The sequence below is a fragment of the Microchirus variegatus genome (genome assembly GCF_963457635.1).
Source record: "Microchirus variegatus genome assembly, chromosome: 22".
In the NCBI taxonomy this organism is placed as follows: domain Eukaryota; kingdom Metazoa; phylum Chordata; class Actinopteri; order Pleuronectiformes; family Soleidae; genus Microchirus; species Microchirus variegatus.
The window spans coordinates 16,078,349-16,143,432 of record NC_139823.1 but is presented as its reverse complement, the minus strand read 5'-3'; the positions used below and the strand labels follow the sequence as shown (position 1 = coordinate 16,143,432).

General features: G+C 42.5%; 3 protein-coding genes across 5 annotated transcripts; 2 read left to right on the top strand and 1 right to left on the bottom strand.

Moving 5' to 3' along the window:
* Positions 1-4,585: 4,585 nt before the first annotated feature.
* cenpl (centromere protein L) lies at positions 4,586-7,788 on the top strand (the record flags this gene model as incomplete). The annotated part of the gene is made up of 5 exons (XM_083908708.1): positions 4,586-4,659; positions 5,804-5,978; positions 6,074-6,331; positions 6,702-7,289; positions 7,714-7,788. 5 exons carry the CDS (start codon positions 4,586-4,588, stop codon positions 7,786-7,788), a joined length of 1,170 nt encoding a protein of 389 aa, XP_083764834.1.
* Positions 7,789-8,674: 886 nt separating this feature from the next.
* Positions 8,675-12,222, bottom strand: LOC310943380 (FUN14 domain-containing protein 1). Of its 2 annotated transcripts, none has more exons than XM_083908933.1 (5): positions 12,097-12,222; positions 11,024-11,189; positions 10,794-10,869; positions 9,757-9,891; positions 8,675-9,555 (listed from the first exon to the last, which is right to left on the bottom strand). In XM_083908933.1, the coding sequence occupies exons 1-5, from the start codon at positions 12,119-12,121 to the stop codon at positions 9,478-9,480; spliced, it is 480 nt and encodes a 159-aa protein (XP_083765059.1). In that variant the 5' UTR covers positions 12,122-12,222; the 3' UTR covers positions 8,675-9,477. The 2 variants fall into 2 exon arrangements, with proteins under 2 accessions (XP_083765059.1, XP_083765060.1); XM_083908934.1 differs by having other exon boundaries at positions 9,763-9,891.
* Positions 12,223-12,789: 567 nt separating this feature from the next.
* LOC310942868 (lysine-specific demethylase 6A-like) lies at positions 12,790-48,920 on the top strand. Of its 2 annotated transcripts, XM_083908312.1 has the most exons (30): positions 12,790-13,212; positions 13,357-13,420; positions 21,037-21,145; positions 22,239-22,288; positions 22,760-22,818; positions 24,136-24,256; positions 24,420-24,474; positions 26,860-26,894; positions 27,464-27,557; positions 28,674-28,800; positions 29,326-29,424; positions 29,526-29,745; positions 32,008-32,145; positions 35,229-35,360; positions 35,467-35,535; positions 36,030-36,137; positions 37,426-37,845; positions 38,749-39,653; positions 40,099-40,228; positions 42,244-42,349; positions 42,445-42,650; positions 42,729-42,790; positions 42,880-42,954; positions 43,034-43,182; positions 43,276-43,390; positions 43,478-43,665; positions 44,173-44,314; positions 44,419-44,545; positions 46,518-46,688; positions 48,496-48,920. In XM_083908312.1, exons 1-30 carry the CDS (start codon positions 13,031-13,033, stop codon positions 48,523-48,525), a joined length of 4,488 nt encoding a protein of 1,495 aa, XP_083764438.1. In that variant the 5' UTR covers positions 12,790-13,030; the 3' UTR covers positions 48,526-48,920. The 2 variants fall into 2 exon arrangements, with proteins under 2 accessions (XP_083764438.1, XP_083764439.1); XM_083908313.1 differs by lacking the exon at positions 32,008-32,145.
* Positions 48,921-65,084: the final 16,164 nt, after the last annotated feature.

The window sequence follows — 65,084 nt, the reverse complement described above, 5'->3', positions numbered from 1 at the left end:
GGAAGACGGAGATAAAAGACAACATGCAAAACATGGACACAAATGACAAAAAGACTTAAGGTGCATATTAGGTTTAGATAAAAATAAGACAAATATAGGCAAAAAAACTGAAGAAAAAAAACTGTAATCAATAACTCAACAGACCAGTTAAAAATAAAAAACAAAACTATACACCAACTATATATACTAAAAATATATATTTTTCTAAAAGGCCTTGTTTTAATCTATCCATGGGGGGAGGTCCACATTCCATTGCGTCCAATCCATCTCCATTGTGTTGCGTCCAATCGATTGCGTTGCATCCAGTCCATTTCCATTATGTTGAATCCAATCCATTGCGTTGCATCCAGTCCATTTTGTTGAATCCAATCCATTTCCATTATGTTGAATCCAATCCATTGCGTTGCATCCAGTCCATTTTGTTGAATCCAATCCATTGCATTGCATCCAGTCCAAACGGCACCAAAGCCAAACCAACGGCACCCAGGCCAAACATGAATCAAAGCACATGACCATACAAAATGTCATGAAATGAAACACCTGAAATCAAAACACTAGTACTTGAAAAGTACCAAGTCGGTCTGTTTTAGGTCAGTCGAGCGTCGTTGAGGTCAAAACCATGGTGAAAGTCAGGTCGTTGTATATAAATCTTTATAAACTTGTGAAAAACCTTACAGCTGAAACCACAAGACATGACCAAAGTGATCATGTAATGTGCCCTCACAGACCTTCTATATAAACCTTGGAAAATATTTTGTGAAAACCACAAGACATGAACAAAGTGTTCACGTGATGTGCTCTCACAGAAACTCCTATATAAACCCTGATAAACCCAGTGAAAACCACAAGACATGAATAAAGTGATCATGTAATGTGCTCTCACAGACCTTCTATATAAACCTAGTGAAAATATTTTGTGAAAACCACAAGACATGACCAAAGTGATCAAGTAATGTGCTCTCACAGAAACTTCTATATAAACCCTGATAAACCCAGTGAAAACCACAGGACATGACCAAAGTGATCAAGTGATGTGCTCTCACAGAAACTCCTATATAAACCGTGATAAACCCAGTGAAAACCACAAGACATGAACAAAGTGCTCATGTAATGTGCTCTCACAGACCTTATATATACACACACCTTGATAAACCTAGTGAAAATATTTTGTGAAAACCACAAGACATGAACTAAGTGTTCATGTAATGTGCTCTCACAGACCTTATATATAAACCTTGATAACCTTGGAAAACATGTTGTGAAAACCACAAGACATGAACAAAGTGTTCACGTAATGTGCTCTCACAGACCTTATATGAAGCGTTGTGTGACTGTAGCGATTGTGTACACTTAAACTTACAAACCCTCCGGTCCGGTCCATCCTTGGAATTCTGTGCAGCAGACGAGGGGAACCTGTTAGACAAAAGAGGTAGGTCTTAATACACATCAAGTATATTAGAGCTGCAACTAACGATTATTTTTGTAATTGATTAATCTGTCAATTATTATCTCGATTAATCGTTCGGTCCATAAAATGTCAGAAAATGTTAAAAAACCTTGATCAGTGTTTGTCAGAGCTGGAAATTATGATGTTCTCGAATGTTTTGTTTATTCACAAACCAAAATGACTCAGTTTTAATGATTTATTTGTTACGTGGAGCAAAGAAACCAAGAAAATATTCACATTTAAGAAGCTGAAACAATCAGAAATCTTGTTTTAATCATGAAAAAAGCTTCAAACCGATTATCAAAAAGTAATTTAGTAATCTTGTTTAAGCGAGAAATTGCCCCAGAGTCGTGAAATGTACTGTCTTTTACGGGCCGTTTCACTCTATCCGCCATCGCGCAACCTGAAATCCGGTTGTGCGTCTGCTAAAACGATCCGTGTGGAACAGCGACCCTTTGGCGAAACAGGCCGCATATCGCGCGTGATCGGCATTAAACGCATCGAGGCACTCGAGTAATCGTTGCAGCTCTAACAGTCACGCACAACAGCACATTTTAACACAAAAGCTGACTTTGATCACGTGAAGCAGAACAACACTACAGTTGGCTGTGTTTCAAAGTTCCTGCAGACTTTGATAAATTTTCCATTCCAAAAAAAACACCAGATGGCGCCGTCGAGCCGTGTCTCTTTGTTATTTGCCTATAATCTCAGAGTCTACATGAACGATTGACACCTCTGTGGCTTCCTTACAACCAATAGAAGGACGCTGTCATCGCGAAATATTGATTGACAGCTAGTTAGCCAATGAGACACAGCAGAACGCCTGGATGTAACGCGGCTGGATTAGGCCAGAGACGCCCGGACTGTTTTGAGTGCAACACAGGAAGTCCGGCTGACTCGAGAGCGCCTCGTTTTCACAGATAAAACTATTTTTCACGGCTAAACATCAAAAGTAAGAGCTTTTTTTTACAGTTGCCGTTCGGCGAACCGAGTTCAGCTTTCACTTGAGCCGTGTGGAGTGCGTTTTGGACAAAGTGCGGCAGCATTTCATCCAGAAATGCGGCCAGTGGGTTGACTCAGCAGGTCCGTAAGTTTGATACGTGATTTAGTTGTTATTTGAGCGGTGTTCTCACATTTAAAACAGTTATACGGTCTTGTAGCCTAGATTCTGTGGCTTAATTTGATGCCCAGTATGAATTATTTAATAAGAATCTCTCAGGATATCCCTTGAGGGGTTCGGGTTTCAATTTAACGTCAATAACGTTATATTTCCGGTCCATTTAGAAGTGACACACTGTAGCAGGGCATAGTAGTTTCATGTCAAAATGCGTATCTGCTACGCAAAATGAGGTCGGCAGGTCTGGCGTTAACTTACTGATAAGTAGACAACTAATGATCGTTGTGAAACGCAGAAGAAACAAAAACCACTTACGTTGGAGACGAACTCTCCCGCTCCTCTCTTCTGCTACACTAGATAATACAAGCCACTGCGGAAGCAGCTTAAGTAAGGAAGTTTGGACGTTCCCGCGCGAACTTTGGGGCGTGGCTTATTATTGATAGCCAATGAACAACTTGCTGTGAATTGCCACAATTCCTAATATGGACATCCAGTGTGCGCTGTTTATAGGTCACATGTTCAGCTCTGTGTTGTTTTGACAAAGCTATGGGGTTAGGTTTTTACCGTCAGGTGGTTTAGTATCACATATATTATTTTATTTTATTTATTTAAACCGAAGTAGCGACCATTATGCAGAAGTCACAGAGTCATGGAAGGTGCACAGCAGGAAGAACCACTCACCGCTTCATCGTGATCCAAGGTAAAGTAGTTTGGCTGATACAGCTCATAATGAACACACACAAACAATATGGAGAGCCATATTATATTTTGAAATATAGCTTTCCATATTTCCTGTTGTCAGAATAAGTATTTTCAATGTTTGATGTATGTGTTTATGTTTGTGAGAGCACTTCAGTTCCATTTGAATGTGACACCTGTCCTTTGTTTATCCTGGGATAATTAATTCATGAAAAAAAGTATTATATATTATATGACTATTTATTTTTTCTTCAGTGACATGCATGGACTGAAAAAGCATGATCATAATATTTGTAACAATAACAACGTGTTAAAAGTAGTTTTATAACTCTACATTCTTTCACTCGACATGTTTGTCTTCAACGATAATTGAGGTGTTTATAATCACATTTATCAGTAACTTTATGAACAGATAGTGACGATAAGACAAGCAGTCACAGGTCCACAGTCCACACCGTCGATTATTAATCGATTACTTAATTAATCGTCAACTATTTTGATAATCGATAATCGGTTTGAAGCTTTTTTAATCATCAAAACAAGATTAATGATTGTTTTAGCTTCTTAAATGTGAATATTTTCTTTGTTTCTTTGCGCCACATAAGACATCATTAAAACTGAATCATTTTGGTTTGTGAACAAAACAAGACATTCAAGAACATCATCATTCCAGCTTTGACAAACATTGATCTACATTTTCTGACATTTTATGAACCAAACGATTCGATTAATCGAGAAAATAATCAACAGATTAGTCGATTGCGAAAATAATCGTTAGTTGCAGCTCTAAATATATCATTAGCGTCAAATAAATAACTAAAACCTGCTTTGTTGTAATATTTTAAAAAGAAATGTCAACGAAAAACCTCTCTGCTTTCATTTATTCACATTACTCATAAAGTGTTCATATCATACGGTTCATTGACAGTGTCAACACTCTGGGAAATAAGATTTCTCTGTGTTTTTTATGGCCTTTCTAAATATAAAACTCCATTAATTAAAAATATAGAACAAAAATAGTCTCTTTTACTATTGTGGTCAATGGGAAAATAGTTTTTTGGGCCCCATGAGTATTTTTCGTTGCAGTACCCAGAGTGGCCACCATAACAAAATTGTTTACAAGGCAGAGGGGGCGGAGCTCTATCCAGTTCTCATAATAGATCCATGGCATATTATTATATCCATATGAATAAACGGAGCCTAAGGGGTTTTCACCAGATTCTATCGTACATCCATGATGTTATTCTTTATTAATAAAATAAACAGGCGGCCCACTTCCTGTTTGGATCGCTCCGATTGGCCGATTCTAACCTCACAGACTCATGGGAAAGCGCGATGTTCAAATTCGTTTCCGGTTTCGTTCGGGTACGCCAGACATGGAGCGACGTCGAAGCAGGTAAAAGCTAAACTTATTCCAAAGTAAACGAAAACAAAGTGTTTTCTCCTCAATGTTTAGTTTCACATTAGCAAACAGCGAAGTTAGTTCGACGGCGTTTTTCGGCGTCGCTTCAGTCCTGACTTACGCCAGTGTTTTCCGTATGAAGACGCTGCCCAACCAAATAGCATTCGACAATCAAGCAGTTTACTGATATTTAGTTTAAGCAACAAATACTCAAGGACGTTAACTGACTGTACGGTACATTTCGTCAGTCTGTAGTGTTCACTTTTCTATTCGGGACACATTCAATTCCACAGGAACGCTGCACGGCCGAAACTATCATGTTTTTGTTGTTCTTTTGTTTAACGTTACGTCTCATTCGTCAACAAAATAAAGGAGACGCATCGGAAACGCCCAACATTGAAGGTTAATTTTGTCTTCAGTTCTACCAACATATTTGAGATTTATCTCACGCCGTCAGTAAAATTGTACCACATTTCTGAAAAAGAAGAATAGTGCACATTCATTCACTAAAATGCTGTTCGAATGCATTGCCACTGTTTTCATGTCATATGTGACCTACGTCAAATATGATACACATTCAGTGTAAAATATTAGCTCTAAAGTCCTATAAAAAATAGGTTTATTATTATTATTATCTAATAAAAATTCAATAAGTATCTGATAATATTGAATAAGTTTGATTGTTTTTTTTATGTGTATATTTATTTACAACATAAAAAGCAATACACACTATAGTGTGTCATATGAGAAAACAAAACAACTATCAACCCATTAAAGTTCAGAGATGGCAGAACAAAAACAATTAAAAAAAACCCACTAAACTTGACTAAAAACAAGCGCGATATAACTATATAAAAACAATTCAATCAAGAATCCTGCAAATGTATAATGTATGTTTTGATTATGTATGGAATAGAGGAAAATGGAGACTATATCTTTGTCCAGAAGGTAGAGGAATTAATTCATCCAGATGTGGAGGATAACTGCACACAGGATAAAGCGAGTCTTCTCTATCATAGAATTGTTTCAAAGGAGTGGGGAATGTGTTTTTGTGCCACGATCAGACTGTTATAATGTTAAACCCACAGCCCTGCACTGAGCACCTGTCTGATACTGATGAGTATTTTTTACTTTCCAGTGGGCCGAGGACTCCCCTCAACAGTGCTTTAGTTCAGAGGAGGAGCAAAAGCAAGGGCTACCGGCTGTCGTACCGCAGCTGCTTAGGTGCTCCGTCGCACCTCGGCCTGACCTCGGCGTTGACAGCACGGCGGCTCAACACCAGCAGAAGAGCTCCAAAGTCACATAAAATCGGTGTGAGTCAATCAAGCCATTATTTTCCCTTCTTTTTTTAAAAAAATTCCGAGGAACAACAGCAGTGTGATCTCCTTCCCGTGTTCCTTCACCACAGGAGAAGGTGAGTGCGGAGCAGCTGGCCTTGTTGTTGAAAACCGAGTGGAAGCTGTCGTACGTCACGCCTCTGTACAGGTTCAGACACACGCAGATGAGGAGCTACTCCAGGCAGCTGTCGGCGTTCATCACCGCAGAGAAGCACCAAGGCCTGGCGGTGGACGTGGAGGCAGCAGCACAGGGAAGCTTCAGAGCGTCCTTCTCCGTGATCCAGGGCATGACGGAGACGGACGATGACGCTGAGACCATCCTCGTACAGGTGAGAGTGGTGATTCTGTCGAACAGTGTTTACCTTCTATTCCCAGTCTGGATTAGGTTGAAATGTAACACAGAGAGATTTACCTGGAAGCACAGATAGTAGAAGCACGTAAACTTTGAAAAATGAATGTTTTAAATAAAATTCACAATTTAAAGGTGTAGTGGTTAGCACTCTTGCCTTTGCGGCAAGAAGGGGTTCTTGGGTTACAGCCCTGGTCGTTCTCTACCCCTCCCACCCCCCCCCATGACAGGATAAAGTGTCAGATGATGGATGGATGGATGGTTCCTGCATGGTTATACAGGTTTTCTGTGATGTATTAGTGAGGAAAACTTTGTCTGTGTTTGTAACACGTGCACGTCTCCCTTCACAGATCCATTCAAAGTCCTTGTTTCCAGGGCAGGACGAAGCCCAGAGGGCGCTGTGGAGCGGCTGGCTGACCTGCGTCAACGGAAACCCGGAGTACCTGCACTCCCTGCCCAAAGACTTCACCTGCCTGCCGCTGTTCTGCAGCAGCGGCTCGGACATCCTCACAAACGTGGTCAAGACCTGGTTCCAGCAGACGTTCGACTGCTGCTTCGGGCCGCTGGAAATCAGCCAGACCAGTCTGCAGTGGCTGGTGGCTCTGTGGACGAGCTGCCACGCAGAGTCCAACATCCAGCACCTGAAGATGATCTGGAGCGTTCCGGTCGTGCCGCCGCTGCAGATCACGTACACGGTGGACGCCCAGGACGCCTGGGAGCTGTGGGGCAGCGTGAGGAGGGATCCGCAGGAGGAGGGCGAGGGAGGGAAGGGTGAGGAGGAGGAAGAGGGGAGCAACATTGACATCAAGGAGGTGGTGAGGTTCATGCAGGGGCTGAAGGGACACTTCTACAGACACTTCAGGCTGGACCTGTCAGCGGGGAGTCTGAAACAGGTCTCCACAGCTCTGGGCTTGGCCAAGTGTAACGGCAGGATTAAGGTACTGACCTTTTTGTCTCTGTCACGCCTAATATTAGCGTTTTTATTTGTCCTGAATGTGTGGGAATAAGTTCCAATCATAACATACACATTCAGAGGTGGATTGAGTACACGTGTGGCCAACTTCCTGTCCTCTGGAAGCCTTAGAGACCACCTCAGCTGCTGACACCATTAGATCTGTGGGGGTTTAACAGTATTTTTTTTTACTCGAAGTGCTTCACGGGAACAATAAAGAACTAAAATTAAATGACAATTGACAGCAAAAGCAGCAGAAACGAGGAAAAGTTATCATAGAATAAAAAAGTAATAATTAAAAAACAAGACGATTCGGGGAGCACAGACCCCTCCACCAAGGCTTTAACACGTTTACATACAGCACCTGAAATGTTTAATATGCCAACCACGACTATATTTTGTCTTTTCAGATCTCGAACAGCAGATACATGATCACGACCCTGACGTTACTGACCGAGTGCGCCCTCCTCAAAATGCCCATGTGACTCCCAAAGACACTACGAAGCACTACAAGGAACCAAGACGACGGAAGCAGCATTTTCTATCGTCTTATTTTTAACCGTGCTGAATTTGTTTTGTTTTTAAATAAAATCTTTATTAATTTTTTTTTCACAACAAATTAATATTTTCACAATGTCGTAATGACCTGGCTTTATTTTCATTTCACACCATTCATGTACGTCCAGATTCTGCCCTTTCTTGTAAAAACGTCACTGTATATATATATATATATATTTGTGTCTAGTAGTGTTTTTTTTCCATTCATAAATGTAAATAAAAGCAATAAAAGGTGACTGTGGTGATTTAAATACTGATGTTAGTGTATAGATCCAGGTCAGCTCATACCCAGTGTGGGCCCTTAATGCTACTTTCCTTTCTCAGACGTGTGAATTGATCGATGTTGGTCGCTTTGGATAAAAATGTCAGCTAAATCAGTGTTTCCCAACCCTGGGAAACCCCCCCTCAGGGAACACTGCAGAAGCCTGATAACGAGCTGTTCATCTGAATCAGGTGAGTTGGAGCAGGGCATCATCTGACACATGCAGGGCAGTGTTCCCTGAGGACCAGGGATGGGAGTTGAATGACATGTAATGTAATTTATGGCCAATTAGGTCTATCTACGAGGATCTAACAGTTGTGATTTATCAAAAAAAAGTGGATATTTCCAGAATTGGTCCTGTAAAATCCAAGAAGAGTGCTTGAATATGAAGTCAACCAAGGTGTGAAGATGGAGGAAATGATGAAGACCACAGAGAAGAACAGTTGGTGTAGCAGAAGGCGACACAAGATGGAGGCAGACGCTGTGGTTCAAAACAAACGTAGGCAACTTTATTTTTATTCACGACACAATGTAATCCATACAGCGCAAAAAATAAAGTTATCAAAACAACAATGAAGTAAAACAACCTGAAATATTGACTGTATACTGCACAGGAGGGAGGGGAAAAAAAGAGGCAAAAACAAAATGAGCATATTCACAGCATGTGTGTATATTTAACCAGATGATACACAATCATCATCATCCTCAGCAGCAGCAGTGTCGGCGTCGTCGCTGTTGTGTTATCGCTGCACTGACACAAAAGAGCGTAGGAGTCGCAGTCTCTGCTCATTACGCTCTTTAATGACAGGGACCGGTGTCTGTAGTAATTACAGTAGAGCAGACGCAGTGAAAAGTCGCAATTAATACATCTGATATGCGTTGTATAATCTGTAAGAGCTCCTGCTTTAAAAACACATAGGCGTCCGCACACTTACAGACTTGAATGGCACATGAAAAATAAACAGGAAACGGTGCCTTCGCTGTTATTTTTTTTATATAATATTTCCTTCTATGTGTGTATTTACAGCTCTGGAAAAAAAGAAGGGAGCTTTTCAGTGGCAAAGATGATCATCTTAAATTTGTGGCATCTCGACATATTCAGCTGTCAGGAAGTCTTTACAGTACAATCAGAGAACCCCCTCGTTTAACACACCCCCCAGACAGTTAAGACGTTTAAAAACCACTGTCACGACAGATCATGCTCAAAATGCTCAACACTCCGCAAAATCCGCACGAGAAGAAGGGGTCTGGAGATGTCAAGTGTTGAGAGGGGAAGTGACCTATGGTAGTGTTGTGATTCACAGTAAATGCAGGGCTGCAGGGCTGCAGGGCCCAGCGCCACGTCACTGCACCTTTAAGACGCCAAACCCAGGAAGAAGCCACCGACGAAGCCGCTGGACACCACGATGTTCCTCTTTACGAAGTCTGTGGCCTGTGGACGGAAGATCGTGAAAATAAGACACGGGCAAACATCCACACTGAGGATACAAAGTGTATTGAGGCAAACAATACACTAGGTGGCATTGCTGCTTTGCACATGCAGAATCAGAGGGTCAGGGAAAGTCAATTCAAAACAAATGTGAAGCATTTAAAAAACAAATAAGGAAGAGCCAGTAGTTTTTGTTCCATGTACCTTTACCTCCTCAATAAATGTGTTGATTTCAGGCGCTGCTTTGTTCGCTCTCTTCTTCAGGTGCTTCTTTGCTTTATTCACGTCTTTCTCCACCTTCTTCCAGTCCACCTGCACGTAGCCACTGTGGTTGGCAATCTGAAGAGGAACCGGATAATATGTACGTGATTAAAGCGGATTATGAACAAATAAGAGTCCGAAAAATTCAACTTTCATTGCTCTTCACTGGATGGAACGGCTCTATCTTTTCAACCAGTTTTCAAAAATGTTCAGACATATTCATGTTTTCTCTTGACCTTGATGAAAATGACAAAAAACTTAGATTGAACAAGATATGAATAAAAGGCTTCAAGGTACTTTTTTAAAAATAAAATGAATAAAATGGAATGCTCTTTTGTGTGTGTGGGTGCGTGAGCGCTCGTGATGATGATGATGATTTCCACATCTATTGCATTGTGCGATAACACGTATGCACATGCATCATGTGAGTGAGCTGCAGGTACAGGACATGGACACATGACGTACGGAGGCACAGCGAAGCGATAAAAGCTCCATGTCCTGACTGATATAACTATATAGAATCAAGTGTACATGTGTTGGATATCACGCCACAATTAGCAGGTACAGACTTTGAGGTAATCCCATCCCAAAAAAATAAGATAAGTGACTCTTTTCTGTTTGCTCGTGCAAATAAGATATATAGATAATAAAATAGAGTATAATAAGTTTACTAGAATGTCGTTTTTTAAAGCTCTAGCTACATGTTTTGATCACTTGACAGTACTTATTTACACTTTGGTACTATACCAGAAGTAAATACTATGCAGAATAGTCGATAACCAACTCTATGTACTCTTTGTAATCAATGTGTCCTTGTGGCAGCAGCTGGCTCACAGTGCTTTTCTGTTTGTCTGCTGCAGCATCTTCATGGAAAGGGAAAAACACAAATCTTAACCGTCTCCATCACACAGAGACAGCGCTGATGTCGTGACTATTAACTTGATAAAGAGTGTATTCACCTTGTGTTGGGGTTCTCTTACCTGTAAAAGGAGGAAACCACCACCCACAGCAGTGGCAGCGATTTTCCCGACTCTCTGGAAGAGGTAACCAGCACACCTGCACGTTGACAACAAGGAGGGAAGTGATTACGTTGTAAACAATTGCGCTCTACTCTTCATTTTCTTATATTTTTGCTCGAATATTAATTGGTTTGTTGCTCTTGTTTTACACCAACGTCCAGAATATCGTAAGTAAAACGTATCACTCGTACCATCCAGTCACCCCGCCCATCGCGAGCTGCGTGGCCACGGAATATTTCTCAGCGATGGGGCCCGAGTTGCTCCCGAACACTCTGCTCCACCACTGGTGTCTCCGGGCGTATTCCGTCAGGTCCACGACTTCATAAACCTCATCTTCACTCTCGGGGTCTTCCTGACCTGCAGTGAAACACGGACAAATAGACATTACAACGCTATCTTTTTAGAATCATTTCACGACTGTGCACGTCTGTTTATGAGCAGTTAAACTTCAAAAAAATAATAGGATGAACTTATTTCTGTGGATGTAGATTATGGCTCGAGGAAGAGTTTGATAGATTTTGAATATAAATCTAGTTACAGACATTTGAGTGTGTTGACACAGTCAGAACCTATATATTGGACTTTTTTTTGGGCCAATATCCGATATATCAGGAATGCTTAACCAACCATCACAAATACAATGTATACTTTTTTCCCAGTACATACTGATATATCTTGGTGTTTTTGCCCATGGATTAGACACATTTTAAACCAATATCTGCCAATACTGATATCATTCCCAAATAATTTCGCTATCACTGCTGTTATGAGTACTTTCATACTTACTACTAAGACTGTTATTATTGATTGATTTTGAATTTGACAAGGGTTTAACTTTAACTGATGCTGTCAGACGTGTGTGTGAAGTAATAAAATACAATAGTGACAGTTACACTCCATGTTTTGCATATATCAGTGATCTACTCATAAAAACTGCTCCATAACAAATGAATCAGTTATTGACAGCGTCATTTATTTGTTCATTTAAATCCAAAATGTCACAAATAAATACTCAAATGTGTGGCAGTTAATCATTTATAGCCTCGAGTGGATGCTTGTTTATTCTATGCTAATGAACTGGGGAGGCTAATGCTAGGCGGCTAACGTCAAATGGCTCCCAAATCTATGTCGTAAACACTCGTATTTCCTTTCACGCATCCACGTTAAAACCGGGTGTGACTTATAGTATCGACAAAGGCCACGTAATAGTCCATATTGTGCCTAAATAAGGTTAAAATCTGGGGGGAAAAACAAAGTCACTGACCCTCTCTGTGATCCGTCGTCGCCATTTTGGAGAAAGCAGTTATGTCACCAGGATGTTGACAATACTAGGCCACGCCCACTCCTAAATGATGCCCTGCCACGTCAGTTGAAATTGCTCTGATTTCGCTTGATTGGACTCGTTAATTTGTCAACTTTTGTCACCGAGATGCTGCGACTTCCCCCTCCGTGCGAGGACAACCGTCGCAGAGTTGCGATAACGCTCCGCAGAAGCGGAAAACGGTGCAAAAATAATCACGGGTGCAGAGATGATGCATTGCAGTCATCGTTTACCCTGCATGTGAGAGAGAACACCCAGATGTCAATACATATTACATAGTGTGCGTGGCGACGTGTTATTGTGTATAAATCAAGGCATTCGTCAGTGAAACACACAGCTCCTGTTTATGATTGTGTTGTTTTTATTGTAAATGCACAAATATGCAAACATATTTTTGGAATATGTTTCAGGAGTAATATAAAAAACAAGTGATTTGCGGGGATAAAAATGCACATTTAATATTAAAGAATATAATATCAGGGGGAGTCATGTGGTAAGGTGCAGGCGCTCCCATTGGCTGAGGAGGGGGGCGAGGGCGTGGCCACGGCGGCGCGTGGGTTCGCTTAGGTGACACAATTATAACAACTTTATCTTCGCTGCCGAAACGCGTTTTTATTGCGAAATACTCACATCCCGGATTACTAAACCCAGCAATTGTCGTTCAAACCGCGGTGCAAGATCACTCTGTGGTGAACGATGTGACGTTTGAGGAGCCACCCGGAGAGCGCTTCTGTCCCCCCCACCAGAAAGGATTTACTACATCGAATCGCATCTTTTCATCCTGGGAGAGGAAAAAGTTTCTCGTCGTTTTGTTTCCACCACTTTTCCTTCTTTGATTCGGCAGAGTCGACGGGTTGCCTCCGCGTCGCGATTTTCCATGCAATCGTGCGGTGTGTCGCTCGCCGTCGCTGCCTGCGCTGCTGCTCGGAGTCTCGGCTCGGCTTCTTCTTCTAGTGGTGATGAGGGAAAGAAAATGGCGGCGGGAAAAGCGAGTGAAACAGAGGAGGACTTTCCGACACTGACAGCCCAGGAGAGGGACAGCCTGGTCGCCATAGACAGGTCGGGAAAGTCACGCCGTGCGCCCACTGTCGCGCACAATTTGAAAAATGTACCGTTTTCGCCTCGCGTGTGGCGGGGAAATGTGCCCGAGAGGGCTGTGTTGCGAGTGATACTGAGCCGCCTGTGTTGTCTTCTTGTTTGCAGCTCACTGTTTGGATTTCAGAAGCTTCATGAAGATGGCGCCAGAACGAAGGCCCTGTTGATGAAGGTAGCAAACCCCCCCCCCAATGCATGTACACTGCAGCCCCGAGCAGCTCGCCCGTGATTCGGACGTAGTCCTGCCTCTCATACGTGCACACACACGGCATTTCTCGCACTCGGTAACGACACCAGTGTGAACGCGAGTGGCCAAGAGACCGAGGCCAGTTAGCCGCAGCCCCTCTTTTAGCCCCCTCGGCTAGCATGCTAGCTAAACGTTCGCACAGCGACCCTGCACCTGCCGCTAATCCACGATATCCCCCCCGGTTCAAATACAATCTTCACCCTTAACTTGTGTCCACATTTATTCTGCAAACCGCACACCCGTGTCCCGTGTAATTCATGTGTGTGTGTAGTTGCAACCGTAGCACCAACAACACGACGTCGTCACGGTTTTGTGTGATCGCTGGACACACACACACACTGTACTCTTAACGAGGGAAGTTTAATGTTGTTTCTTTTTTATTTTATTGTCTTTGTTTGCAGGTGCTACCGTTGCACACGCCTTATTAAACACTTTGCCACTAAAAAGTAGCTTTACAGCGGTTCCAAAAAAAGGTGCTTGGACGAAGTAGCTGTCGCCGTCTTACGTTATAGGCTAACGTTAGCTAATAGCCCTTTAGCCGGGTTGTGTTTTTGTGATAACGCACTGCTCCTCGTGTCTCTTTCCCGTCCATTTCCTTCTTTTGGGCTTCAAATGTGAGCGAGTTGATAAACGTTAAGTATCGTTAATGGCTGGCTGTCTGTCCAAGATGGCGGGACACGGCGGAGTGACGCTGGAAGCCGTGGAACCACTTTGATATTAATGTATTGCCTTCTGTGTGTGTGTGTATGTGGTCACAGGCACCCGAATCTCAATGTGCGATTGTATCGTGGTAATCGCGTCCACGGTTCGATACAAACCTAGGTTTCTATTCGTGTGTGTTGCAAATTCAAACTGCATTTTTTTTTTTACACATTCTGTTTTTTTTTAAAGGAACTGTGCATCTACTGCTTTTGCAAGAGTGTGTGATGTCTCATGGTGAAACTGCAGATTATAACAAATGGAGAAGTATGTCCTCAAACTACGGTGGCCTTCGCGTACCAGAAAAGAGATCTCTTTTTATGCTGTAACCTTCCACTTCAAAAGCACATCACACACAGGCTGGATGTTTTGTACGTCCGGGCTGCCGTCCTTGGTTACAAGACTTGCATATACTTGGTTTATTCTAAAAAGTATTTTAAAGGAATTATATATTTTAACGGAAACACGCATTAGTCGTCCAGAACGCTTTAAATTTGATGGTTTATGTTGGTATTGAGGCACTTTCTAAATCTCACAGTATTGTGAAATTAACATTAGCTGTCTTGCAGCATTGACATTGTTTGATGTTCGTTAATACCCTGAACCAGGTTGTGTTGTTGCGGTCATGGTTTGCTCCTCTGGGCCACGCGGTTGGTGTAGTGGTTAGAGCTCTTGCCTTTGCGACAAGAAGACTCGGGTTCGATTCCTGGTTGGAACATTCCTGTGTGTGCATTAGTGTGTTTTCTTGCCGGTTCTCCAGCTTCTTCCGCAGTCCAAAAACATGCAATACAAGGGAATTAGGTTACTGTGGTCACTGTGAATGTGACAGTGAAGTCCCTCATCTGGAATTCTTAAAGTTAAACTTTATTTAAAATGTTTTTTTTCGAAAAATTCCGAAAACCAAAACGTTAATTTTAAAGTAATTTTGCATTGTTACAAAGATACACAACAGCTGCCCATAAAGGCCACATTATACTTCTCCGACTGCGTAATGCGTTATCCGACTGCGTGACCACGGAGACCCCTCGAGCCTTCATAGTTCTCCGTCGTGGTGCTGTATACGCACTGCAATTTCCCGCCCGATCAGTAGGGGGTTGCTATGCAAGGTTGTTGTGCTTTTGGCTACAGTGAGCAATGGCGTCCAAGAGAGAAAGACTGTTGTTGTTGAAACAGTGGCCGTTTCTTACTTTTCTGTGTCACGGAACGCAGTTTTAAGATAATTTGAGGCGAGAAATTAGCCATTTAGAGTCTAAACATGTGCTGTGTGTATTAAGATATGACGTACTTATAGCAGCGATGCTGTTGGCGGTGATCAGCGCAGAGGCTCTCCGACAGGCTATCCGTCGACGCAGAGGGCTCTGCGTAACCTACGTAGAGCACTTTACGCAGGAGTATAAATTGGGCTTAAGACCTTTTGATTCGATAGCGTCACAGGTTTACGTAGGTATCGAGGCTCTTTTTAGTCCCGCGTTAATACCGTTAGAGCCCACGGGAATCCTTTGTTGACAATTTGCTTCTGCATGTATCAGGAAGCTGCGTGCTAAAATACACACGCACACACGTTCCATATGTACTCATCATATCGCTGAGCAAACATGCTGCAAAAGCCGCTGTGTGTCAACTGAGGTTGACGTCGAGATGATGGTGCGTTCGACAGCTCGAGGCGTGAGGGGCTGTCCGTGAATCTGCTCGCTGGGTGGTGTGGGACACCACTGAAGTGTAGCTGTCTGTCATCTACAGCAGGAAGGCACCGGCGTACCAAACTTGGCAGAGAATATAGACGGTGTGCAATGCAGCCAGTGATTATAAAAACACTCGTCTTAAAAAAAACACAAGCCCTGAAGCTGAAGTTAAGTTTTGCATTATTACAGGGCTTAGAAGATGTGGTCAGTCCTGCCGTAGAGTGTCATTTTATGCATTACGCAATGCATGTCCTGCTTTTGGAAGCAGCATTAAGGTATTAAGTCAGATCTCACCTTGTTGTCGGTAAAATTCCTTTCCCTTCACTTGTGTTAATGAGTACAAGCAGGTCCTGCCTGTGTCAGGTAGTCGAGTCGTGTCTTGGGACGCTGTTTGTTGGCTGATGCATGAAGAATACTATGTGTATCGATCGGTCGCAGTATTGCATTGTAACGGTGGATTTGCAAAACGGATGATTTATTAAATATTGTCCATAGAACCTGAATGAATTTCTTGCTTAAAGGTGAATTATGTAACAATGTGGCCAAAAACGGTTACTACACTCAAAATCAAAACACTGCGGTGAGTCGTACCCGCCCCCCACTCCCCCCCTCCCTTCCAGAGTCAAGGTTGCCAGAGCGGTTGACATGTAACTCCGTCGGCAACGAGCGAGGAACGAGCGTTTTATCATAAATGAGTGGCTCTAAGACACACATTTCTGTTCTCTCAGTAAATATCAAGATGTATAATAATGTATGGTAACATTAGCTGTTGACTAGGATGGATATATCAGATGGAATAACTTAATGCATGATATTTGACACAACAGTATGTTATATGAACATTATTCCTGGTCCTCTGTGACATATTAGGAGGATTTTATGGCCAGTTGCTCTCAATTTATTAGATAATGCACCTTTAATTATTATTCCGTTTATGTGATGACATGAGGATACGACACAACTGGAATAGTTTTACATCTAAAGAATAGCTTAACAAAACAAAACGACATTTTCACGAGCAGTTAAACCTTCCTAATGTTGGCAGCGGTTGCGTCGCTCCACTGTTGCTCTTGGCGCGTGGACGTACACGAGCGCAGATAACACTGACAGAACTAGGTCACTGTATCACCAACACCAACTCCACTGCAGTGACGTAAACTTTGAATAACTCCGGAGAAGATTCACTTTGAACTTCCACTGTCGGCTTAATCTCACGGTCTGGTTGTGACGGCATTTGCGTAAGGGTTAAATCCTCACATTGGTCTCATTGGTGCTTTTTCCTACCTTTTTATTTTAGTTGAAGTGTTAATGTCTTCATTGTGTTGTGATGCATGTTATTCGTGTCAGGAAGTTCGTTCCTTGACGATATGGAGCACAGAAACCAGAAAATATTCACACGTGAGAAGCTCAATAATCATTGCAGCCCTAATTATCTGATATCATAACATGGTGTTTGATGATTTAGTTTGTTGTCATTTTGTGATATGGTCTGTGTGACGACTTTTCCTGGTTTTAAAGGCGGTTCCATTGTAAATCCTATTTATTATATTGAATGCATTTGTTAGATACAGCAAAGTAAATGTTATACTTAATAATATTGATAAAGATCGACAAAATTACACTTGAAAAAGTCACTCAATAAGACGTCTTTTAATTTAAAATTTTAAAATTATTTTTCTTGGAGCAGAATTGAACTTTGAACTATTTTCTAATTTGTTTAATCTGGCGGTTATTTTTTTATTTTTATTTTTTTTTCAAAAATCAAGTAATCATGCCGTCCATAAAATGGATGATGATGAAATGAATCAGCTTAAATGATTTATTCGTGATATGGAGCGAAGCCACCAGAAAATATGAATTTTTCAGTTGCTGAAAAGTCAAATGACGTGTTTCAATTATTAAAAAAAACAAAAAACATTAATTTTAAAATGAGTTGACGATTAATTTAGTAATCGATAAATCGTTGCAGCCCCAGGCCAGAGATTTGAGAACATTGTTTTTCAACAGTTTCTGTCTTTTCTGGACCAAAGGATGAATCGTTGATGAAGATAATCCTCAGTCTCGGTCTTAAAGTAGAATAAAATAACAGCAGCATCACAAGTGCTGCGTCATTTAATCTGTTTGAAGTTAACAGCACTGTTAACTTGCACAGCCGCTGATGTGAAAAGGACGACATCAATCTCCTAAAAAAACATCTTCATTTCAGCTCTGACATTATAGGTATTTCCATTTTGTGCATTTTCAGTCGTCTGAATTGTTAGTAAAAGAAAAAACAACAACTAATTCAGGCTTTTACAGCATGGACTCACTAAGTGAATTACGTTAGGTTATATCATTAAGTCTAATGTGCAGGGTGGAACATTGCTCCCCCGGCGCTAACATTGTCACAGTGTTGTATAATGATCGTTCCCCAGCCTGTTCCTCGGCGTTTGACCTACAGTCGTTCTCATCTCAACCCGTATTGGAAAGAGCTGTAATTGATGAAAGTGGAAAGTTTTAAGTCCGTCTTAAACTTTATGATGTAACAAGGAAAGCACAAGAGAAAGCCCTTTTATAGTACAGTATACAAACATTCTGCTTGTTCTGTTGACGCCGATGTGTCTGCAAATAAATATAAATATTCTCTTCACTTAAAATTACTACTATAAAATATTCCATTATGACCAATTGCAGCTAATGATTATTTTCATCACCCGTTAATTTGTCGGTTATTTTCTAGATTCATTGAGTAATCGTTCAATATATATATAAAAATGTTGTGAAATAATGATCAGTGTTTTCCCCAAACCTGGAAATGATGTTTCCTTTGTTATATGGAGCAAAGAAACCAGAAAATATTCACATTTAAGAATAATGTTACTAGTTTTTAGCCGAGTTTAACGTGTGACGCTGCCCTCCACAGTTCAAAGTTCTTCAGCACAGTTCTTCTTGTCGTCCTCTTCTCATCGTTCTTCATCGCACAAGTTCTTCTTCTCCTTTCTCAAAGCTCCTCATCTCTTCAGCTCCACCCTCCTATAGTCAAAAGTCCTTCTTCTAATCATTTCCAGGAGGCTGGACACTCGAGATGTGATGCTGTCCTCCACAGTTCAAAGTTCTTCATCACAGTTCTTCTTGTCGTCTTCTTCTCATGGTACTTCATCGCACTTTGACGTTCTTCTTCATTGCAAAATCTATCTGGATTGTTCCTTTCTCAAAGCTCCTCATCTCCACCCTCCTGTCCTCACAAGTCCTTCTTCTAATAATTCCCAGGAGGCTGGACACTCGAGATGTGGTGATGTTCTTCATCACAGTTCTTCTTGTCGTACTTCATCGCACTCAGACGTTCTTCTTCATTCCTAAATCTATCTGGATTGTTCCTTTATCAAAGCTCCTCATCTCCTCATTTCCAGGTCAACATCCTCCAGACAGGAGTCCTCGAAACGTCTGCGGATGAATGAGGACTGTTGTCTGAAGGATGTTGATGTGTCACGGTGTGTTTGCTGAAGAGGAGGAACGTAGATGACGTAACACAGATGATGTTTGTGTGTGTGTGTCTGTGTGTGGTGAAGGTCGCCTCCCCAAAGTGTCTGTGATAGTTCTTGAAAACACTTTGCTCTTCTGGATAAACTTGGACGTCTTTGCTTTGGTTTGACTGGTCTGTGCAGCTTTGAAAGTCTGAAGCTCGGGTCAAGGAGAGGTCATGGATGAGAACCTCTGTGGGCTCAGGCCATCTGTGGCATCTCATTCAAACCAGAGGACGACTAATTAAACGTCTGTTAATAGTCGATGGCTGTGCTGCCTCCTCCCAGCATGTGGTCAAAACATCGATTTGGTGATATATCGTTGTCTGTCCTTGTGCAATGCGATAATCAATACACCAGGGCAAATATATTGATGGTTTAATTCACAAATCGAGGTGCTTTAATGTAAACAGTCTCTGTCATTTTCACTCGTCTCCTCGTGGTGGCGCTGCTGAAATGAATGCGCGGTATAATGGTGGAGAAAGCTATGTGAAGAAATGCTCCGTCCATGTTCAATACAGAGAATTTATTGATTTACACCACAGAGAATAAAGTGCTTAAAGAAATCCTGCTCTTTTCTCTTCAGTCAGACAGATATCGTGATGTATCGCTACATGATATATTGATTCTCACAGAATTGTTGTATCGCTGTATTATTGGTATCGTGGCCCCCTCATGCATCGTATTGTGAGGTATGTATGGCTGCAACTGGCTAATAGCATGTAGCACAAATTATTTTCACCTGATGGCACAATGTTGGACTTTTTGCCAATATTCGTATCTGATATGCCTATATTTTGGGAGATTTGTTTTCCCCCTGCGCTCAATTGCAGAGGTAATTTAATCCCAACTCCTGTACTGTAGTGAAATTAACATAATACTTTACAGATAACGTGCTAATAATGCTGTGCATCCTTAGTTGAAAGACACCGTTTGCTGGCTCCACAGTGTGTTGAGCTTGAGGTGCATTCAGTGAACCTCAAAAATGTCAGTGCTTCTCTAAACACATATCCATATTGGTCAAATCGTGTCATTAATCAACTTTGGTATCAGTTTTGAAAAGGTCTGCAACCGATGATTGTTATCTCCATCCATTAAACTTTAAATGATTTGGTCTATTGGCCCATATAATGTGGGTTGTTATTGTTTCTCAAACCTGGAGATGATGATGTCCGCAAATGTCTTGTTTTGTCCAAAAACCAAAATGACTCAGTTTTGATGATTTCTTTCAAAGAAACTGCTGTTAAAATATTCACTTTTTAAGAAGCTTATAAAGTCACAGAGCTAGTTTTTGATGTGCTGGGATCATCAGAAGATGTGAATGAATGCCAGTGGTGCTGTTCCACCGCCGCTCGTTATTTCTTATTTAATTAGTGGAACGCTGCTCTGGTCCGTAGATGAATCCCGTTTCCCAGACACCAGCTGCTGTGACGCGTCTGCTTATCAGGACAGGAACATCTGTCACACGAGAAGAAGTGTAAAGACAACCGCAGCAGATTTCATTGATGTTTATCTGCAGAGAGAATTTGATTCACACGGCTGATGTCAGCTGTGACTTTCAGAAGTTCTCCTGCTGCTTTTCTCTGTGTCGTCAGATGTCGTCGGTGGTTGAATCTGCTCGACTTTGTATCTGACGGGCAGATTTTTTTTTTTGTTCCAGGCTGTCCGCTGCTACGATTCGCTCATCCTTAAGGCCGAGGGGAAAGTGGAGCCGGAGTTATTCTGCCAGCTCGGCCACTTCAATCTCCTCCTGGAGGATTATCCAAAAGGTGAGTCATTTCCTCTTTACCTTTACTACTTTGTTGCACGTGTACGGGCTACGTACGCGATGGAACTTCCGCCGAGCAACTGTGGCTGCTTCCAGTAGGTCGCGTTGTTGCTGTGATTTCCCGGAAACGCGAGTGAATCGCTAACTCGTAGAGTCAATTTTATTAGTAAAAATGAGCGGATTTCGGATACAAGAGAGACGGTTATCGTATCCGAAATCCACTAATTTTTGCGAATAAGATTGACTCAGCCCAGCGCACCGGAAGCTACGGTTGCTAGGCGGAAGTTACATTTTGCACGTCCTGATTTTAGCTCCATGGTGTGAGACTTTGTCTAATTAAATGGCAGTTGTGACTTATTTTCAGCCTTGTATAATTTGGTGAATTGATTTAAAACTTAATTTTATACATGTTATTTAAAACGCATATACATGCATAAATCTGCTAATGTGTTTGGAGACGCAAAACAAATCTCTTGAAACCCGACATCACAGCCTTGGGGAACCCCTGGTTTAGAGAGAGATAGTGCCACCTACTGGCTGTACTACTAAACCGATCCCATTTCTTGATCTGTTTAAAAACTTGATGGGCTCTAACCTTGCAGGGGTCTCGAATTGACCTGGGGGGCAATTAAAAATTAAAAGGGTAATTGAAATTTAAATAAAAATATGAAATAAAAAAAACTTTATATAAATAAAAAGAAATCTAAAGCAACTTTTCAGTATATGTGTGAGCTTAAAATGATATCATGCCTTTTCCACCATGACATAGCATTTTTTTTCTGATGTTTCACAGAATTTCAAAATAAAAGCATGTTTGTTGATATGGAACCATGTATAGTTTACAGTAAAAATGTATTTATGATGGAAAAGTAATCGTAGTAATATGGAAAAAAAAACATACGGAAATAACTTGATATTAAGTGGTGGAGACCACTGCTCTAAAAAAAAAAAACTAGAAATCTTGGTACATGTTGTAAAATCTATGAATACACAGTGAAATCCTGCTCTACATTTATAAAAAACAAAAAAAACAAAACCAGACTCTGCTCACAACTTCTAATTAATTTTTCCACTTCCTGCCCTTTTAATCACAGCATTATCGGCATACCAGAGGTACTACAGTTTACAGTCAGACTACTGGAAGGTAAGACACACACACACACACACACACACACACACACACACACACACACACACACACACACACACACACACACACACACAGGAAGCTTGTATGGTCTCTTATTAGTTTCAGGTTTCATGTCAGAGTCATTTAAAAACTCTTTTCCTGGGAAGGCGATACCCCGTTGTGGTGAAATTGATTTGCTTGATTGCTTGTTTTTGGTTCTTCTGATGACTGAACTGTAGCCGCAAGGTTACTGTATGTAACAAGGACACACACACACACACACACACACACACACACACACACACACACACGTGAAGTGTGAGAGACACGGTTATGTCACGTGTCTGAAGTCAGCAGCAGTGTGAGGTTATTCAGAAATGCAAAAATAAATGTTTAATACATGTGTGCACGTCCACTTTATTTTCTCCCATAATAATAATAATAATAATAATGATTTTGCATCTTTTTCCCCTCGCTCATTACCAGAATGCTGCCTTTCTGTACGGCCTGGGAATGGTCTACTTCCACTATAATGCCTTTCAGTGGTGAGTCACCGCTTTCTGATGATGATTGTATTTATGCACTTAACGCACATACATGTAAATAATGCTCACTACTGACTAGACGGCAAAAAAGAGATGAGAAACGACCAAACTAAACAAATAAAGACATATAAGGAACAGCCTTACGCGATCAGTCTGTGATGGTGTTGTCGAAAATGATGCTTTCTAATGATTCTGCATCAATGCATTGACCGTGTGAAGCCGCTGCTTGTTTTTGAGGATGTCAACTTTTATATTGTCTATGAAATAATAAGCTTTTTAAAGTTCCCATGTACATTGGTTTACAAAATTTACTGAATTGTTGACAGGATTATTATTTGTATTCAGTCTGTGTTGCTGTGAAATTGCCAGCGAGAGCAAAGCTGTCCTGTCGCGTGTTGTTTCCATGGTAACGCCCCACTATATAGATGTATGCTCTGGCCAAATAAGCAGTTAGAATCAGTCTGAACATGAAAAATGCAACAACAAGCAGATGATTGTCCATAAACTAGTGATAATAACCAAGACTGATATATATATGGATCATCTTTTGACTATTTTCTGCTTGTTTTGTCCATAAAATGTAAAGAAATAATGTTTTCAAAAATGTTGTTTGGTGTTTGCCAAACCTGGAAATGATGATGTTTAAATCACTTATTGAAATTGTTGAAATCAGTGGATAAGAAGCTCTTCTTCTCATAGAATTTAAATTTCTTCATGTTTTTGTTCCTTATAGAACCTGTAACACTTAAGTATTTAGTTAAGCCTTTTTATGACCATAATTATAACTAGGCTGCCTGGATTTATTTAGATTTTCTGACTTTAATTGTTCTATTACTGTGTGTTTTTGACTGTGTAATAACAGTTTTAAAGGTATAAAAGACACAAAATAAAAACAGATTTGTATTTTTCAAGTTACAAAATAGGAACTCTAAAAACACAAACAAAGATTTTTTACATTTACAATTTGAATTTTGAACTATTTTACATACAAATGTTCCTACTATTTGAATCAGGTGTGTTGGAGCGGGAATTTCTTTAATAGCAGAAGAAACGGAGTTCTCTGTTAGTTATTGTGTTATAAAGATCTTTAGTGTTCACTTTAACACACACACACACACACACACACACTGTGACTGGACTGTGAGCTCCGACTGCGTCCGTGCTGCAGCTCTGCTCACGCTTCACACTCGTCCTCTGCTTCGTTTTCTTCCCGGACAAACACACAAACGTTTCCTCTCGTTCTGATCCTGACGCTGTGTGAGTGTCTGTGTCGTCTTTTATTGATTCTCCTCTTTTCTCCTCGCTGCCCCCTCACAGGGCGATCAAAGCATTCCAGGAGGTGCTGTACATTGACCCAGGCTTCTCCCGGGCCAAGGAGATCCACCTTCGCCTGGGTCTCATGTTCAAAGTCAACACAGATTATGAGTCGAGCTTAAAGGTGGGTCCAACGTGAAGCTTTGGGCTCATTAATTATACATTCTTTAATTGTGATCAATAACTATCTCCTCTGCAAGACATGGATAACCTGGTTGGAATAAAGGCCTTCCTGTGTGTATGCAGGAAACTAGTGATTTATCCCAATGTATTTTTGCTTTTTACAGCATTTTCAGCTGGCTTTGATTGACTCCAACCCCTGCACTTTGTCCAAAGCTGAAAGTAAGTCGCACCTTTTCTTATAATACCATGATACAAAATTGCCTCTTAAAATATCTGCTTTCTTTTTGGTTAAATTAGAAATGTTTCATGTCGGATTACTCGCACCTTTCCTAGAGGATGAAGGAAGAGAGTGGAGGCTGTCGCAGCATTTAAAAAAACACACATTAAATGAATACACAATACACATTTGTAACGTGGAGAGCAGGAAAATATACATTTTTTTGACTTTCCATCACAGACTCGGCCAATATTGTGATAACCACATGAATGTAGTAATGGCTACTGCCATTTTTTTATGGTCCGCATATGCGGAGCAACTAACGTACGCACCATTCCGTCCGGACTAAAATGAATACCTTCCTGTGCGCGTACGTCCTTCACATTTTGCAGGATTGTTTAGTGGGTGAATATCTCCAGGCCTTTTTTTTGTTTTGTCGTTTTTTTCTGTGAATTTTTACGCGTTTCTTTTGCGGGAAAATGTGAGAAATGTGTAAACGGCACTTTGCGAGCTTGTCAACACGATAACTTGACAAATATTCGACATATTGCTGTCAAACTGGCACTGTCCATGCCTCTTACAAGTATCTTGGACAAGTTCGTAGATGGGTGACCTTGACCTACTTTTCAAGGTCACAGCTGCACTTGGAACTTGGAAAATAGCCAAAAACCGGCACTTTTCAAGCTTGTCAACGCGATAACTTGACAAATATTTATTGTATTGCTGCCAAACTGGCACTGTGGATGCCTCTTACAAGTATCTTGAATAAGTTCGAAGATGGGTGACATTGACGTACTTTCCAAGGTCACAGCTGCACACCACATGTCCAAAGTGGCCTTCATTGCCTATGCAATTTTTGCTTTAAAATTGGCATAAAAATGTGGGCGCATGGACCACCCCTCTAGTTCTGTTCTTAATATAATCAAAGTAAATAATCTGCCCGGAACAGTGGTGATTAAGTCATTTTAAGACCTGAGAAGAGATTCTCTTCATTCCATTTTTAATAGTCTAATTCTAAGGCACTTGATTGACAGTGGTTTTATGTTGTGACCAGTTTTTCCCAGTGGAAGTGATCACTTTAAAGTTTATTGATCACATTCTCCCTTTGTTAACACACTACATGATCGTGTCGGCACAATATAAACTTACATGCTCAAAACTCAATACTAAAAAAAATTTGCATTAATATCCACATTTGTTGACACGATCGATGAAGCAGAGCAACACGGTGTCAGACTGCTCTTACGTTGAAATTCTGGTACCTCGCGATACGTGATGCATGGTCCAAGTATCACGTATCGCAATTCTGCGATAACCAATATATCGCGATATATAACGATATATCACCAAGTCGATATTTTGACCTATTAAATAAAGTTGGATTGAATTATTATGGTTCAATCTAATACAATCACTGGCATTATTTCGGGCTGCCCACACAAGAAGCCCTTTTCTCCCAGAAGTTGCAAAAATAAACTGTAAACAAATAACACAAACTGGTGTTTTGTGCGGTTTCAGAATCGTGGATGATTAGAATCCTGTGTGAATCGATTTTTTAGCCCCCACCCCTATTGTCCTTCCGTTTTCGCTTCATGATGGATTATATTTTCTATTTTAGTCGCCCTGGCTTTCTTTATTCTGTCTGTGTTCCTCTTGTAAACTTGGTGATATATATATATATATATATATATATATACACACACACACACACACACACACACACACACACACACACACACACACACACACACACACACACACCTATTTGAACAGTGCACGTTCTCTGGTGTCGGTGTGTACATTGCGCTGCATTGTTTATCGTCGGTTTTGTGCCTGTGTTTTACGGGAAACTTTTTTTCAAATCCACGAACGTTTCCGTGTGGATTTGAGCCTCAAAGTGCATCTGCCGCCTCATCTTTCTCTCTCTGCTACCTGTTACTGTGGCGACGGCTTTCGGATTTCCATTTCTGCCTCTCGCTGTTTGCCTTTGCCTCACTGTGTCTCCCCCCCCCCCCCCCTCCTCCCTCGTCCCTGCTACCTCTAACACATACTCATACACACTTAGCGAGGGCAGCCCCCGTCTTTCTTCTCTCTCTTCCTCTCTCTCTCCCTCTCCATCTGCTGAGAGTCACTCAAGCAGCTTAGATCAGACACTGCAGCGCTCCAGACAAAGGAAGGTGCTACCAGGAGCACTGCTTACCTACGTGTGCTGCTTCACGCTCTCTGTGGACGGGCGTCATTTTTTCGTTTTTGATTTTCCCGCACAGGTTTACTTTTTTTTAAACACTTGAAAAAAGACCAGAATGTTTGGAAAACCCTTTTTTTTTTGTCTTTCAATCTTGCGTTTTTCCTCTCACTAACATGTGTCCACTTCTTCTCTTTCACAGTTCAGTTCCACATTGCTCATTTGTATGAGATTCAGGTAAGTGCTCGCTCTTTTACTCAACCTTTGCTGCAGTTTCATTTGCTTCCAAGGGCGCGAGGCATTTTTTTTACTTGTGTAATTTGTAAAAGAGCACGAGTGCTGCCTGCTAACGCCGAGGCTACAGTTCGTAAACCCGGCTCTCGGCGTCTTCATGCCGGGGATTGCCTTGTGTTGTGTTGTTTTTTTTTGTAAATACATTTTGAACCAGGTGCTGACACATTGAGAAGGGAGCAGGTTGCTTGCATGAGTGGGTGGTGTGCGGGAGGGGATAGGAGATTACTCTCAGCCCATCGACAGGGTTGCCACGGAAACAAGAAAGTCTGTCTCCCCCCTCTTTTGTATGCTGGTGGTCTCCCTCTCTCTCTCTCACTCTCTCTTTATTTCGGTGTCAGTGCAGAGAGGTACAGTCGCTCTCAGCAGTTTTGGGGAAGTAGCGCAGCCACCACACTGCAGTTCAAGAAGCAAAGTGAAGAAGTGTGACGTCAGGGTTATTTTAGTGTTTGTTGCACAAAAGTCGTACATGTATAACTTCACTCCTCTTCCACTTTGCTCCTCCTCACACACAGAAGAGATACCGTGCTGCCAAGGAGGCCTATGAGAGCCTCCTGCAGACGGAGGATCTTCCTGCACAGGTGAAGGCCACTACCCTGCAGCAGCTGGGTAAGTCGAGTGCACATCTGCAAACCAAAAACTTGCAAAAACAGCCCTTTATTTAAATATTTTACGGGGATTTTGTTTCCCCTGGTCATTGAGTTTATGTCGGCGTAATGTTTGTTCATTGACAATGTGGATATAATTCAATTTTAGATGGGTATTTTAAACTTAAGCCCAATTTATACTCCTGCGTAAAGTGCTCTGCGTAGGTTACACAGTACACAGTGCGCACCGAGCGTCCACAGAGGCGGAGCTGATCACCGCCGACGACGTCGCTGCCAAACTATAAATACGTCATATCTTAACAACCTTGCGCAGCGACCCCTACTGATCGTGCGTGAAATTGCATCGCATATCCGTCACCACGAAGCAGAAGTATGAAGGCTCAAGTGGTCTCCGTGGTTGCGCAGTCGGATAACGCATTACGCAGTCGGATAAGTATAATGTGGCCTTTAAACTGACGGGAAAGCTCATTATACAGCCTTGAAAGCACATCAAACCATCTGAAGTCATGTCCTGGTGGTCCCGTAGAGGGCAGGTGGAAAAGGGAACCCCCATGGCTGCCAACTGCTATGACGGTTTCTCAGGTCTCTAGCTTTCTAGTAGAGGATGGGTTGCAGAGAAGGGGATATTCCATATGCGGATTAATAAAAATACAGAATACAGCTTCCGACACCTACAGATGTTTTCCTGGTAAAATGCAAAAAACGGTCCCTTGTGAGCGGACAGTCATGACACCAAAGCGTCATGGGTGCGGGAGGTATTTCATGTTCTGCAGCTTTTAGATGAACGAGGCGTCACAATCGAGTCTTCAAACTCGCTTGACGAGTAGTAAGAGTAATAATATATCGTGTCGTGTTGGTGCATGCGAGTCAGGGGAATCGTCTTATCAAAGGAACAGCGTGTCGCTTCATGTTTGTTCAAATCTGTGATCTGTAGAAAAGGTGACGGCCCTCGTCGGTTTAAAGTACGTGACGATATTTCTAATAAGGTGAATGTCCCTGGAGATAAAGCCTGACGGAGGCAGTGTTGCGGGGAAAAAAAAAAAACTTATTTCCTTATTAAATCCTTATTTTTTGACATAGACCCTGAGTAATGTAATGTTTTGGAATCTTTTTGCAGGCTGGATGCACCACACGGTGGAGCAGCTCGGGGAAAGAGGCACCAGGGACAGCTATGCCATCCAATGTCTGCAGAAATCTCTGGAGGCCGACCCCAACTCTGGACAGTCCTGGTACTTCCTTGGCAGGTACGTGAGGCCGATGGTTGTACATGCGGCTCATCTGGGAGTTTCCTGATCGAGTACAGGATCCTGTTTCACGGAGCTTTAATCAGTCGTTAAAAGCCACCGATTTAAGCTTCATCTTGATTCTGTGTGTTTGATGTGTAGAACATACAAGCAAACTTAATTTATTGCAGAATGCACCGTGATAACCGATTTTATTAGAACTGAAACAATTATTCGATTATTAATTGATAATTGATTAATTGGTTTGCAGCTTTTTTCATGATTAAAACATGATTTCTGATTATTAAAGGTGAATATCTTATTTGTTTTTCTTTGTTCCACGTAACAAAGAAATCATTGAAACTGAATCATTTGTTTGTGGACAAAACAAAGACATTCGAGAATGACATTTTATGGACCAAACGATTCGATTAATCAAGAAAATAATAGATAGTTGCAGCTCTAGAATTTATAGATTATAGATTTACAGAGTCAGGGAAACGGCTTTATTGTCTGCAATGATCACAACACCCGTGTTTCCTGCAGGTGCTACTCTAGTATTGGGAAGGTCCAGGACGCCTTCATCTCCTATCGGCAATCCATAGACAAATCAGAGGCCAGTGCAGATACCTGGTGCTCTATAGGGTAAGTAAACCTCACACAGGCTTGAACTGCCAGATCTATCCCTTGCTTCAGTTCTAACGTCCACCTCCTCGTGTCCATGCCCCGTCCTCCTCCGTCCTCAGCGTGCTGTACCAGCAGCAGAACCAGCCCATGGACGCGCTGCAGGCCTACATCTGCGCCGTGCAGCTGGACCACAGCCACGCCGCCGCCTGGATGGACCTGGGCACGCTGTACGAGTCGTGCAACCAGCCGCACGACGCCATCAAGTGCTACATCAACGCCACGCGCAGCAAGGGCTGCAGCAACGCCACCGCGCTCACCCACCGCATCAAATGTCTGCAGGTGAGTGGAGGCTGCGACGACGTAGTGCATGAGGCGCCGCTAACATGGCTGCTGAGGTGTTGTAAAGGCGTGACCACGGAGCACGGGGCGATGGGAAGGTTTCCTGTCAGGGTTATCCTCATCCAAATAATTGCCATAGTTGCAGTAGTTTTTTTAAAAATACAGATGAATACGGAGGGAACGGATGTTTAAATGTTGTGAAAAACAGGATTTATCAAAGAGATTATGAATCATGAGGTCCTGGAATAACCCGTGTGGCACTTGCTTTATACTACTTACATCAGATGTTCGGACTGGGAGTGAAGTCACCCTGAAGTTCACCAGTTCTTCCAGCGTAGTTAAATGTCGACTAGGGCTGGGCGATACGGCTTGAAAATTGAATCTCACACCAAAATCCATATGTATGGTTATAATCCATTTCTTTTCTTCTTAAAAACAAACGGCAAAAATGGCGTTTCCACTTCGGGTTAAAGTGCAACCAAACACAAACCACGAGGGAAGAAGTATAACTTTTCACAACAATATCTTAAGTCTGGAACGTTACAATTAAAAGATAAAAAACTGTTATGTCTTTTCAACTGAATTGGGACCATTTTTCACCGCTGAATCCAAAAATTATATCAATTTTTCATAATCAGGTCAGCTTTTTATGCTAATTTGATCTTCCGACTAAATTGATTAAATGTTTGTGACATCATCAGTTGATTTCTGTTAATATTTAAATATAATATATACGTTTTCTAACAGATTGTTCCTGGAACAACAGTGTATTCGGCGCAGATGTAGCAGAATATGCCAGGCTTATTTTTGCAAGATCTTCTTGTCGAAGCCATTTCATTTACTTGTAATATTTAAAAAAACAAAAAAAACAATAAGTCTTAATCTTCAGGATTTGTTCATTGCAAGAAATATAGAAGAATTTTGCATCATGTGACGACAGAAAGTTGACCTGATTGATGTGATTTTTGGATTCAGCTATGACCAGTGTAATATCTTTCCACTGGGTTCCTTTCTTGTCGTATGGGACACAGAAATGACTCGTGTGTGGAACAAATTCATCGTGCTGCTCCCTTTTTTTTTTAGTTGCAACAGCTTTCAAACAAACCCGTTCAGTCGGCCTGTGGTTTGTTTGTGGTCTGACTCCCCAAAAAACCCCAACCAGTTCCTAAATTTACCAACATGTGCCTTTCAAGCTCTTCCCTGCTAGCTGCCATGCTTCTTGCTACCATGCTGTGTGCATGCATGCATGCATGAAGCAGGGGGAGGGGAGGGTGGTACTTAAATAGGGTATCTGTGTATCGCTCAGCCCTAATGTTGAAAACTAAACAGTGCTATGTGTGCGACTGATATTAAACAAATATTAGTGCGATTAATGGTTGAAGTCGTATTGTTTGTATTAGCAGAAGTTGAAGGCATTTTCAAGTCAAAACACTGATTTTTGTCCGTATGTTTTCCGCTCAGTTGTCCATCAGCATAGAGCGTTTTTTCGCAGGTGTAGCACGACTGTAAAATGTGGTTTTCCTCAACAACAAAAAAAGTGTCACACTTGAGGGTTTTTTTGTTGTTGTTTTTGATCGTGTCCTGATGTTTTATTCATAAAAAAAAGTATGGCGAGAAGAACATCTGTGGGAGAGACACGCTTCTTCTTCTTCTTCTGCCTGCATTTTTTAACCTGACCTGACTTGAGTACATTTCACAGCTGCTCCGTACTCGAGCGAAGCATTAGAAAGCATTAGCTGGATTTATTTGTTGCCGAGTTTCCTTGATCTACTGTAACGGTGCAACGCGAAAAGTCATGACGTGGTGTCGTGAAAGTGGGGTGTTATTCATGTGCAGCAGCAGCAGCAGCAGCATCACCACCACACTCTCCTGCCTCCTGCTGCTGTTTGACAACATTCCTCTCGGTGCCGAATCGGTCAAAACTGAAATAATGATTTCCAGTCGTGAGGAATTATTATCTACGAGAATTAAGCTCTAACATTCCCAACACTTCATGTGTTTATTTCCTCATCTCTTCTTTTTGTCCAAGCGGTTTTTTCCCTTCCACACGAAATAATAATAATGTGACGCTGCGATGTTTTTGAATTCCAACTTGTGTTGTAACCTCTACCTATTTACCATTAATGATCATTTCCTTGTTTTGAGGTCATCACTTATTTATTTATTTATTTTTCCTCTAAAGAAAAAAGCCTTTGTGTTTTTATTATTATTATTTTTTTATTATTTATTTATTTATTTTCACGTCGTTTTCCATTCCCCTAGGCTCAGTTGAGTAACCCCCAGCTCAGTAGCCTACAGGGTAAAAGTAAAATGCTCCCTCTTATTGAGGAGGCATGGAGTCTGCCAATCCCAGCCGAGCTAACCTCCAGGCAGGGAGGCCTGAGCAGTGCACCGCAGCAGGTGAGAGACCAGATAGAGCAACTTACACGCTCCCCCCAAACCCCTTCCCTCACCTCCCCTCACCTCCCGCCCCCGTGTCCCCTTCCTCTCGCCGAGGCTACATCCACATTACTCTGTTTTCATCATAAGAACGCATCGATTCTGCTCCGGGGTTCACCTGCCGTCAGTGTTAGGCCCAGAGGATGAAGAGAAAGTTAAGAAACGGTTTGTAAACACGTAGTCGTTGAGCCTCGTAACCCAAATCCTTGCTCCTTCTTCTCACAGTTGGTGTCTTGTTAGTATAATCTGAAAGAATTGTTTTCAATTGTTTTGTTTTGGTCGTGCTGGTCTGCTGTATCTGTTGTTGCGCTGCTACAGCCTCACTAAATTAGTTCTGAAGCTGCAACTCACAATTATTCTCACAATCAACTATTTTCTTGAGCATTCGACGAGTTGTCGGGTCCATAAAATGTCCAAAAATGTCTGTCCTAAACTTCGGTAACGATGACGTTTCGATGATTTCTTTGTTATAAGGAGCAAAGAAACCAGAAAATATTCACATTTATCGATTCATTTATAATCCTGATCAGTGATTCAGGATCTTCATGTGGATGTTCAGAGCGGACACACGCCAGTCTGTCCTACATTTTTTGGCGTCTTTGAGCTGCAAAGGATGCACAAAAGTGGAGATGTTAACGCACAACGCACCGGAAAAAGACGTGCATGACGTCATGTTTACGTGCCGCGACACCGGAGTCCAGGCACCGTTTACCAGTTAGCTCCGTTAGCTGCGTTAGCTCCTTTTAGCGCCTACAGTGGAAGCGGTCTGTTTATTAAAGGAAAAGAGCAGCGCTACAAATAACTAGCGTACCTGTGTGCTGCGTATGTGTGCCTCTGTTTTTAAAGTTTAGCGTTACTTTAGAGACTCATTTTAACAATCGGGGAGTCGCATAAACATGACGTCACGCGCTTCTTTTTCCGGTCAGTCGTCATGGAAACGTGTCATGCGTTAACCTATTGCACAGCATTAAATTTGAGTAGTTCCAGGTCTGGATAAGTACAGAAAAAGGGAATAGAGTATGGAAAAATATAGTTATAAAAATAAAATAAAGTTACTCATGCAAAATAGCCTACCTGTAGATGATATTAAAACTTTTCAAGCTGGGTGTAGATTAGAATGGTGTTGGGTTACCATGGTTACCGTTCGGAAATTTGAGTCTGGAAAAGCATGGAATTTAAAATGGAAAATGTGTATGAACTTAATCCGTTAAAGTGGTTTTCAGCTTCTTAAATGTTAATATTTTCTGGTTTCTTTGCAAAGAAATACATTTTATGACATTTTATGGACCAAAAAAAAGTTCCTCGATTAATTGAATATTATGTAAATAATTGTTCGTAGCAGCCTCAGTCCAGGATGAGCCCACAGAAACGCACTCTCTTGTCGTAATAGAAGTTGTCGCAGTGGACGCAGATGTTTTTTTTATCTGAAAATGTACTAGTATGGATGTAGCCTGAGTGCACACACTCGCGCACACACAGGCTGTCGCACACTCGCAATCATTTGTAATACACACACAGTTCAGACGCACACACACACACACACACACACGGGTAACACTTGAGCTCAGCTCTACCATCGGGTCTGTACGGTGTCTAAAGAAGCCGACGAACGAGCAAACAAACAAAAACACTTCACTTCACAGTCGCTTTCAATTGGCTCCCTCTCACGTCTCCATCCCTGGCAGCTTTATGGCATCTGTTTTGAACGAGGAGGCGTCCACTCAGGTGTTACCCACCCACTCCTTCACCTCCTCCCCCCTCCCCTCCCCTCCCCTCCACAGTGCCGCCGTCGCTCGGCTTCACCCATCACGCTCGGCTCAAGCGAGAGGAAAAACAAACAAAAAAAAACAATGAAGAGAAAATTATTCTTCCCCACCCTCCGCTAAATTTCTCTTTGTATTAATCCTGTTTTTTAATCTTCACAATCACTTCACCGCTAAATCTGAGGCGAACCTGTTGAGCCGCATTGTTTACGCTTACTCAATCTGCTTTGGTTTAGACGGGAATAAATTACCTTTTTTTTTGGGAAGAGATTAAAGTCTCTCACTCTCAGTCAAGTGGCTGTGAGGATTGGCCTTTTGTTGACCTTTGACCCCCGTGTGATTGGTGAGGTCGTGCTGTGCCGCAGAGTGGTATCTTCCTCCTCCTCCGCCTCTCTCCCCCCCAATACCCCCCCCTTCCCTCTTCAGTAGTTGACCTTAGATGTCCCGCAGCTGCTCACAAAGCCCTTGCGACGCCCCCTAGTGGCCCATTATCACGTCACTCACTCATGCTCATCCTACAGTAGGTGTGAGTGGTTCTGTTGTGTGTGTGAATGAGTGTGGATCAGAGACGTTAAAGGATGGTTGGGTCAGATGTGACTTTGTGAAATTAACGATGACACATTTGTTTGTACGCGTCATATAAATGTGTTTATTTTACATCTGTAAAGAAGAGGAAAAAATACAAAATCAGTCACATCTGACCTCGTAGGCTCCTGACGACCAGTAGCGGTAACAAATTCCCTTTCTTTCTGCTCTACCTGGACGTGTAAAAACACTGGATTGTTTTTAAAGGAGTTGTTGGGCTGTGCGGCCGTTGGTAAATTTCCACCACGTTCCTCTGAACAGGAGAAAAAGCCCCCGGGGCTGCAGTTGCCCTATGAAGCAACAGCGTCAGATAAACAGGAATCTTTTTTTTTTTATTTGCTCCGCGTTTCCTGCTTGTCTCTTTGTTAAATTGCCAACACAGAATGACAGTGTCGCCCTCCTTTTCTCTCTTTCTCCATCCCCTGCTTCTCTTTGCACTCTGACCTCTTCCTCTTGCCGTACCTCCTCCTCTTCCTCCTCCTCCTCTCCCTTTCTGCTGCTTCATGCATCTTGATATTTGAACACGCTCCCTGCATCTTATTTTTGGTGTTTTATCCCCCCCCAACCCCACCTCACTTCCTTTCCTTTTGGCTCCATCCCATCTCCTTCTGTTTTCTTTTATGTTTTCTCTATGTTCTCCTTTTGTTTCCCTCTGCCTGCGCCCCTCTCCCTCCATTCCCTCCCCTCCCCTTCCAGGCTTGTAAGCCCAATCACAGTGCAGAAGGCGGGGGCTCGGGTCAGTCTCTGCCCCCTCACCTTGGCACGCTGGGCCAGGCAGATGACCAGTCCTGTCCAGCCAAGAGGAGAAGAGCCTCCAGCCCTGCCAAGGTAAATTACACTCTGAAAACCTAGTTAATTTGCGTTTAAAACGCGCATGTGACCTCAATTTAACCTCGACGGCTTCAATTTTAAACCTGTTTTTGTCATTCCTCAGGGTGATTTATGGGCCAGTAATCCAGGACAACCAGTTCCCAGCTGGTACCTCTCCCCACAGAAATTACAGGTTTGGAAAAACTCTTCAGATTCCTCCATTTAATTGATTTTTTTGTTGTTATTACTTTCAATTTGTTGTACAATTCCGTCACCGGGAAGGCCTTTTTCCTGCACTGTGATTTTTATGTTTACACATATACTGCCGTTCAAAAGTTTGGGGGTCACCTATACCATTTTTTTGTGTTTTCCATTAAAATTCACACTTTTATTCATCAACATGAATAGAAAATATAGTCAAGACACTGACAAGATTAGAAATAATCGTTTTCAGCTTTGCTAACATCATTGCACAAGGGTTTTCTGATCATCCAATAGCCTTCTAACGCCATTAGCAAACACAATGTACCATTAGAACACTGGAAATGGGCCTCTATACACCTATGTACTGTACATATTCCATTAAAAACCAGACGTTTGCAGCTAGAATAGTTGTTTACCACATTAACAATGTATAGAGTGTATTTCTGATGTATGCATTTCCATATATTATCATCTCATCGTTAGATGCTGGAGCAGTTGCGAAGTAACCGCGCCAGCCTGAAGCCCCCGCAGCTGCAGATGCTGGAGCAGCTGGAGTCTCAGCTCGCCATGATGCAGCAGCACCAGCACCAGGTAACCGCATATAAATATACACGCATTTATTTTTCCATTGATCTGCACATAATAGAGATGCTGAAGCCTGATTTGAACCACGCTGCTGTCAGCTTGTTCTTTGTTTTTCAAAGAAAAAGACTTTGAACGATAGTATCTTTGCCCACCTTCTCTCTGCAATCGACTGTAAAGGGAAAACGTAATCGTCCACTCTTCAACAAACCGAACACTGTGAAGCCACGATGATTTACGACTGTACCGGGCGCCAGTGTCGGTTTTTTGTGTGACTATAAATTCACAGACGTCACCTGCAACTGGGCTTTACTGTTGGACAAGACCACGCTGGTGTCTGCTTTATGGTCGACTGTCCTCTATATAGGAGCATCATTTACAAAAGTGACGCCTTGTTCTGTTTCAGAAGAGTTGAAACGTGTGATTGAGAGCATGAACTCCTCATCTTCTCACAGACAGACCACCGTTTTATTTATTTATTTGCATCGGGGGGCTTTGCCATTTGGTGGCTAGCTGCTACTTCCATTGTTGTTTCTCGGCTAACCCTACTTCCATTTTTAAGATTATTATAATCCATTAATTATGAATGGGATTTATTTACTTGATTTTTCTTAGTCCAGAAAATGTTGAAGAATGTTTATTTAGTGTTTTTCAAACCTCAAAATATTGACGTTCTCCAATGTCTTGATTCAGTTTGAATGATTTCTTTGTTATTTGGAGTAAAGACACCACTTAATAGTCACATTTAATAAGTTGTGAGTTAGGGTTACTTGTTCATGGAAAACTACCCTCAAACCGATAAATCAATTTTCAAAATAGTTGTTAGTTTAATTTTGTATTTTTGTTTGTCATTTCTCTCACTCGACTCATTTAAAAAAAAAAGTATAATTAGTAGTGCTGTGCAATAGGTTAACGCATGACACGTTTCCATGACGACTGACCGGACAAAGACAAGCATGACGCCATGTTTACGTGCCGCGACACCAGAGTCCATGCACAGTTTACCAGTTAGCTGCATTAGCTCCTTTAGCGCCGGTTAGCGCGCCTACAGTGGAACTGGAGCGGTCTGTTTATTAAAGGAAAAAAGCAGCGCTACAAATAACATTAGCGTACCTGAGTACTGCGTATGTGCGCCTCTGTTTTTAAAGTTAAGTGTGACTTAACTAAAGTCACACTTAACTTAAGTGAGACTAATATTAACAATCGGGGAGTCATCAAAATGATCGGGAAAGCATTTAACTTGAGTAAAAGCTCTAGATAAATATCAAACCGCTGAATGTCGTCTTTTTCTTCCCAGATGAGACAGAATGCCTCAGGAGGTCAGGTGCGTCCTTCTCTCCCCAACGGCCCCACCTCCAACTCCCTCCCCTCCCCCAACCCCAGCCTCCACCTCACCCGGCCCCTTCTGGGAGCTCACCGGCCTCTGTGCCCGCCGCAGCCACTGGCCAACGGGCCGCTGGGCCCAGCGGCGACACACGGACCCTCGGACTCCCTCCTTGTGGGCGACAGTAGTAAGAGTAGTACTAACAGTAGTAGTAGTAATAGTAGTAGTAGTAATTATCTGCCGGGGCCCGCGGACACAGGACCCAACGGAGACGTGCCTTACCTGCAACCTGCCGGCAGCGGCGACGCAGCACTGCTACCTCACACCTGCACAAGCACGCAAACGCAGCAGGACGCCGCGCCGCACCAGGCCCTGCACCTAAACTCCTCTCAGGTGATTATTTTTAATCAACTGTCCATGACCGAGCAGAGTGAGTCTCAGCTGATGTTGTGCAAATCAGTCCATTGGTTTGGTGAAGAGAGCGGTGTATATTATACACTAGCGGTCAAGTTTGCGGGCTCACCTATATCAATCAGACTTTTATTCATCAAAAGAGTTGCAAAATGAATAGAAAATATAGTCGAGACATTGACAAGATTAGAAATAATGATTTTTATTCCAAACAAAACTGTTTTCAGCTGTGCTAACATCATCGCACAAGGGTTTTCTAATCATCCAATAGCCTTCTGACGCCATTAGCAAACAAAATGTACCATTAGAACACTGGTTTTTAATGGAATATGTACATAGGTGTATAGAGGCCCATTTCCAGACGTTTGCAGCTAGAACAGTCGTTTACCACATTAATGTATGCTTTCCTTAAAAAATAAGGACATTTCTAAGTGAGCCCAAACTTATGAACGGTAGTGTAGATGTAGGAGTTGATCATACATGATATTTTACGCTCTTGTTTGTTACGTTTGCTCTTTTAGATCGACGTAAGGATTGTTATTGTTAAGTGCCAAAACATTGTTAATATGGTCACTTAAACCTTATATTTTGTGGTTTAACCCATTTAATCCCAGGTTTAATGTAGATTTAGACCAGTGGGGATATTTCCTATGAATGTCCTTTTATATTTAATTCCGTTTTTAGGAAACCTTACTTTTTACAACCTGTCACTTGTCATTTTATTAGCAGCTGAAAATCACTGAGCTCCATGATGATGTTGTCGTTTCCTCCTCCTCACACTTGTTGTGTTTGTGGCGTTAAGTTGCGACTCAGGTGTAGTTATTTTATCGTTAAAGAGGCTTTAATTTACCGCCACGCTTGACACGTCTTCTCGTCTTCCCTCAGAGAGTGTCTGTTCCACATGCGGCGGCCTCCGGCAGTGACGGGGCGCCGTCCCACTCACAGATCCCCAACTCCACTGCCCCCGCGCCCGCCAACAATCAGGTTGGACATTCCACAAACGCCCCATCGCCACGGCAGCAGCCACACAACCACCTCCTGTCGCCTCCCTCCCTCCCCCACTCCTCCTCTACCTCAGGTGGAGCAGCACCTGGTGCGTCCGCTACCAAAGATAGCAACACCGCGGCCGTGGTGGCGGCGGCGGCCGTGTCCCTCGGGAACGGAGGCTCCGAGGGCAAGACGCCGTCGCCGCTACCGTCGGCGGAGTGCAAAGCGACACAGGCGGACAGCATAGCCAATCACGTTCACGCGGGTGACGGCGGCAAGGCGGTGGAAGGCGGCGAGAAGCAGAGCCTTAGCGCAGACAATCCTAGACTATCTGCCCTGCTGGCAGGGGGGGAGGGCACCGGCGAGGGCAAGGGCCCATCAGAAGGGACTGTATCCACGGCGACCGCCGCACCCGAGCCCCACAAGAAAGTCAACAACATCCACCCGGCCGTCCTGCCCTCCACGCCGCATGCGCAGGTCAGCTCGGCCGCCTCCTCGCCCATCTCCGCCATATCCACCGCCACGCCCTCGCCCAAATCCTCAGAACACACGCAGACGGGCGTCCACAGTCCCGCCGCCACAGCCGCCTCCGCCACACCGGCCGTGAACGGAAACGGCAAGGCCGGCATCTCCGAGGACTCTCAGAGCCCGCTGAAGGCCGAGCCGCCCGCCGTCGCCATCGCCACCACCACCACCACCACCATCGCGCTTAAAGCCACGCCGCCGCACAGCTCTTCATCGTCGTCGTCGTCATCGTCGGTGTCCATCTACCCCAGCTCCACTGATGTGCTCAAGGCGTGCAGGTGAGCTCATTTAACCCACTGATGATCCAAATTCTCTATTTGGCTTTATAACGTCCTGTGGGAGCAAAAATCTTCACTAGTTCACAATGTTGGCAAACATGAATGCTTTTTGTTTTTTTTAATATAATAGTACAATTTCTCCCATGTTTTGTAAAATGGCACAGGAGTACAGGAGGCATTAGATGTGTTGTGTGTTTTTTGTTTTTGAAGAAGTCTCCTCCTAGTGGAGCAACAGAGTCACTGCAGAACCAGAGGAAAATGTTATGTAACTGTAAACAACACTGAAGGCGACTGGACAGCCCTGTTGCTATGCAGATATTAATCACTTGAGCGGTTTCCTCCATGTGCTTGCACTTGTTCTTTTTTCCCCCCCCGTTCGATTGAATGTGTTATGAGATGTGAATCTGAACTAGGTATAAAAGCGTCATTGGTGTTTTGTATTTAGAAACCTGGGGAAGAACGGTCTCTCCAACAGCAGCATCCTCCTCGACAAGTGCCCCCCTCCACGGCTGCCCCCTCCTCCCACACCAGCTCTGCCCAAAGACAAGCTCAACCCGCCCACGCCCAGCATCTACGTGAGTATTTTCCGCCGACTCTCGTGTCATTCTAGCGACGGCCGTGTACTTTGTTTTCATCTGATAACGGCACACACGAAAACCAATCTGTGAGCAGACGAGCAAACGCGCGATTAACGCTCTTTATGGAGGATTTAACGGCTGCAACGTTCTCACGTAAATAGTGTAAAAGCATACAATAAAAGGCAGGAAACGACAAAACATTTTATCGGAAGTGTTTAGACGGTGACGGCCTTTTTTTTGGGGTGTAAAAACGCAAAAATCTGAAACCACCCTCCACAGTGGGAAAACTAGGAATTCACTCCGCTGTAGCGTTTCCGTCTACACTGCCGAGACGCTAAACTCTGCTCCGATCTGCTCATGTCACGTACGCGTTTACGTCACATGCATGCCCCAGTACAGGGAAATAAACAAACATGTCGGATTATTTCCATGCTCTGGCAGCTCTAATAAACTTGAGTCTTTCCACGAAATATAAAGGATATATACAGATGGTACCGGCGGTAGCCATGTTTTGGTTTTGGCGGCGCAGATATGGCTCAGATATGGCTCAGACATGGCGGTGTTGTGTGATAGTGTATCACAGCACCACCGAGCCGCCTGGCATGTCAATCAAATTCCACACACTTTTGCGTCGCCGTATGCATGCAGATTCCCTCCCGAAAAACGCTTGTCTCAACGTGGAATAAAAATTGAAGACGCTGCGCCACTTTTGCGTCTTTCTGTTCAGACCATCGTCATGTAAACGTAGCCTGATTCCCTCCAGGGTTCCCACGGGTCCTTGAAATCCACGAAAGTTTACAAAAGTTTTTGAAAAGCTCCCTAAAATAGACATGGGTCTTTGGAAGAGACATTATTATTACGAGGACGGTGTTGTGGACACTGTCCGCTGTCTCTCTCTCTCTCTCTGCCGTTGACGCGGCAGTGTAACGTTAAGACGAGACAAAATGACCACATGATGTCTAATCATGGGAAATGTAAATTCCGCGATCAATAAAAGTGGACGCCACGGGAGAAGCGGCTCTTATAAGTTCTTTTGGTCCTGGAAAGTACAAGAAAAGCCCCTGAATTTAATGTCAGCCCAAGGTGTGGGAACCCTGTGTATTATCTGATTTAGTGTCAGTTTTATGTAATCATGCTGGAGAGAACGCCAATATAATTATCAGCAGATCTTGTCTCTGTCCAAATTAATGCCTGATATTAAAAACGCAGTAGCGATGTGAACCAGGCCTTATTATAGGTGCATTGTGATTATTTCAGGACGTATCCATAATTAGAACAGACGTTTTCAGTCATTTACTGTCTCCCTCTTCCACGGAGCCTTGGGATTTGATCGGTTGCCGTCTGTAACTCCACTCCGAGATGCTCCAAAAACCTATACACTGGTCTTTTTAATGTTTGGAAGCTTTCTTGTTGGAACTCTCCACCGTGTTTTGAATCTATTACACAGTAATATTTATCTAAAGCCGACTGAAAAGTACGAAAATTTACTTTTCAATGTTTTACCAAAAATGTTGAGCCCAGTTTCCTCTGTTTCTGCCTGTTCACACTTAAAAAAAAAAAGCCCGAGTTTTGTTTTCTTGTTTTAGGCGCTCATAAATGCTTGTGTCGTGTGAATATACAGCATCGCCTCAGGCTGCAAAATTGATTCATTGATAATTGATTAATCTGCAGATTATTTTCTGGACTAATCGAGTGCTTGTTTGGTCCGTGCACCGTCAGAAAAAATGCTGGATCACGTTCACTAAACCTGGAAATTGTGATGTTCCCAAATGTCTTGTTTTGTGCACAAACCAAAATTCTACATTTTTAACTTATTATGTTATGGAGGAAAAAAAACAGAATGTTCTCATTGAGGAAGCTGAATAATAGTCATAATATTCGTTGCAGCATAACCAAAGCAGAATGTGTTTTTAAATGTAAATGCAGTTAAAACCGTATCCGTTTACCTGCCATTTAGTCATTAAACTACCTAAACAAACATTCAATAAAAGCTACAAACTTTCTGTTTTCAGCTGGAGAACAAGAGAGACGCCTTCTTCCCTCCACTGCACCAGTTCTGCACAAACCCCACCAACCCCGTCACGGTCATCAGAGGACTGGCCGGAGCGCTCAAACTGGGTAAACGCTTTGTCTTTTTTTAACTCCTCATTCTGCACTGGAATGTCTCACTGTCTAACTCATTCTCATCATCATAATCCCAATCCCCCCCGCAGACCTGGGTCTGTTCTCCACAAAGACGCTGGTGGAGGCCAACCCGGAGCACCTGGTGGAGGTGTGGACTCAGCTCTCGCAGCCCGCCGACGAGAACTGGGACCCGTCCGGCTCCAAGAAGATGTGGCGCTGTGAAAGCGCCCGCGCCCACACCACCATCGCCAAATACGCCCAGTATCAGGCCGCTTCCTTTCAGGAATCCCTGCGGGTCAGTGAGACGTCCGATCGTTGTTTGAACGAAGAAATACGTCACAGTGTTGACATTAATCCTGCTTTTGTTTTCCAGGAGGAGAACGAGAAAAAGGCGCTCAAGGAGCCTTCGGACACAGAGCCAGCATCAGCAGAGAGGTGCACCATCTTCTCACTCTCTTAAATCAAAGACGTGGCTTTGAAACGGCTTAAAAACTCATAATAAAACTCTGTCTCTGTCTCGTTAGTGTTGCACGTAAAAGACGGGGCCCCTTAAAGCACATCAAGTTTGGAACCAACATCGACGTGTCGGACGAGAGGAAGTGAGTTCAGAGTCTTTTAAAAACACATTATTGACTATATTCTTGAATCTAATGTCACACGACGTCCTCGCCGTTAAAGGTGGAAGCAGCAGCTGCAGGAGCTCAGCAAACTCCCCGCCTTCGCCCGGGTGGTGTCGGCCGGTAACCTGCTCAGCCACGTGGGTCACACCATCCTGGGCATGAACACGGTGCAGCTCTACATGAAGGTTCCTGGCAGCAGGATACCAGGTCGGTGTCCCCTCGCGCTGTGGGCCGTTTTATTGTTTCATGTTCACGTGAAGGTCTTTTTCCAGTGACGACGTCTCCGTGTGCCCCCTGCAGGTCACCAGGAGCACAACAACTTCTGTGCCGTCAACATCAACATCGGACCTGGAGACTGTGAGTGGTTCGCCGTGCCGGAGCCGTACTGGGGAGTGATGAGCAACTTCTGTGAGAAGTAAGAACCTCAACACACACACATTGATTGACACACACACTCTTCAGTTCTGTCATCACTGATTTATCCATCTGACGCAACCTTTAGGAACAACATCAACTTCCTGATGGGCTCGTGGTGGCCGAACCTGGAGGATCTGTACGAGGCCGACGTGCCCGTCTACAGGTTCATCCAGCGTCCGGGCGACCTGGTGTGGCTCAACACGGGCACCGTGCACTGGGTGCAGGCAATCGGCTGGTGCAACAACATCGCCTGGAACGTGGGGCCTCTCACTGGTACGCTGTGAATTATGGGATATTTTATACAGCTTCTACTTTTTATCTTAAAGCAGCTTTGTGATGCATTCAAGAAAACTCGTAAATTTCTCAATTCTGCCACCATGCGATTTAAAAACTTACGCTTTTGTCAGTTTAGAAAGTCTCTTCACAGAGTAGGAGCTAAAAAGATGGACCTATGATAGTTTACGCAACATTTCAGTCCAAGAACAGGAGCTATTTTACATTTAAATTGTGAAATGTATGCACTTTTTTTCATCATTTTTTTTCGATTTCCCTTAAATCTTCACTTTAGTTGTCAGTTGCATGATAGATTTATAAATGAATGAACAACATCAAAATATTAAAGTAGTAATAGTAAATAGTGATTATTTTTCCCCAAAAATGTTAATTCAATCATGTTTTTAAGATACTAATACTTTATTGGAAAAGGCAGTACAGATCGTAGTAAAACATAACGTAAAACGTCGTTTTCACGCATGTAAATCTAAACCTCTGTGTTTTCAGCTCACCAGTACAAACTGGCCGTGGAGCGATACGAGTGGAATAAGCTCCAGAGCGTCAAGTCCATGGTTCCCATGGTGCACCTCTCCTGGAACATGGCTCGTAACATCAAAGTGTCCGACCACAAGCTGTTTGAGATGATCAAGTGAGTGGCAGCAGACGCTGGGCTGGGCTGTTTTGTGTTTTTTTGTTTCTACACGTGATATTTATTGTATGTGTGGGGTTTTGTTTTTCTCCTCTCCGTCACAGGTACTGCCTGCTGCGGACGCTGAAGCAGTGTCAGTGGGTGAAGGAGGCGTTGACGTCGGCCGGTAAGGAGACGGTGCTGACGCCGAGGACCAGGGACGAACCGGCTCACTACTGCACCATCTGCGAGGTGAGGGGACACTCGTGAACACTGGGGGGTTATTGTTCCCTTAAATCCTGAATGACACTCAAAACGGCAGGCTAGTTGGGTTAGCAACATAAAGCTAAATTAATAAAAATGTAAACCTGCTCAAGTCTACGAATGTTTCCCTCAGAGAAATCTTAAAGGTGCATTATGTAATAAATCTAAAGCAACTGGCCATAAAATCCTCCTAATATGTCACAGAGACTCAGGAATAATGTTCATATAACAAACTGAACTCACCAACGACACCAGTACAGACAAAATATTCGCATTAACACAAATATTTTGCAGACTGCAAATCATGTTTATGTTTTGAAATCATGTTTTGGCATGTGGCGCCACCTACCACAGTCTACCAATCATTGCAGTCAGTAGAGTCTCAGCTGCAGAGCAACCACGGGTTGCCAGTTACGTCAGAAAAGGAAACCTAAAAGACCTCGATATTTTGAATTTGAATGTAGTAACCGTTTTTGGCCACAGTCTTACATATGGCACCTTTAACACGCACAAAAATGATGTTTGTCTTCATTTATTTGTTGAGTGTGTTATTTGTTGTGTTTTGAAATCATGTTTTGGCACATGGCGCCACCTACTGCCGTCTCAGCTGCCAAGCAACCACGGGTTGCCAGTTACGTCTGAGCTACAATGGCGGAGAAAACTAAACTTATTTAACTAAAAAACGAATTTGAGTGTAGTAACCGTTTTTGGCCACATTCTTACATATGGCGCCTTTAAGCTTCACTCTCTCACACACCAAACCCCATAGAGAAAATCACTGATTTTAGCTCTCAGGGGAAACGGGAGCTGCTGGTCTACTGCTGCCCCGTGTGGTCACTTTGTGTCACTGAGGTTATTCATAACAAAGCACTTCGAATACAGAATTCACAAAATGACATATTTGAAGTCGCTGACGGCGGTGAGGCGGCAGTGGATCAACTTCAGGAACAACTTCCCGTGTGCTGTGACGTAAAATCGCTGATTTTCTCTCAATGGACTTTGGTGTGGGAGAGTGAGCGGTGAATTTCAGTTTGAAAAGTCCGTCCAGCTCCTCAAAGATAAACATATTGTCGAGTTCTAGAAGATTTTATAATGCGAGTCTTTTGTGAAGAGGCGTGTGTTGTTGCCACTACACTTTCCTGACTTCAGGATCTGTGTGTGTAGATGACATCATGGCTGCAGCGTGAGCCTGCTCTCCATCCTCTTTAATGCTAGGGCCAATTCCTATCTCAACCCTCAATCTAAACCCTTAATCTTAACTGGCCCTCAAAACCAAGTGTTGAGGGTTATTTAGTCACTTAGAAATGGGACACCCCTTAAATGCAGATACGTCTTCAGACTGTAGGGGGCAGAATAACGCGAAAGCAGCGTCCAGTCTGTCAACTCCAAAAAAGAAGAACACATTTATGTCACGATTATTTATTACGATCCGTTTGTCAGTCAAGTTATTAGGTTGTCAGTTAGTAATAAGATGATACTCATACAAATACCACAACCACGGACATATTCAGCTGACAGTTACCACACACCACGGCTTATTGAAAAGTAAACCATAGCAAACCATCGCTTGTCCGCACAAAAGATCGTAAAATAAAAATAAATGTTACTCAACAATGACGTCAGTAATCCATAATATGGGCCTAAACTAAGATAATACAATGGTTTTCATCATTTTTATATCTCTATTAACAAAGAAAATACTTCATTTGTAGCGTACTCGTTTCGCTGTTTTCGGCGCCATCTTTGTTGTTGTGAAAACACGCAATGCATTCTGGGTAGCCCTTGCTCCCAAGGGTGGTCTCGGAAAATCTCAATATTGAGGGCGATACAGCCCTTAAACGTCAACCTCAACTTAATTTTTCTGAGAATCGGGACAGCACTTGCACTAGAGGGAGCGCACATTTTTGAGATTGAGGGCTAAGCAAGGAATTGGAATTCACCCTTTATTTTCCCTGCACAGGTGGAGGTGTTTAACCTGCTGTTTGTGCGCCGCGAGCTCCTGTCCAAGAAGCAGCACGTGGTCCACTGTCAGGACTGTGCGAGGAAAGGCAGCGCCACGCTGGACGACTTTGTGGTGCTGGAGCAGCACAGGATGGACGACCTGATGCAGGTCTACGACCAGTTCACATTAGTAAGTGCTCGCCGTGGCCCCTGAAGGAGCGCTGCACGGGGGTCATAGACGGACGTGGACGTTGTTGTTCGTAATGTTTATTATTAAAAAAAAAGTGAATTAGTGGCGTCTCCCTGTAGTTTCTACTTAATCCTTAAGTCTTTGTGTTCAGTGCAGTTCAGGAAGTCTGGAGATTAGCTACGACGACGTTAATTTAAATGAGTGTATCTGCTGTTTATCATCAGTTCACCCTCTCGATGAACCGCGTTACATGGAACTGCTGCGTTACACTTTTGTCACAGGAACTTTTTAATTTTATTGAAACCTGATGGGGGACAAAAACATCGCTAATTAGTTCTTGAGGGATTAAATGTTGGATTAAAGCGAAAATAATTATTGCTACTGATTATTAAGCAGCAGTTTTTAATGTTTTTACAGTGTATATAGTTATATATAGTGTTTTATATGTTTGGATACTGTAAAGAAAAAGTTTGAATATTGTTTTTTAGATACTTAAACCAAGGTGTCGGCTTCTGTCTCAGTAACATATGATACTTCATTTAATAAGTTATGATGAAAAAATAAATCTCAAGGACTGTATATAGGCGAGTTTTTTTGTTTATATTAATGTTTATCTCCCTTTGATTGACTTATTCCGAGTATTTGTATGAGGAGTGATTAAAATTTTTTTAAATTTAACCTGTTTGAGTTCAGAAGGCGTGTTGAACTTCTAGGCTGTAAAATTGTAAAAAAAAAAAAAAGTACTTCCTGCGTCATCCAGCAGAGGGCGTAGTGATTACAGCTCAACATGAGGTCAACTTTGGAAGTATTTCTGGTTTCACACATGACAGGCGTTTGACAAGAAAACCTCAACCCCCCCCCCCCTCTCTGGCTTGCAGAAAATGTATTTTCCAGTGGCCACTCATGGTACTGCAACAAAAAACCTGATTATTTCGCATTGACCACAAGAGTAAGAGACATCTTTACAGGATCTGGATCACGCATTTATATATGATGAATTTTCATAAAACCACAGAAATAATCTTTATTTCCCCCAATTGAACCTCATGTGATTGAATATTCAGCCTAATAATAATAATAATAATAAACTATCTTAAAGGAAAAGCATGAAGAACTTGACATAATGTAATGTACTTTATTTCTATAGCGCTTTACGAAATAAAAGCATTACAGACGCGCAGCATTTAAAACACAGTATGTCACCTCACGACTGGGTCTCAAAAGCCATTCTGAATAAATATGTTTTAAGTTAGGATTTAAAAAAAAAAAAAAAAAGGCCCAGGTTTGTGATAGCGTGAATTTTGAGGGGGAGGAGCTTATTCCAAGGTCTGGGGTCACGCCTATTTTTTGGCAACTGGCCATAAAATCCTCACCAACAACAACAGTACAGCCAAACTGTTTGCGTTAAAATAATCATGTTTATGTTTTGGCGTCATGTGGCGCCACCTACCGCCGTCTACCAATCATTGCAGTCGGTAGAGTCTCAGCTGCCGAGCAACCACGGGTTGCCAGTTACGTCAGAAAACGAAACCTGAAAGACCTCGGTATTTTGAATTTGAATGTAGTAACCGTTTTTGGCCACATTGTTACATATGGCGCCTTTTAAATAGGCTGTTATATAAACTATTTAAAAGTTTCAAATCAATTCCGAAACGCACTATTTGTTTGTTATAATTCAAATTACTGTGAAGACGGGGCCAAAAACAGCATACTCTATTATTATTATTATTATGTGATATTTGTGTGACACTGTGTGTTGTTTCTGGTTCTAATCCTGGTGTCGTTCTCCCCCCCCCCCCCCGCTCAGGCTCCTCCCCTTCACTCATCCTCATCTTGACATTAGGTGACGTCCGCCGCGGTGCCGTCGACGCCCGTGCACAGGAAAAACAAACAAAAACAAACAAAAAGAACGCTTTTGTTGTTGAAAGAAAAGGAAAAAAACGGAAACAGAACAAGCATCCACACATACACGGACCATTTCTGATATTCAGGAAAGCCAAGGCCGTCTCCGCCCCCCCCCTCCTCCTCTTGCCCCGCCCCTCACCACTGCCCCTCCCGTATGGCTGGTCTCCATAGCGACGGCTGGAGGCTGAGTGTGTCTGTCTATGCAACCTGTTTTTGAAAGTGCTGGGGCCTGGCCCTTCCAAAGGGGGGCGCTACTGCTACTGCTACTGCTGATGCTGATGCTGCTGCAGCCGAGCTCGCTAACAGGACTCGTCTCCCCCTTTTCCCCCCCCCCCCTCCCGTCTTTCCCCTCACCCACCCCCCCTTTTTAATGACAATGGTTCAGCCCTGTTTTACTGGAGGACTTAATCAAAAGCGGAGGGGGGGGGGGGGGGGGAGGAGCCTCCCGGATTCTTTAAAATGCGTGTTTTTGTAGATAATTGTTAAACTGACACAACTGGCAACACCACGCGTAAAAGACTACTGACTTGACGACCTCTCTCTTCTTCTTTCTCCTTCCTTCTCTTCTGGTGACGGGATGAAAAATGTCGGCTTTGATTTCTCGTTATTCCCCCGGAGCTCGAGCCTAACTGCTCTTTTTCTACGGTAGATCGTCATTTTTCTGACTCTTTGGACAGCAGAAATCCTCCCCCTCTCTCTCTCTCTCTCTAAAAAAAACAAAAAAAAAATTTGTAATGTGAAGAGTTTAGGTGATTTTTTTCCCCCCCAGCCCCTTTTTTTCCTTTTTTCTTTACGTTTTCTTTTGTGTTTTTATACAGCTTTTACGTTTTATCTTTGTGTTTTGTTTCTTATGTAAAAAAAAAAAAAAAAAAAAAAAACACGAAAAAAGAAAAATATGTCAAAAAAAAAAAAAACTACTAGCCAAGTCACAAAGAAAATGGGTTGCACATAGACTTATGGAATAAAGTTTAATTTGTGATTTTTGTTGTTTCTAATCTTGATGTAAATTTACACTATTTATAAATACATATTTATTGCTTGAAAAAAAAACAACTTTGTGGATGGAATGCTGTTATTTTTTCCAGAGTACCTGCCATTAAAAATTTGAAGGAGTCCTCTGTCGTTTTAACACGGCTCCTCGATACGTTTTCTATATATATATAAATAAAAATCTGCTTAGCAAAGCATTGTGTACAGAAACGGACATTTAAAAGTTTGTTTTATTGTTTTGAAGAATGTTTTATGACGAGTCAATAAACACAAAAAAGTTGTCAAATTACCCACAAGCCACTGCTTTTATTACAGCACGTTGAAAAAATGTACAGGAAATGTTCTGACGGTGAACGGAGGTGAGAGCGAGCGCGGGCCTGAAACCCAGCAGACAATGTAGCTGTAGACTGACACACAGAATCCTACACTGTATGCCAGGTCCAGAACTCGCTCGGAATCCTCGTGTTTTAACGTTTAAAAACAAAGAAAAAGAAGAAAAACACAGGACGGCACAAAGTCGTCCAAAGTCATCGGTCTGAGCGTCGCCGCGACGGCTGCCAGCGGAGACCCAGTAGCCAGATGTAGCTGCTGCCAGCCCCACAGGATCTACACTGACTACTGAGCAACCGCTGCTGCAACCCCCCACCAGAGCCAAGATGGCCGCCTCGCCAAGACAGGAAGTTGAGGAGATGAGGGAGGGAGGGAGGGAGGGAGGCGGAGACTTCACGCAGAGGGAAACGCGACAAACAGGCAGGTTTCCCGTGGTTTTTTTTCAGCGTGTCGTCGACAGGAATCACAGTATTTACTTTACTTTATTACTTTAAAGCCTTGAATGCAGCTTTTTCCTGAGAGAGTCCAAGGTTTAAAAGACTTATTTCTTTTATTGTGTGCTCAAATCCAGTTTTTAAAAAGAGAATTAAGACTAATTTGCAACGATAAAGTATTTTTTTAGAGAGAGTTGTCAAATTATAAATATTTTTCCCCGTTTTGTATCTTTAATATCTTTTATTTACAGATTCATTATGCATCATGTATTTTTGTATTGTGAACTACTGTATGTGTGTATATATATGTATATTTAAGTGTATATATTTGTATATACGTGTGTATATGTATATATGTATGTGTATATACACGCATATATTTGTATATATGTGTATATATACATATATGCATATATATATGTGCGTATATGTATATATGTATGTGTATATACACACATTTATATGTATATATATATATACATATATGTATATACACACATGTGTGTATATATATATATATATGTATATATATATATATAGTATGTTTTGACCCCTGCTTTTTAAACCACTTGGTATAAAGTTAACGTCTGTTTTACCTTGAGACGATTTTTTTAAATGTTGCTGTTTTCCCTGAATCAAAGCCGCTCTTATTTTGAAAAACGGAGCGGAGAAATGAAGTGTTCTTAACATTTTGGACTCTCACAGACAAAATTCTGCTAAAATTCACACAAATGTATTATTCCTAAACGCGTTAAAGAGGAGCTAAAATCCACTTGTCTCCCCCCCTCTCTTCCAGCATGGTACAGTCCCTCTGCTCCCACCCTGAAACCAAGATGGCTGCCTGCGGTGTCCATTTTGATGGAGGACGACGCAGCGGCCATTGTCCTTCTTCTTCTTCTTCTTCACAGCCTAATGTGAGTCCTGCAAAAAGAGGGAAAAAACAATATAATTATCATGATTATATCTTTATATTTGAGCGTTTGACGCAGTGGGAAACGAAGAGAGCGACGTTTTTATTTTTTGAATATTGTGAGTGGGTTATCTCTCTCGTGTGTGTGTGTGGGCACGAACTGCGGCTTCTCTCTCTTTTTGTCTAACTCTTCACCCACAAACGGTCTAAGTTTAGTGGAGTCACACAGGAAGAACACCATGAGTGGGCGTGGGTTCGAGGAAACGAGATGCCAGTCTTTCAGCGCACTCGTCGGTTAAAAAAGACGGAGTCTTCCTGTCGGCCGTCTGCTAACGACAAAGACAGGAAACGCTTCGAGACTTAAGTGGAATTATACAGGTTTTTTTTTTTTTTTTTTATAAATAACTGTTAAGTCTCATTTATCAGAACTGGAGGGGAGTTTTTTTACAGCTTAGAACTCAAGGAAAAAGTGTTTTTTTTTCCACTTAAACAAAAGTCTAAATTAATAATATGTCTATATATTGAGTCTATTGTTTGTTAAAGGCGCCATATGTAAGAATGTGGCCAAAAACGGTTACTACATTCAAATTCAAAATACCGAGGTCTTTACGGTTACTAACTGGCAACCCGTGGTTGCTCGGCAGCTGAGACTCTACTGACTGCAATGATTGGTAGACGGCGGTAGGTGGCGCCACATGTCAAAACATAATTTGCAGTCTGCAAAATATTTTTTTTAATGCAAATATTTTGTCTGTACTGTTGTTGTTGGTGAGTTCAGTTTGTTATATGAACATTATTCCTGAGTCTCTGTGACATATTAGGAGGATTTTATGGCCAGTAGCTTTAGATTTATTACATAATGCTCCTTTAAGATTGTGTTTTGCCACTTTATCAACTGGAAACCGAAGTTTGCAAACCGCTCACGCTCCCACACCAAAGTCCATTGGAAAAAAAAGTGCTGATTTTAGCGATTTCGCGGCGACACGGGAGCTGCCGGTGTGCTGCTGCTGCCTCGTGTGGTCAATTTGTGGTCACTGACGATAATAATACAAACGCAGGATTGTAAACACAGAATTTTATAAAAAAATCACACGTTTGAATTGACTGACGGAGGCGGCGGCGGCGGATCGACCGCTCCTGTGTTGCTGTGACGTAAAAGTTGATGATTTTCTCTATGGGGTTTGGTGCAGGGAGAGTGAGCGCTTCAGAAAAAAAAGTGACAAATAAACTCACTGTGAGGGCGAGTTAAACGACTTGGACTCAACCATTACTTTCATGTCATCATATGAGAGGTGTTATTTTGACTCCGGTTGCCAAGACGAGGGAGGGATGAGGGATGAGGGGGAGGAGGAGGAGGAGGAGGAGGAGAGGAGGAATAGTTCTTTAAGTCTGTGCTGCCTATTTTCCACTTATATCATGTGTGAAGTCTGGCACAGCTCCAGCACAAAGGTATGTGAACTCTGCTTGGCCCGGAGCCCCCCCCCCCCCCCCCATCCACCTCAATCCACAACCCCAGCTTCAAATCCAGATCCAGACGGCCTAACAATGTCTCCCTGTGTGGAGTAAGGAAAAGAGGGGAGGGGGGGAAACAGCGAGACGGAGAGAGGGAGTTAAACCAGCAGTGCGATCCATTCCCTCCCCCCCTCTTCCTCCCCCTCCTCATCCTAATTTTCCCCACTTTTCCTTCCTTCCTTCCTGTTCCCTCCATCGTCTCCGCATGCGCTGCCTCGTTTCCGCCTTTGTGAGAAGCGCACAGGTGGCCCTGACTGCTAATTTTAACCGGGGGACGATTGTCCGGCCGTGTTTCCCACAGCTATGTATAGAGACGCCTACAATAAACCAAGTAGGTCACACACACACGCACACACATTCTTGTACTTGCTGCATACTGAGGACTGGGTTGCTGACAAAGTGAGGACCAGCATTTCCACTTTATAAATCAACACAATTACAAATATCTACTTCATGAATGACATCTATAAAGAACTACTGGTTGCAGTACCATAAAATGTCTGCAGGTGGAGCCCCAGAGCAAAAAGGGCTGGAAAACTTTTTTGATTTTTTTTTTTTTTTAAGTTTTGGTCCAAAATTTGACAAAAACGTCATACTGTCATCCAAAGTTTGAAAAAAAAAAAAAAAAATTTGGTCCACAATTTGACAAAAAACGTCATACTATACTATGTCATCCAAAGTTTGAAAAAAAAAAAAAAAAATTTGGTCCAAAATTTGATAAAAATGTCATACTATACTATATCAACCAAAATTTAAAAAAACATTTTGACAAAAAATGTTTGGTCCAAAATCTGACAAAATACTATGTCATCCAAAATTTGAAAAAAAAAATGAAAAAAAAATTTTGGTCCAAAATTTGGCAAAAAAGTAATACTTTACTATGTCGTCTAAAAATAAATTTTTTTTTTTTTTTTTTACAAATTGAGTTTAGTATGTTACAGCAACCTAAGGAAGTGATTTCAATGAAAACAAAGTGAGGACCGGCCAAAATGTCCTCACTCCGTAAAAATGACCTCACTTTGTTGGTTAAAAACCCTCACTGGTCCTCAGTATGCCCCAAGTACAAGAACACACACACACACACACACACACACACACACACACACACACTGACCTCTAAAAAAAAAAAAAAAAATGTCTGACTCCATTCATCCACTCCCACCTCTGCTGCAAATGAGCCTCCCCCTGATTGGCCGCCGCTGTGAGCCAATGACAGCGCAGCTTCCTGCTGCCCATTCATAAACCCAGGGTCATTGAGGATAATGTGGTATGAAGGCACGTGCAGGGAGGAGGAGGAGGGGGGAGAGAGAGAGGGAGGGGGGGAGGAGCAAACACACTTTTTATTGTGTCATTGTCCTGCAGAACACTTGTGCACACACACACACACACAAACGCGGTGTTTTTAACGCTGTTTTTATGCACGTTCACGTCGGCAGCAGCGTGTGTGTGTGCGCTCGTGCTGCGGAGCGTTAGCCAGACGTTTGCAAAAAAAAAAAAAAAAAGAAGTAAATTCCTCCTCGTGCGTTTCCTCACAGAATCTCTTTGTCCTAAATGAGCAGAAAAGTCGACGGAATTCAGTTTTGCAAATTGAATTTTTTTTTACCCCCCCTGCAACTGAGAGTGCATGAACATTCCAGAGTGTTTAATGAGTAATGAGTTAAGGTGTGACCGTCTCTTACTATCTCACTCCTTAAACACACACACACACACACTGCAGTGTAATTGTCTTCCCTGTTGACCTCAGTATTAACACGTCTGAGTTACATGTTTATATAAAGAAATCTGTAACTGAAGTCTTATTCGACGCCTCACGCGTCCAGGGCTCATTGATCGCGTTTTTAGTGGAAAAAGCATCTTAAAGCTGATTCTCTTTCAAAAATAATCGAGACAAACACGCGACAGAGAAAGTCTATAATATCATAAGAACACGTTTGCTGCTTTTTCTCTCTCTTAAACCACCAAAACCCATAGAGAAAATCATCGTTTTAAGCTCACGGGGGGGGGGGGGACACAGCAGCTGCTGGTCCGCTGCTGCCTCGTGTGGTCACTCTGTGTCACTGAGGTGAGTCGAAACGAAGGATTTCAAAAGCCGAATTTTTACGGACGTCGCAGAATAAGACTCACCGATGGAGAAAACAAGCGATTCGACAAACTCCCGTGTGCTGCGACGTTAAAATCGCTGATTTTTTTCAATGGGCTTTGGTGCGGGAGAGTGAGTGGTTTACAAAACAACACAAAATTCCATTTCCAGGCCACAAAAAAAAAGGTTGTTTAATGATTATTAGATGAGTCCTTTGTTCAGGAGCTTTGTTCAGTAGCTAATATACTTACAATTTGCATTTTTATGTCACTATTTCCTTTTTAAATCTTCATTTGTGTGTTTTTGACATAAAACTCTTTGTTATGGAGCAAAAAAAAGTGGAAAATGTTCACTTTTACAAATAAAATTTTCGGAAAATTAACAATTTGCACCTTTTTGTGTTTTTAAATGTGTATAATTGGCTTAAAATAAGACTTTTATTTTGTAATTTAGGTGCCACCATGTGTCTACAGGAGCCTGGATGGACAAAACCAGGCAGTGTGTGAGTTTTTTTTGTTTTCTTTCTTACAATTTGCATTTTTATGTCATCGTTTCCTTTTTAGTTTTCATTTGTGAAGTTTTGACATAAAACTATTTTATTATATGGAGCAAAAAAGGGAAAATGATCACATTTACAAAGCTGAAAAATGGGGAAAATTAACAATTTGCACCTTTGTGTTGACTTTTTGTGATCAAATTGCACAACAAAAGGTATGGTGTGTTTTTAAATCGCTGATTTATTTCAATGGGCTTTGGTGCGGGAGAGTGAGCGGTTTACAAAACAACACAAAATTCCATTTCCAGGCAAAAAAAAAAAGGTTGTTTAATGATTATTATTATTATGAGTCCTTTGTTCAGTAGCTAATATAAAAAACCCACAAAAATATACACGTCGTCACAAAAAATCCATCCTTTAAATTGATTGTAGACGGACGTCGTATAGTGGTTTGATGGCAGATTATTCCTTATTTGAATATAAACGAGAAAGACAAAGTCTGGCTTCAGATCAGTTGTGCGACGCGAGGCGTGTTTGCGATGGAATTTACATGATGGCAAAGAAAGAGGAGAAAAAAAAGAGGTGCTACACGTTGCCGTGGAAACGGGGGAGTAATTAGCAACGAGTGGTGTTTAGAGGGGGGAAGAGGGAGAGTGTGTGTGTGTGTGTGTGTGTGTGTGTAATGTGTCCTCAGGTGTCCCACACACACCGGCGTGGACACACACACACACACACACACACACACACACACGTCTTTAAAGACGTTTTTTTTTCTCATTGAACTGATTCCCAAACGTGTTTGAACAGGAAGTGAGTGTGAGTTTGGAGAAGCCGGCCTTCAGCTGCTGCTGCTGCTGCTGCATGTGTCCGTCCATCTGGTGACGGTGGTCATGTGACACTGTTTTAATGTCTGATGCATTGTGGGAAGTCGCGGCTGTGCTCGCCCAAGATTTAAACTCCAAGATTTTCTTCAACAAAACCTGAAATTTTACATTTTTGCTTAAGTTTGATGAATCACGTCTTTAAACGACATTTAATTGATCTGTAGAAATAATATTTTTGATGGTCAATAATAAAAATGCACTTTTAAATTTTTGAATTAACAGTATATGCAAATATTAACAATTAACGTCGTGGAAATACCATTAAATATACAACAACAGGTGCTTTTTGAATCTATAACGCAGTAAAATATGTATATTTTATAAATAAATATAAATGATTTAGAGTGTGTAGCCTTAAAACAAGACTTTTATTTTGTACTGTAGGTAATGTTTTTCTACAGGAGCCTGGATGGACAAACCAGGCAGAATGTGAGTTTATTGTTATCTTATATGGAGCAAAAAAAACAGGAAAACTTTCACATTTACGAAGCTGAAAAATGTGGAAAAACTTATTTTAAATTGGAGGAAAATTAACAATTATCACTTTTGTGTTGACTTTTTGTGATCAAATAGCACAAAAAAGGTACAGTGTGTTTTTAAATGTGTATAATTGCCTTAAAATAAGACTTTAATGTGTCTACAGGAGCCTGGATGGACAAACCAGCCAGAGTGTGAGTTTAATTTTATCTTCTCTTTCTTATAATTTGTATTTTTATCTCACTATTTCCTTTTAAATCTTCATTTGTGAAGTTTTGACATAAAACTCTTTGTTATGGAGCAAAAAAAAAAAAGGAAAATGTTCACTTTAACAAATAAAATGTTCGGAAAATTAACAATTTGCACCTTTTTGTGTTTTTAAATGTGTATAATTACCTTAAAAATAAGACTTTTATTTTGTACTTTCGGTGCTACCATGTGTCTACAGGAGCCTGGATGGACAAAACCAGGCAGAGTGTGAGTTTTTTTTTGTCTTCTTTCTTACAATTTGCATTTTTATGTCACCGTTTCTTTTTAAATCTTCATTTGTGAAGTTTTGACATAAAACTCTTTTATTATATGGAGCAAAAAAGGGAAAATGTTCACATTTACGAAGCTGAAAAATGTGGAAAATTAACAATTTGCACCTTTGTGTTGACTTTTTGTGATCAAATTGCACAACAAAAGGTACAGTGTGTTTTTAAATGTGAATAATTGCCTTAAAATAAGACTTTTATTTTGTATTTTAGGTGCTACCATGTGTCTACAGGAGCCTGGATGGACAAAACCAGGCAGAGTGTGCGTTTTTTTTGGTTTTCTTTCTTACAATTTGCATTTTTATGTCACCGTTTCCTTTTAAATCTCCATTTGTGAAGTTTTAATCATAAAAACATAAACTCCGCTCTCCCTTTTGTTCGCCCGACACCTGACGCCTCGTCCATCACTCGCTCGTCTGCTGCAGCTAATGGCCGCCCCACGCCACGAGGAGCTGCGTCGGCGGCGGTGGCGGCGTCGGCGGGCGAACGCTAAGAACAATTATGCAGATGTGAGCGAAAAACCACTTTGGTGGTATAATCCAACAATCAGTCCATTATCGTAATTGTCGTTAGCGAGTGGGCGATTATGGTTTCAACACATTCTGATGAACCCGGCACGGCTCGGGCTGGTATTATGCAAATGTGACGAGGCCCGTGTTCCTGTGTCAGACTGTCACCGTGTGTGTGTGTGTGTGTGTGTGTGTGTGTGTGTGTGTGTGTGTGTGTGGGACCACCTGAGGGTCTGCAGGAACACTTTGACAGAAATGATGGACTGAATTCATTACTTTTCCGAAGCGACGGAAACAAGGAGAGGTGGAACTTTTTGGCTGTTTCATTCTCCAGATTTGATATTTTACCTAACGTGTCCTCGCGGAACATAAATAATCACAGATATTGTTACTTATCTCGCGGTGCTTCAGGTGTAAGAGTCTGTTTTTTTTTTTTTTTTTGCTTTATCTTCTTCTTAGGGGCGGCATTTTTTTCACCCGGAAACTGAAGTTAAAGTTAAAACATGCACAAAACCCCCATTGAGAAAACCAGCGATTTTACCACTGCTGGTCCACTGCTGCCCCGTGTGGTCACTCGACTCAGCTCAGTGTGTGCTGCGATGTAGAAATTCGCTGGTTTTCTCTATGGGCTTCGGTGCAGGGAATAAAAAGTCAACAAAACAACAGTTTACGGTCAGAAAAAAAGGGCTTTTTGCAGCGAAATACTGCAGATTAAATCCTCTGAGGACGTCGTAGACTTAAGCATGTGCAGAGTGTGAGTTTATTTTTATCTTCTCTTTCTTATAATTTGCATTTTTATCTCACTATTTCCTTTTAAATCTTCATTTGTGCGCTTTTGACATAAAACTCTTTGTTATGGAGCAAAAAAAAAGTGGAAAATGTTCACTTTTACAAATAAAATTTTCGGGGAAAAAATTAACAATTTGCACCTTTTTGTGTTTTTAAATGTGTATAATTGGCTTAAAATAAGACTTTTATTTTGTAATGTAGGTGCCACCATGTGTCTACAGGGGCCTGGATGGACAAAACCAACCAGAGTGTGAGTTTTTGTTTTGTTTTCTTTCTTACAATTTGATGAGTTAAGTGGCTAAAAATCACCTTTTCCAGGTGTGTTTTCCCGCTGGCAGCCATGTTTTTCATGCACTATCGCTCCTCGCGCCGCTTTCCTTTAACGTTTTTCCTTTCTTTTTCGTTTTGCTGCACTGATATATTTGATATTTGAATCTCGGGGGGTCACGTGACCTCTCCGTCCGCTCGTAGCGGCATCAGCTGGGAACTCTTAAAAACGTCATGTGAGGAGGCAAACATGTCAGCTGCTGCAGTAATGTGGTTAACTTAAAGAGGAAGACCAGGAATGTGTCCCACACACTCAGTCCCAGTCCTCCTCCTCCTCCTCCTCCTCCTCCTCCTCCTCCTCCTCCCCCTCAGTCATGGGTTCTCCACTGGGTAATCGCATACCAAAAAACACAAGAATTTCCCCCTCTCTCTCCTCCAGGCTGGGGCTATTCCCCCCCCCACACCTCACCCCCTCCCTCCCCCGTCTACAGCGTCAATGTGACCTGACTTCACCACACATACCAACCGGAAACCGTCTGAGTTTCTGCTTTCTAATTAAAAGCGTTTAACTTTTAAGCGGAATAAATACGAAACAGACCGCGTTTAGTCGTCTTTTCCTAAATAAGGAAAAGAAAATGTCATTTTTGGACCAAATTGCACTTAAATCCACACTTTGTGAGGCGCTCACTCTCCCACACCAAACCCCATAGAGGAAATGAGCGATTTTTTACGTCACTGCACACAGGAAGTCGTCGATCCACTGCTGCCTCCATTACTGAGTTCAAATGTTTTATTTTTTTTTACAATTTCGGCGTTTGAAATCTTTTATTCAGGTGTATGTCAGTGACACAAAGTGACCACACGAGGCAGCAGCGGCACAGCAGCATCATGTGTCCCTGTGAGCTAAAAATCGCTGATTTTTTTCAATGGACTTTGGTGCAGCAGAGTGAGTGATTTACTTGTTCTAAACCATTTAAAAAAACAAAACTAAAAAAACAACTAACTTAACCTTTTATGATTTTTGTTTTGCACGAGTATTATTTTGAAGGACTACACCGGAAGTAACCTGTTGCTCGCGGCGGAGTCGACGCTCGTGGCAGCGTTTGGTTCCCAAACTGCTCTTTAATGTGAAAAAAAATACAGAGAAAACACCGGGGCGCATTCCTGAGACCCGGAGACAGCCATGCCAACCGTGACAGTGTGTGTGTGTGTGCGTGCGTGTGTGCGCGCGCATGTGTGTGTGAGCGTGCGCGTAAACTGTGCGTCTCTGCGGGGGTGGAGAGCTTGGAGACCACACACTTTGCGCATTGCCCCACACACACACACACACACGCACGCACGCACGCACGCACACACACACACTTGGTTCGACACATTAAAGTTAGTAAATGTAAAAAATGTCGCTCCACGCTGCAGACGTGACCGCGCGGCCGTTGACGCGTAAAACCCCCCCCCGGGTTTCGCTTCTCTCTCCGGGAGCAGAGACGGCGAAATGTGCTCCCCCGCTGCAGCCCCGCATGGCCCGAGCCGAGCCGAGCCGAGCGTCCCCGAGGTGATGATGAGGTGGACTCGGGCCAAAGTGTCACGGCAAACCCGACAAAGACAAACAATCAAACACGGCTCCGTTTATCCCGGGTTTTCTTTTTTTGTCTTCTTCTTCTTCTACGATCACACGCAGCCGTCGCCGCCGCCGCCGCGCGTTGCGCAATCGGCGCGGTCAACAAGTCTGCGGTGCCGCCGCCGCCGCGAGAGAGAGAGAGAGAGAGAGAAAAGTGTGAGAAAGTGAGCGCAACAAGATCAACGACACGAGCGACACGGACACGCGCGACCGTGGAAGAAGAAAGAAGAGAAAACACGCGCCGCTGTTTCCTCTCGTGCGAAAAGCGGCTCCACTTACCGTGACTGCGTCTGCTGCATGGCCGCGTGTCCCCACCGACACACTGCGTGTGTGTGTGAGAGAGAGAGAGAGAGAGAGAGAGTGTGTGTGAGGGGGAGAGAGAGACAGACAGACAGAGAGAGAGAGAGAGAGAGAGCGAGAGAGAGAGAGCGTGTGTGTGCGCGCAAAGGACGCATTCCAATACTAGAGGTCGAAAGCGCGTGCAGCGCGACACGTCAACTCGTGCTCACTCCGTATCATAATGAGATTATTCTAATCCAGCTGCTGGATCTGAGTCTGGATCTGAGTCTGGATCTGAGTCTGAGTCTGAATGTGGATCTGGATCAAACTCTCGATCAGAGTCGATTCAATTCAATTTAATGCTAGACCAGACTCAGACTATGCATCTGGATCTGGATCTGGATCTGGATCTGGATCTTACTTTGATCCTGACTCTAGATCTAGTTCTGACTCTGGATCTGGATCCGTTTTCTGACTGACTCTGGTTGAGGCTTTAACTCCAGTCCAGGTTCAGACTCTGACTCTCGATCAGACTGTGGGTCTGATTCCGATCCTGGATCTGGATTCACTCTCTGACTCTAGTCCTGGTCCAGACTCAGATTCTGCTTCTGGTTCTGGATTTAACTCTAGATCAGACAGTGGGTTTGACTCGAGTCCTGGTTCTGGATCTGTTGTAAAACCACGTTAATAGCAACGTTATAAAATTGTCACTACAGAGGAAAACGAGAATTTTAACTAAAGATTGCGATAAATGGCGCGGCCCTGGATGGACTGGAGTGACGTAGCTCCCCCTGGTGGCTCTTCAGAATAAAACACTAGCACTGTATGACGACAGAAATATTAAAGCTGAACCATTCTCTCCAGTCACAATCATCCCGATTATACGGAAACTCTTCGCGATCAACTTACTGCAAACGATTTTTATTATCGTGATGCGCGATGACGTCATATCATGTCCCGCCTCTAGAGGGCAGCAGAGAGACGAGGATTTTTTTCCCTGCAGTTTCTGCTTTTATGAATTACGGTTTTCTCGTCTCGTTTGTTCTCTAACGTTGTTTTTAAGGCGCATTGCGGGTCAAAAATCACGCGATATGATCTCGTAATGAGGAAAAAAAGGCTAATTTCTATTTATATTTATATATATATCGCACAATTGGCTGCAAGAATGTCAAGAGAAATCAAGCAACGGCATTTTAGCCGAGTCATGCCGTTTGGTTTTACATGTGTGTCGGAGGTAAATCAGCAAAAATGAGATTTGAACACAGATTTGGAATTGCGTAAAAATTGCGTAAAATTTGTGATTTTTTTTTTTTTTTTTAAATCGGCGGCTGCTCTTGGCTACTATTAGAAAACAACTGATTTATGAGTGAGGGAGTGAGGGTCACCTGATGCTGGTGAGAGAATTAAAGAGGATGATGGAAGCGAAGTAGAGTGAGGGTGTGAAGTTGTGATGGAGGGATGAGGACGATGCATGTGGGGAACCACATTGTGAATGAATGAATGAATGAATGAATGAATGAATCCTGCAGCAGCAGCAGCAGCAGCAGCTTCAGTCTGAGTGGCTTTTTGTCTGCAGTGGAATGAAGGAACAGAGCCTGGAGGATTGTTGGTGTACTCCTGCTGCTGCTGCTGCTGCCGCTGCTGCTGCTGCTGCTGCTGCTGCTGCTCCACAACAACACGGACACTCGTGGTCTTTGGTGTCTCTGCAGTGGTGGGGAAAACGTGGAGCGAGGACCGACCGACGGACGGACGGACGGACGGACGGACGGAGCAGGAACACAAATGATGAAGACACACAGAAACGTGAGGAGGTGCTTACCCAGCAGAGGCTTCATCCAGACTGTGAGGGGGAAAAAGCACCCGGAACAAAACCCAGACGCAGAGATGTGATCACACACTCTCTCTCTCTCTCTCTCTCTCTCTCTCTTTCTCTTTCTCTATGTCCAGTGGTCCTCTCTCTCTCTCTCTCTCTCTCTCTCCTCCCTCTCTCTCTCTGTGCTCTCCTCAGTCTCCACACTCATCTTTTAAGTCGACCACCTCTCCACTGATCAATGGACAGCCGGCAAAGCAGAGCTCCGCTGCCTCCACCTCCTCCTCCAGCTCTCTCTCTCCCTCTCTCTCTCTCTCTCTCTCTGTCTGTGTGTGTGTGTGTGTGTGTGTGTGTCACTCAGAAAAGAGGAGGCTTCCAACCCACACACACCACTCTCCAGAGCTCTCAGCCTCCACAGTGCCTCATCAGTTGACCACTCCACACCCCCACGCATCACTTGTTTGCATGTGTGTGTGCGCACACCTACACACACACACACACACACACACACACACGCACACACACACACACACACACACACATACGCACACACACAGGGGTTTGTGCAGCTATTCTTCCGAGAACACACCAACTTCTATTCATGTTCATGTCTAAATCACTCCTCTTATTGTTCTCTGTCCCGAACAGAAATACAGGTTCTGGTCTCATTATAGGACCAGGTTTTTGGTTCTGGTTCTTGGTCCTGACAAGGTCAGTGTTTATGATGCAGAAACACACACACACACACACACACACACACACACACACACACACACACACACACACACACACACACACACACACACACACAAACACACACACACACACGCCGGGTGTTTCACTGTCACCTGAGGTTCATGATGAGGAGGAGGATGATGATGAAGGCTTCACATTTGTCAAACACACTTTTCTTTTTTACGTAACTTCCCAGAATGACAGAAAAAAAACGATTTTTGCTCCATTTTCTGCAGCAAAATGAAACATAATGTGATGAGAAATCAACATTTAAGTCTAAATGTGGACTTTTTTAATGTTCTTTTCTTATTAAAATGTGTTTTCAGTGAAAATCGTACATTTTTGTTGAGAGGTAATATGTCATTTTATTATTTATTCTATTCCTATTTGTTTTTTCTTTATTCTATTCTAGTTGTATTGCTTATTTTGTATATTCTTATTATTTAAATCCTATTCTATTGCTTTTATATTCTTATTTTAACACGTTTTGTCGTTTATTCCGTTCCTATTTTATATTTTCAAACCCTCACTTCTATTGTTTATTGTATTTTATATCTTATTTTCTCAATTTCATCATCTTCTTCATATTTAGTTTCATTGCTTATTCTCTTACTTATATATTCTTAATAATAACTTGTTTTAGTGCTTATTTTATGGAATAAGATAAACATGTATTTATTTATTTAATTTATTTTATTGTGAACACAGTCCTTCTACATTCTTATCCTATAATATTCTTATTGTTTTGCTTCATCTATAGAATAACACAGAATATCTTCCTTCCATATTCTTATTTTTAACTCGTTCTCTCACTTCTATCATCTCCTGTGTTTCCTCTCCGTGGTTCTTTTATATCTTGTTTTGTTGCTCATTCTTTTCCCGTCCCCTTTTTTAACCTCTGACCTTTGGCGTAAAATGAAAACCTCGTAATCTAATCTAATCTAATCTAATCCGACTGAATCGATCGTTCAACGTCTTTTCGACGCTGATCTCGAATTAAGAGAATGTGAGGAACCTGCACTGCAGCAGTGTTATAAATAGTGGTCTAAATTCATGCTGTTCACTGTGTGTGTGTGTGTGTGTGTGTGTGTGTGTGTGTGTGTGTGTGAGGCGGAGGAGAAAAACCAGCACATGTGAAGAAGGAAACACAGGCGATTCCACCGGTGGCATCAGCGACGCTGAAATCACACACGACAGCAGCAGCAGCAGCTCAGGAACAGAAACAGTCGTCATAAATCGTACAGGTTCTTTTTTTTTTTTTTTTTTTTTTTTCAAATGTTAATTGTTTTTCAAAAAAATCACAAAAACTGAGGCTGGAAATGTTTCCTGCTGCGTAAGAAAAGTCAAAGAGAAAGAGTGCGATGAGCAGCGGAGAGTGAGTGACAGCTGACAGAATAAATAATAATACTAATAATAATAATAATAATAATAATAATAATAATGACAATGGCTGCAGGAGGTCAAAATGCAACGTTTGCATCATGTCTCATAATCCGGTTAGTTTGAGTCCATTGAGAAAATCAGCGATTTTTAGCTCGTGCAGCCACAGGAGCTGCTGCTCTAACCGCTGCCTCGTGTGGTCACTTTGTGTCACTGAGGTAAATCTGAACGAAGGATTTTTAAACCCCCCGAATTTATGAAATAACACATTTAAACTTAGCGATGGAGGCAAAAGTGGATCAACGACCTCTTGTGAAACTCCTGTGTGCTGTGATGTTAAAATCGCTGATTTTCTCTATGGTGTTTGGTGCAGGGAGAGTGAGTGGATTAAAAAGCAACAGCACAACTTCACGTTTCAGTCAGAAAAGTCGTCCGTCTAACAGCGAGATAAAACA

Coding starts and splice junctions, on each gene's coding strand:
- LOC310943380 (XM_083908933.1), bottom strand. CDS start 12,121: ATGGCGACGACGGATCACAGAGAGG. Junction 10,870..11,023: donor ATGGGCGGGGTGACTGGATG/GTACGAGTGATA, acceptor GTCAACGTGCAG/GTGTGCTGGTTACCTCTTCC. Junction 9,892..10,793: donor GTGGTTTCCTCCTTTTACAG/GTAAGAGAACCC, acceptor GTTCCTCTTCAG/ATTGCCAACCACAGTGGCTA.
- LOC310942868 (XM_083908312.1), top strand. CDS start 13,031: ATGCAATCGTGCGGTGTGTCGCTCGCCGTCGCTGCCTGCGCTGCTGCT. Junction 13,213..13,356: donor AGCCTGGTCGCCATAGACAG/GTCGGGAAAGTC, acceptor TCTTGTTTGCAG/CTCACTGTTTGGATTTCAGA. Junction 26,895..27,463: donor CTCATTTGTATGAGATTCAG/GTAAGTGCTCGC, acceptor CCTCACACACAG/AAGAGATACCGTGCTGCCAA.